This window comes from Podarcis muralis, chromosome 18 (assembly GCF_964188315.1).
Source record: "Podarcis muralis chromosome 18, rPodMur119.hap1.1, whole genome shotgun sequence".
Taxonomy (NCBI): Eukaryota; Metazoa; Chordata; class Lepidosauria; order Squamata; family Lacertidae; genus Podarcis; species Podarcis muralis.
The window spans coordinates 13,836,106-13,903,725 of record NC_135672.1 but is presented as its reverse complement, the minus strand read 5'-3'; the positions used below and the strand labels follow the sequence as shown (position 1 = coordinate 13,903,725).

Below are 67,620 nucleotides of genomic sequence, written 5' to 3'. Positions count from 1 at the left end.
GCAGAACTCAGAAGGAGGCAGGAGAAGGGGACTCCCAGTGGGAGCTTCAATCCCTGGTGGGGCTGCGAAGGGACTCTCTGTCTGCAGCCCTGCAGCCCCTGTTGCCCCACAGAGTGAGAGGGACCCATGGCCACTTGCTCAGCTCCTCTTTGAAACAATTGCCTTATTTAAGGCCATGAGGTCTAGAATCTTTGCCTTTGGGGGCAGGACCATCCCTTGGCTTGGCAGAAGGTTACCCTAGAGGTGTGTGAGAGGGGGGGGAGGAAGTAGTGGCACGAGACAGGTCTCTCCTCGTCCGCCTGATCCAGGGATTTAGCCAGGATCAGGGCTCTTGTAGTGGAGCTTGGCAGACACAGCGTTGCGCCAACTTGGAAAGCAGCAGGCAGACCAGGAGGCTCTGACCGCGTCCACCTGCTGGCATCCCCCTTGGACCTGACATCTCAGGAAAAGGGACCAGGTCTGCCTTGCTCTCCTGCCTTCTTCATTTTCTTCACCGAAAGAGTTCAAATCTGAGGTACTAGCACCCCACCCCCTGCTTTTAAACAGCTGCAATCAACTTTTGGGAATAATTAAATTGCACTAAATTGTACCCGAGGCAATGCGCTGGTCTGGGATTCTACTCCCAAACTGTTGATATTTTATTGTTGTCAATTATTATCTGCAACAGGGGCATTTTTTTCTTTTGCCTTAGAGAGGCAGGAAAGATGGCCCTCTCCCTAGGGGACTAAGGATTCCCTTACTGCAACCCTAAAGGAGGGATGGAAAGACCCTTTCCCATTTTAAATTCAGCTTTCCACATTTTTCTTGCAAGAGAAAAAAATTACCAGTAATCCTGATGAAAATTCTCTAGCATTCTAATGCAAATTTATGCTAATAATCATATTTTGGTATGCAGTTTTTACTTAACAAACACATCTTTGAAAGAAATTTATCCTAACGTAATGTATCATTGAATGTTATTTTCATATGCATATATTCAATTTTATGCACACTTCCCTGTAATATGTTCATTTTTGGTTGGAGAACTGCATCAAAAATAGGGTGTTGCGGATCTCATACAGCTTTGAAAATTGCAAATTTGATAGAATCCTCTTTAAATGCACCAAATGCATCCTTAGCATAAAGTCATAGATGACATTTCAGGTTGGGGTCGGGATGCAGTAGGGAGACACATGCTCTAAGTTTGACCCTTAGCATCTCCAAGCACAATGAGGTTCTGTCAAACCAGAGACCTGCTGCCAGTCAGAGTTATGAGGACCAGAATCCTATTTCATTTTTAGGCGAAGAACACTAGCTCAGAGCTAGAACACTTGCTTTGCATGCAGAATGTGGCGCGCATTAATGTGTTAATTGCGATTTCTCTCAGTTTCTCATTTTCCAGTCTCAAGCTCAGTTCTCCATGTTTCCACCTCAGTTTGCAAAAATATTGTTTAAAGTGAGTCTTCATGAAAATCCATCAACATTTCATGGCAAATGCATCCTAATATGCCCATTTCTGTATGCAATTTCCCCAAGCACCCACACATATTTTTGCAAAGTTATTTCTTTTGATATAACGTGGGTTTCGTGGGTTATTTTCACTAGTTTGTGAATTTCTGAGACACACTTTTAGCTCAGTACAAACATTTTTGTACAGCTTGCTTGGCTCCTGCATTGCAAAATTCGGGTAAGTGGAAAAATTCAAATGATGGCTATGTTTTGCTTTGTGCAAAACACCAGAAAGTTCTTCTCAATGTTTAGCCTAGAAACTCGGTTTACTAAACCTCTTGGCTAATTGCAATCATTCATATACAAAGCGGACTAGCCCTTGGCGGGCCCTTTAAATTTCTGCCCTGGCTCTGCAGCCGCCATTGACCAGCCAAGGAGGAACCAAGCAACCCATCGCTCCTCTACCCATCTCTGCTATGTGACCCACTATATCTGCCCCTGAAAAGTACGCTGCTCAGAACCATCCGGAGTTCTCTGACTTTTCTGCGCAGATCGACGGGCGAGATGTTCCTCAGCAAGTGCGAGGGGGAGCTGAGCGAGCTGCCGAAGAGCGTGGACAGCGAGGGGACCACGCCGGAGAACCTGGACGAGGAGCAGCCCAAGAAGAAGCATCGCCGGAACCGAACCACCTTCACCACCTACCAGTTGCACGAGCTGGAGAGGGCCTTTGAGAAGTCTCACTACCCGGACGTCTACAGCCGCGAAGAACTGGCCATGAAAGTCAACTTGCCAGAGGTCCGGGTTCAGGTGAGCAAGAACAAGGAGGAGCAGATGGCGCTGCCCTGATGGAGTCAGACCACTGGTCCATCGACAGCAGCCTCTCTCAACCGTGGGTCTCCAGGTGTTAGGGGAACTGGGAGCTTTTAATAAGGGGGCTGGGCTGTTTCTTCCTCTTCTTCTTTGTATTTATATACCACTCTATACCCAGGGGTCTCAGAATGAAATTAAGATATAAAGCCACAAAATGCATAATAAAAATAACATCAACCCAATAGCTCCCCCCCCCAAAAAAAAACACATTTTAAAAGGGCATAGGATGTAAATCAGATCAACCAAAGGCCTGGTTAAAAAGGAACGTTTTTGCCTGGCGCCTAAAGATGTATAGTGAACTTCCCTGGGGAGAGCATTCCACAGACGGGGAGCCACTGCAGAGAAGGCCCCGCTCTTGTGTTGCCACCCTCCTGACCTCTCATGGAGAAGGCACACGAAGGAGGGCCTCGGAAGATGATCTCAGGGTCTGGGTAGGTTCATATGGGAAGAGGTGGTCCTTGAGGTGTTGTGGTCCTGAGCCATTTAAGGCTTTATTGGTCAGAACCAGCACTTTGAATTGGGCTCAGAAACTAATTGGTAGCCAGTGCAGTCAGACCAGGATCAGTGTGAGATGCTCAAACCAGGTTGCTCCGGTGAGCAACCTGGACCCTGAATTCTGCCCACTGAATTTATTGCAATTATATAGTTTTTATCAATGTTTATTTTATATATATATAGATAGATAGTTTTTCTGTTTTTAGCAATTCTTGTTTTTAAACTGTAAGCTACCTTGAGTGCCATCAGGGGGAAAGGCAGGGTGCCAATAAATATATAATAACAACAGCAACAACAACGATGATTATGCTGCTGCTGATGCACTGGATGCTTTGAGAAGGTGCTTCTCCTTTTCGCAGGTCTGGTTCCAGAATCGGAGGGCCAAGTGGCGCCGGCAAGAGAAGATGGAGGCCAACTCCATGAAGCTCCACGATGCCCCCATGCTGTCCTTCAACAGGCCCCCCATGGCCCCCAACGTGGGGCCCATCGGCAACTCCCTCCCCTTGGACCCCTGGCTGACCTCGCCCATCTCCAGCGCCACGGCCGTCCACAGCATCCCGGGCTTCATGGGCCCCACGCAAGGCCTCCAGCCGGCCTACACAGGGCACTCCTTCCTCAACAGCCCACCCGCCATGCCCCAGAGCATGCAGCCCATGGCGCCCGCCGCCTACCAGTGCGCCACCACGTTTGTGGACAAGTACCCTCTGGAGGACGTGGACCAGCGCAGCTCCAGCATCGCTTCGCTGCGGATGAAGGCCAAGGAGCACATCCAGACCATTGACAAAACGTGGCAGCCCATTTGATGGCGGGGCAGGTGACCCACCGTGCCAAACAGTGGCCAGGAAGGGGGACAGAGGAAGGAATCGACACCGCGTGGTCTCTCGCCAGGCAACTCTCAGCTTCTTCCATCGCAGCCAATGACTATGACGTGGCCTCTCAGGCACTGCAGACGGCGTTTCCGCTTCAAGCCAGCTGGGTTTACGCTGGCTAATGGGGATGGTTTCGCTGTCATAGTCGGCCGTTGCCTCGAATGAGAGAATTTAGCACCACGGACTCAAATACTGAAGCTCTTGCTCTCCCCACTTTCCCTCTGACTCTGGTTGGGGCAGTGGGATTAGGAGGAGGGAATTCCCCACAGGGAATCTTCTCCTGGCATGGGGGCGGCTCCAGTTGTTACGGGGATGAAGGACATCTCTCCACAGAAGTTTGGCAGTTTGGGCTCTGCCATTTTCCTCTTCTAGCAGATATTTGGGGGATATTCTGAGTTGTGGATTGGACTGGTTGGATTCAGTGATTCCTGCACCCCCTGGAAAGGGGATATCAAAAAACAAGAAAGCGAAGGCTGTGATGGAGATTGCAAAAACAGAACCAGATGCCCTTGGCAAGGCTGTGACATCGCACCAAGTCACTAGTCCTCATAGAGGGCAGATTCAGTCTTGGAGCAACTGATTTGTATTGATTACAGGAGAACAAAATGACTATGAACCATCCCGACTGGCACCCATCAGTCGTAAATCCCTCCAGGCCAGATGGACAGCTCCTTTGTTTCTACCCAAAGCAGCCAAAGTGGAAACACCACTTTCTGTTTACACATCCATTTTCCTTTCTCTCTGTGTGGGTTTCACTTGCTCTGCTTTTTCTTGGGTAGACATTTCTCTCTGATGTTTGTCTCAGAATTGCCACATTTGGTGTGATTTCTATGCAGCAAGTTCAGCCAACAGAATGAAGGAGGGGAAAATATTTTCTTTAATAATTTCTCACTTTCTCACTTCTTTCAATCCATCTCAGCATAGTGAGAATTCCGGTGTCTGCTCAGTCTGCTATTCAGACGCCTTTTGCTGGTCTCAATGCAGGACAGAGAGGTTTGTGCATGTGTCGAAACTCGCTTACTGTACAAAGGTACCGGGGCATCCGCTGTTCCACACATTTTGCCTTCACCCACCCCTGGGACTCTCCACCCCGCAGCGAAGAAGGGAATGGGACACTCGGGCTGCAAAATGCTCCTCACCTGCCTTCAGCAGCCGGTTGGCTCCCCAGGCGCACATTCCCAATCTGTCAATATGCAGTTAACCGCACTGGTGCTGAGTGGAGCTTGTTGCCCCAAAAGAACGGGAGCTGGGGGGCGGTGGGGGGCAGGGGTTTGGGAACTAAAGGCTGCCTCAACCCCCTCTTAATCTAAAAGGCCTCATTTCTCCTTTAAAGTGGGTTTTAGGGCTCACCCAAAAAGTTGCACTTTGCACATGCTAACTGCTCCAATCTTTGCTCTTATAGCAGCTCCCCACCCCCTTAGACTGCAGAGTATGGAGGGGGGGCCTGTAATCATCATTAGGAGTGCAATCCCACTTAACCTTTCCCCTGTTATTAATCCTAATGAAAATTGCCCCCGTTCCGCCGGAAACATTTGCGACTGAAGAAAGGGTCTACGGCTGCAGCAAAGCATTGGGGTTGCTCCAGAAGCTGGAGACGACAAACTCAGGCCCTCCCTGACCACTGGGCAGGCTGGTTGTTGCTGGGAGCAGGAAGGTTGCGGGTTCCTCATGCCTGTCAACCACCCACTTCTGCTGTTTCTCAGCCAGGGCCCTTCCAGAGTCTCCCTCTCGCATCCTCTCCCGGTCCAGCTGCCGCCTCTCACCTCGTCTCCCCTTCCACCGGGTGGGGGGGCGTCAGACCCGATTCCATATTGCACGCCTGGCTGCCCCCACAACAAAAGGGGCCTGGCCAGGGCTGCTTCTCCCAAGCCCCACCGACCCCCACGGGCCACTATTGTTGTCTTGCAACAGATGCGAGGCTCTGGGGTGCCCCACGGCGCTCGTTAGGGGGAATCTGCTCACCCATCACTCTGCCGGAGTTTCCCAGGTGGGGCAGGGAGGGCCCGTCCCTCCGCCCCAGCCGACCAGGCTGTCACACCAAGCGGGTTGAGACTTTCCTTGCAAAGGGCTCCCTCTTCCCCAGCCGCCACAATCAAAGTCTGGAGGCAGCAATCCTTCTGAATGCCAGAGGCTGGGAGAGTGCTCTGGGGCTCAGATCCTTCTGGCAGGGATCCGGCAGGGATCTGGTGGGCCACTGTGAGAGCAGGATAGTGGGCTGGATGGGCCACAGGCTCCGGTTACCTGTTCTGAAGGAGGAAGCTGCCCAGGTCCCCTGTCCCTTGTGGGGGGAGGCAGCGGCCGGCTGTGGACTTGCCCCTCGGGGCAGCCGTTGGACCTGCCTCACTCAAAGAGAGCAGCTGGATCCGGCCCAAGTCCCACCTGGACCCGCTTTGCACAGTGGCCTGACCAGGTGCCCCAATGGGAAGCAGACCAGCAGGGGATGGGGCCGGAAAGCCCTGAGGCTCTACGGGTGAGAAACAGGGCTGGGTCTGTAGCCAGTGCTTAGGGGTGGGGGGCTGCCTGGGATCCAGAGTGGCAAGGGGGGGCTAAAGATGCACACCCCCCCCCGTGAGGCGTAAAAGAGGCACAGACACGGAGAAATAGGAGGCTCTCAGCGGCTCCTAACCCTGCCAGAGGGAGACACGCTTCTTGGCCCTTCATTCTGAGAACCAGCTGCTGAAACTGTGGGGGGGGGGGGAGTTTTCCTGCTTGCTGGCTTCCCATTGGGTCATCTGGAGTTGATGGGCCCTTGCCTGAACCAGAAGTATTATTTTGATCATTTATTGAATTTATATACCGCCCTATACCCAGGGGTCTCAGGGCGGTTCACAGCATAAAATTAAGGTATAAAACCACAAAATACCTAATAAAACTAAAAACAACAACCCAATAGCCCCCCCCCCCAAAAAAAACCCACATTTTAAAAGGCATAGGATGTAAATCGGATCAACCAAAGGCCCGGTTAGAAAGGAATGTTTTTGCCTGGCGCCTGAAGGTGTGTAATGAAGGTGCCAGGCAAACTTCCCTGGGGAGAGCATTCCACAGACGGGGAGCCACTGCAGAGAAGGCCCTGCTCTCGTGTTGCCACCCTCCTGACCTCTCGAGGAGGAGAGGCCTCAGAAGATGATCTCAGGGTCCGGGTAGGGCTCTTCTTATGGACTTAATAATAATAAAGTTCTGTGACCAACCAACATATCTACTTGCAGTTGCTGCCTTCCCAGTAACACCACCGTGACAAAAATCATTTCCTCGATTTCCTGAAAGGCTGGTGGTTCTCCCTGGCCCCGTTAGATGACACGACAATTCAATGCCCTCTCCCTCCGCCCTTTGCCACACCCTGGCCAGGCTGGCCAGCAAGGTAGCTCTTCCCTTCACCGGTCGCTGTGGGATACGTGCCTGGGGAGGGGGGGGGGCAGAAGAGAGGAACACCCGCCCACCCCAGCGGCACTAATGGGGTTTGATTGCTGACAGCCAGAGCGCGCTCCCGGGTTGGGCATGAAATGGGGGTGGGAGAGCCTTTGTACATCTGGCGCCAGAGTCCAGCCTGTCAAGACCTCGTCAAAAGAGGCGGCTCGGTGGCGTGTCCCTTCAACAGCTGGCCCTTCCCCAATTAACAGCACGTTAATTAGGTCACGGGCTTTGCTTGGGCCAGGCCCAGACTCAGGAGTTTGGGAAGGAGCCTGCACTCCTTTGAGGCTGGAACCTCAGACACACCTTTTCTTTTCCCGGGAGGGGGGCAGATTGAAACAGGCTCTATAGTTCAGGGCAGGGGGGCCATTTTTCATGCAGGAGGTCCCTGGGTTCATAACCTGGCATTTCCAAAATGGGCTGGGGAAAACTAATAAATAATAATAATTTTATTTATTCATTCATACTGCTCTCATCTGGCTGGGTTTCCCCAGCCCCTCTGGGTGACTCCCAACAAAATATTACAAATTCAATCAAACATTAAAAGCTTCCCTAAACAGGGCTGCCTACAGATGTCTTCTAAAAGTCTGATAGTTGTGACCTGATTGACATCTGATTGGAGGGCATTCGACAGGGCGAGTGCCACCACCTAGCAGGTCCTAGGCAACCTCACTTCTTGCAGGGAGGGAGGCCCTCGGAGATGGACCCCGGTGTCCGGGCTGAATGATGGGGGTGGAGACGCTCCTTCAGGTATCTCGTCTGAAATCTCGGAGAGGTTGTGGCCTGTCAGTGCAGAGCAGGAATGGCCGTGTTGGGGGGGGGGGGTTAGATGAGAGAAGCAGCTCAGGGTCCCAGTGCAGCCGAGACAAGCCTATCTGAGCCTCAGCAGTTGCAACGGGTGCAAGTCTTGCCCTCGCGGGCTGAATTTCAATCACACAAGAGTTGAATGGTTCTACACACAGACACAGAAACAAGCAAGAAAGATGGAGCCCGCTGCTCAGAGCACCTTCCCATTGTGGAAAAGCAGAGGCGGATGCAGAGGTCAGCCCTGAAGGGGCCACATTACGACTGAGGTGCCCAACCGTTGCTTCTTCCACCGCACCTGACTCAGCCCATGGCAGCCAGAGGTCCTTCCGGAGACAGCTAAACCAGTCATTGCAGAAATCACACCTGTGTCCCCCCCCCCCCAATATCCCCAGCCGCATTGCAATATGCATTCAATGATTTGTAGAGAGACTTCCATAATGTCGTTTTGCTTTCTATAATTCTAAGTGATTGTACAGAACCGAAAAGTGTGCCAAATGACTTGGCAAGCAGCTATCTCTTAAAAAATAAAAAGCAGCCGGACACAAATGGGGGGAGGACACTGGATCACTCCAACTTTATCAGCAGAAAGCACAAAGCTCACAATCTCTTAAGTTCACCACGTAGAAAATCGTCAGGAGTGTTGTGCGGTTGTTTCAGGGCGATGGGTTATCTTGGCAGATTTTCCTGCTTTGGGGGGGGGGGCTGGGACTGAAGTTCAGAGCAAGAAACGAGAGTCGTACCAACTTGAGAGTTTCTGGAATTTGTCAGGGCGTCTTTCCCATCACTGCTCGCTCCCACCTCATCCCACCAGCGACACATTAAGGAAGGAGCAGCTCAGGATGGTCTGGAGAACCCATTAGCCTCACCATCAAGACTGGAGGTCGGACATGGGCTTTTATTTGCAAGTCTTGGCATTTCCCCAAGCTGCGTATGAAGAAGATGGAGAGGACACCAGGCCTTGCGCTGCTTTTCTAATGTGTTGCAAGATGTGAGCTCAGGACACAAATGCAGAGAAGGACAAGGGAAGCATTTAGGATGGTATCGCGGTGGGGGGGGGGGGTTCAAATCTGGATTGCTAGGTGCTGCTTCCCCATGGAGACCCAAACCAGAAGGCCAAGACCCCCAAAGCTCCAGAATGAAAGAGCCCACCTTTTTGTGATTACAGGTTTTCATGCACAGATCTGCATCCAGGCTGTACTGGGAAGTAGGGAAGCTGTTAACCAGCTGGTTCCTGGCATCTGCTCTGCCAAAGCTCAGAAGCAGCAACCTCTGAAACCTTTTTTGGCACAGCCTGAGATCCAACCGGGGGGCGGGGGGCTCATCAAGTCTCTCTCCACCCAAGGAATAGCCAACCGCAATTGCCAGGGAGAATATTCAGGGATGGAAGGATCGCTCTGCTCTGGAACTGATCACACATTGTGGGACCAAAGACATAAGAACGTGGTTGGAGTGTCAGATGGGGATTAATCCAGGCAACCTCTGAAGTCACAGCACCCTCTGCTGGAGTTCAGAAAGGAAACAAGGATATCTTGGGGCTTTCAGTGAACAGGCAATCAAATCACATTGGTGGCATCGCCACACATTTCCGGAATTTGGTGGCGGCGAGGAGGGAGGGGAGCCAAAGGAAGGATCTTATCGTAGGTGCGCAGAAAAAACCCCCAAAGTCTTTCCCAAGCTTCCAGGGTATTCCAGAATGTGGGCATCTTTTCTTTTGCTTGGAAGTTTAAAACGTCCGTTGCTCAGTCCTCTGTCCGTAGGGCTGTTCTCATGGCTTCTTTGGAGGCTGAAAATAAACCGAGAGAAAAGGGCGTCACGTGAGAGCAAGACAACAAGGGAGGGGAGAGCCTGTTTCAGTCCTTAAGCTCAGATCTCCCCATTCCAAGAAGACCTTGGGGGTTCCTTTAAAACCTTCCTTGAAAGTTCACATGCATGTTTGTAGGTAATTTTGTCCAATACATGCATTTTTGCCAACCGTTTCCCCTAATGCAGTCCTAGGCATTACCGTATTGGCCTGAATATAAGCCACATTTTCTCCCAAATTCCAAGTGCGGCTTAAATTTGCAACCTTACAAAAATGGGCTTTTACAATATCGCTGTAGGATTTTCTTCTACATTTGTCATTCACTGGTGTGCGTGCCAGTGGAATTTTAGGGGAGTGGCTTATATTTGGGTATTGTCTTTCTTTCTTTTATTGAATTTTAATGGTGTGGCTGTCTCATACAGAGTCAGACCCTGGTCCATAAAGCTCAGTATCTTCTGACAGCAGCTCTCCAGGAATTCAGAAAGGGCTTCTCTCCTAGCCCTCTGGATGTGGCAAATGTTCTCCCTCGGAGCCACAGATATTCCCCATAAAATATCCATTGGAATCAGAGCAAGAGATTTCACTGCCAGCCGAGAGTAGGCAAAGAGCTTAGATTTTCTGCAGTGGGGAGACTTAAAAATAGCCTCTTTCCCCACCAGGAAATCCCAGCCTCCATCTCTTGCTGGCAGCCAAGAGCTCCGCCATCCTCTAATCCACTTTGTGCAAAGGTAGAGAGATGGGCTAAGCCACATCTAAACTTAGCTGGCAGCTGGGGAGCCCATTTCCCTGTCACTAGGTAGCGGTGGAATCTGGATTTATCCTTAGAGACAGAAGCACATGCTCCCCACTGTAGAGGAGAGTCAGGGGCATATTACGCTCATCAAGCCGATCTGAGAGTAGGAAAAGTATTGCTGACATTTATTAATAAGAAATAAAAAAGAAAATTAATTCTATTGGGGTCAGAAGATTGGGAAAAGATCACCTAATCGAAAATAGATCTGTTGGGTCTCATTCTGGAGTCTTTTATGTAACTGAGAGATGGAAAATCACAAGTCATTTTTATTTCTCTTGTCTTCCTTGGGTCTTTTTCTTTTCTCTTCTCTCTTTGCTTTAGTTTTAATTCAGATTGGTTTCTCTTATTTTGTTGCATTGTGGACAGAAAGCTTTAAGGAAATCTTAATGAACGCTCCTCGGATCTTCCCTGCCTTGAGCCCCTTAAAAAGACACATGGCTTCTTGAACGATGACGGCTGAGGGCGACCTACTCGCGAGTAAAGACGGTGGTGGAAAGCTGCCTGGCGCACAGGTGGAGGTCAGCTGTCAGCCAGAGATTGCAGAACTAAGAAGACAAAAGACAAAGGAAGGGGAAGAGAGCAGAGGGAATGAAAAGCTGCAGAAGGAAGAGCGAGAGATTGCGAAAGAAGGAGGAGGCCAGGCCTTTGACTGCTTGCGCACAAGAGCAGAGCAGAGTCGGGATGCACAGGCCAAATTTCCAGGATGGTTGCTTTTCAGGTGTGTTTTTCCCTTTAATTTTTTTGGGGGGCCCCAAGAGAGTGGGGCCCAAAGCTATAGCTTGTTTAGCTTATACATAAATCTGGCCCTGGTCTGGACACACACGACAAATTTCCAGGATCATTGCTTTTCAGAGTTTGCCTAGAACAGCTTTTACGCCCTGGGAATATTTTAAACCCTTAAAGGCACGGCTGCAGCTCATCTGCCGTCATTCATCTTGCCTCTTTAAAAGGCTTTTAGGGCTGTCGTTTTTTCAAAAGGGCCAAACCCTCTCTCTCTAAGCAGCTTCCGGAATTCAAGCACGATGCAACCCCAGATATAAAATCCATAGCCATAATTGACACAATTACCTTCCCTGGAGACGGTGGATGCGACGTGAGCGGCTCGGCCGCCGAGGTCGCTGAGGACGCTGTCGACGGTCTGGTGGTGCTTCAGAAACCAGGGGCGGATGACGTTGCAGTAGAGGACCTGGGAGCCGTTCCACGAGACGGGAGCCATGCACCACAGCAGGAAGAGACACTGCGGGGCAGGGGAAAGAGGGCAGCTCAGCATCAAAAAGAAGGGCGCTGCAACAAGGGGCGGCAGCGCATCACAACCAGCCACAGGCCTGCACTTCGAGGAGCCCAGCCACATAGACACTTTCCCAGGATACTCCATTCCCATTCCCACTGCTTTACCTGAGAACGTGGGCATCTGAGATGATATTATTATTATTATTATTATTATTATTATTATTATTATTATTATTCCCTGACCACTCTGGGCAGCTTCCAACAATCCACAATCAAACATCAAACATTAAAAACTTCCCTAAACAGGGCTGCCTTCAGATGTGTGTGTGTGTCCCACCCTTAAACGGCTCAGGATTGCACCAGTGTTAGAAACCCAAATGGCACTTGTTTATATATGCATATGTCTGTACTGTATATGTGTTTGTATCTCTATCCTGCTGTTCTTAAAAAAAAAAAATCAAAGTGATGTGCAATAACCATATATAACTTTGATTTATTTTAACTTTTTTAAAGAACAGCAGGATACAGATACTTTTTAAAAATGAACGACGTTACCTTGCCGGCATAATAAAAGGGAAACCAGTAAAGGAAGGTGTCCGAGAAGAACTCCGCCACGCTGAAGAGCCCATAGACGACCCAGTAGGTCAGCCACGTCGTGTCGTCGTCCTTCGTGGAGCTCTCAATGGCTTTGATGCTGAAAAGAACGGCAAGGCTGTGAGAACGTCCCTCGTTTATGCAGCACTTTGGGTTCCCCCCAGAACCCCCCCCCCATCCCTTCTGGTCCCAACCATGTTCACCCACAAGACGCCTCTGTCGCGACCAGTGCCAGAGCACCCAGGGGGCCGGAGGGCTGGGCGACTGGGCCAAGGGGAGCCTTTCAGAGCTGGATGGTTCCTCCAGAGATGGCTTCCTTACAATCTTCTAAACATGCCCAGCTCTTCCAACGGCTCCTCTTCAGGTGAGGTTTCTAAGCCCTGCTCCTCCTCTCCTGAACACTCTCCTTTTGGGCAATGCCCTGCTGCAACGGTGGAGCCCAGATGCAGCGTAGAACAGAACACAACTAATCATCCTGGCGATCTGGACTCTCTGCTTCTATTAATTCATCTCCAGCAAGCGAGCCAAGCTGCATGTTGCCATCTCAGCCCTTCTCTGCACTGTACTTCTAAAGTAGCGTCCCACTTCAACAGTCATGGCTTCCCCAAAATAATCCAGAGAACTGGACCTTGTTAAGGATGCTGAGAGTTGTTCGGAGACCCCTTACTGCTCCTACAACTGGGAAGAGGGATGGACGGTTAAAAAACTCTGGGAATTGTAGCTCCGTGAGAAAAACTGGGGTCTCCTAGCAACTCTCAGCCCCCTTCGGCTCCGAGGATTTTCAGGGCCGCCACGACTGTTGAGGTGGTCTGGGACTGCTTTGGGTGTCAGGTGCAGGGGGGCCTCACTCTGCACCTCATTATTGGTTGCTGCTTTGGGGCAGCAGCTCTGCAGAACAGCTCCAGCGCCAGCCAGCAAAAATATGCCCAGAGAGGGAGGGAGACGAGAAGACGAGCGCCTGGCTCTCCAGATGGGTACTCACGAGACGTAAGCAGGATAGACAAAACCGATGAGATTGCAAAGCAACGAGGCGCCATAGCCAAACATCAGGTAGAGTCCCAGAAACGCAATTACACCTAAGTGGAGCAAAGACATACTCAGAGTGAGGCCTGGAAAGTTCATTTTACAAAAGGAATTCGTTCTACTCCAATAGGAATTAATTCCCCTTCATTCTTGCCTCTTTCCAAAAAGCATTTGTATTATGTTCAGTTCATGTTATGTTCAGTTATGTTCCTGAACTCTAGAAGCGTCTAATCTACCCTTTATTCACAGTTATGAGGATAATAATCTTTATTAATAATTGGGGAAGAACCACAGCTTGGTGCCAGAGCATCTGCCTTGGGCGCAGGCGGTCCTGGGTTCCGTTCTCAGCACCTCCAGGCCAAGGTGGGAGCCGCTGCCTCTGTCCCTTTCGAAAAGGGGAAGGAGGGCAACTCAACACACGCAGAAGGAAAGAAAGGAGTTTAATAAACATGCTTATGTTATGACCATTATCGTAATGTTCCGTGAAGGCCAGGAATTCTGCTGCTGCTGCTCACTTTTTCACTGGGCGACTCCAACTAAGGCAGCCCTCCATGTTTCTCTTTAAATCAGCCCCCTTTCCCTAACCAGGAGCCCTGGGCTCTTTCTTCCTCAGCTGGAGGCTCAGGGCAGGTGAAGCTCGCCTGGTCGTCAGGACCAGATGCTGCAATCAGCCGGCAAGGCACCAAAGGGCAGCAGAGGGGCTGGGGCTGCTCAACTGCTCCTCGGCTTTGGGCTTGTCTCTGGAGTGCGTTTCCTGACTGCTGGACTTTGGCTACATGGATTGACCCTCAGGCGGTGTTTCCCGACTGCTGCACTTTGGACTTGACATACAGTAGATGCCAGCAGAACTTGGTGCCAGGTAAGCTGGGGAAGATCAAGACTGCTTTGCCCTCTGCCTGTTTTAAGGTTTGCTGGGGGGCTTTCTCCTGCTGGAGAGGGTATAAGAGCCCATGTTTTGAATGCAGGTGTCCTGTTTCTTTTGATAACTAACCCACACATACATGGGTTGCAGATCTTCATTCTCCTACAAAAATTGCACCTGTTTGGCCGCCTCCCGCCTCTGTACAAGAGGCTTCTATGTTGGCAAGAATGACTAATATTAATAATAAAGCAACCATAAAACCATTTTTAGAAAGTAAACAATGAAGCTAAATAGAAGAGCAAATAAAAGCCATTCAGTTTGGGGTGGCAAGGAGCTTAAAACATTTTAAACAAGAACAAAAATCAAGGCTTCACCCTAAAGCCAGCGACTCTCCATGGCAGAAGAACAGTCAGGAACCAGCAGCTGAAATGCTGAGAATTTGTTGGTTCCTTTCACTTGCTTAGAATGTATGGGAAAAAGAGAATGCAATAAAATGGGGGGGGGGGCACACTTAGCACACCACCACCAGGGCTACATACACACTACACATTTACAGCACATCCCCCCCTTCCTCAAAGAATTGTGGGAACTGCAGTTTATCCCTCAGAAAGCTACAATTCTCAACATGCTTTTTTCAAAAAGCTCAGAGTTCCCAGGATTCTTTCTGCTGGAGGAAAGGTGCTTTAAATGTATAGCGTGTGTTTGTGTGCAGCCATAATCCACCTGACAAGGCTGTTTCCAAACCTGGGTCAGAACAGGCCACTTTCCTCCCACACTCGCAATGGCTGCAGGCTTTTGTAAATTCTCCATTTACGAAACGGCCCTGCACAAACCGCGCCGTTGCAACAGGACTCTGCTCCGTGACAAACCTGATATTCCGGTTTAAGATTATCCCGTCCCCCCCCCTAGCTGTTCCTCAGTCGTGTGCGGCAAGAACCGTTTGGGTATCTTAGCAGAGCTTGGTCAGTTTCAAACGGGGGGCTTGTGATTTTCCTTGCACCAACCTGGAGCTCAGGAAAAGTCCCTCTCCCTCAGAACCAGGGGGTGGCGTTCCTGGGCAGAGCAGTGGGTTGCCTAACCCCCAGATGGGGCCCCGATCCCTGACAGAGCAAGTGCATCTGGGGGGGGGGGTGTGCTGGATCCAGCTCTGTGGCTAAAGGCACCTGTGTCCTCAGGGACTAAAAGAAATTGAATGCATTTTTGGAAAACGTCAGATTATCCATGCACGAATTTGGACAGATCTGGGACTTCTTGGGTCAGTTTCAACAAGCGATGGTGGGTGTCCGTTTAGTGTGATGCGCCAGAAAGGGAACAGAGATGCCAACAATCACACACACTTGGCATGTATTAGACATGAAAAGGACCATTTTTATGGGTTTCTCTAGAGAAGGGAAGATTGCAAGTTGCTCTGATAAAGGGATGTGGTAATTTCAGTGTGACTTACTGCCTCATCTGCACGATATACGTTTAAAGCAGTAGCGTTTCCAAATGATTCTGGGAACTGTCGCTCCTTTAAGGGTGCTGAGAGGTCTCAGGAGACCCTGACAGAGCTAGAATTCCCAGAGTAGTTTAACAATCAAGCCCTCTTCCCGGGGAAAGGAAACAGATTCTGGGGAGGGGAATACAGAGGTCTCCAAACAACTCTCAGTAGGTCAGGGGCAGGGAAAGATCTCCCAAGATTTCTCCCACTGCATCACATGCTAAGGAGATTAACTTTGGCACGTGGAAGGAGCGAAAAGTCGCCTCTTGCCAATTTCGGGAGGATGGAGGGACTGCAAAACACCCCACAATGTCCCCATACCTGGAAGCCACACCTGAACCTCTGTGCTGAAAAGCTTTCTGTCGTAATTTGCAATTAAAGTTTCTTATCGCCTCCCGTTATTAAAGGTTAGAGGCAAGACTCCACCCGTCAGCTTATTCCCATGTATGCAATACTAACCTTGTGGAATTAATTACTGAATTTGGGAGATAGGGGACCCCAGTTTAACCCATCTGTTAAAGAGCCACCTGCAGAAAAGGGGGTGGAACATGCAATAGTGGCAAAGGAGGGCTTTGTTTGGGGGCAGAGAGGCACAGAGCAGAGCAGCCTTCTCCAGGGGCTTAAACATTCATTATTACAATATATTTCATTGCTTTATTGCCAGCCCTTTGCCCTACAGTCCTAGTGTGGGGGCAGAGATCAGGGTGTTGCATTAGGACCTGGGAGACGGGTTTAAATCCCCACTCAGCCACAAAGTTCACTGGCTGACCTTGGGCCAGTCACTACCTACTCAGAGTAGACCTACTGAGATGCAAAGACATGGCACGCTTAGGCCCACGATTCTCACACAGACACTGGCATGTTTAACAGAGGTTGCATGATTTTATTTAAAAATGCTCTATCCCAGTTCAATATCCAACTTGAACCTCAAGACAAGTTGCAGTTGAGGAATTTTCAGGTTACAGAGACTACATGCCTTCTGGGGGGGGGCTATGATAATAGTAATTAATAATAATTAATAATAATAATTTATTATTTATACCCCGCCCATCTGGCTGGGTTTCCTGACCACTCACCTAGGAGACAAACAACGTTTGGAAAGCAATGAACTTTAACAACAATGTCAGGGATTTTAAAAAGGAAGTGGGGCGGGGGGGGGGAGAGAATATTAAGTACCGTACGTACTAAAAGACAACAAGTTAAACAATATTGGAAGGACAATTGCAAACAACACTAGCAGGGTTGATTTAAACAGACTTGTAATGTTAATGAATTTTTAAAACTTTTTTAAAATATGGGGCAATTATAATAAGTGAAATGTAAATTGGAAGAGGTACAAATGCGATGATACAGAAACAATGACGAAAACCATGAAGGGGAGGGAGGGAAGTCGATTAGCTGCTATGAGCAAAGAGATAACAAAGAAGGATGTACTTAAATACTATAAAATGGACATTTAATAATAAGAAGAAGACGACAACAAGTTAACCAAGCCTTCCTTCTGATGGGGTCCCTCCCAGGCCCTTTTTTCCAAGGGGTGCTTGCTTCTGAGCATGGACAGAGTCCTCCCTCCTCCTCCCCGGAGGGATGAAGAGGGCTTGGCGAGCCTTGCGCCTCTATTACGCACGGCGCTTTCCCCCCGGGAAGTCTCCCCCGGGGCGCCCAGGCTCACCTGCGGCCAGGTAGTCCCTCTTGACGCCCGTCTGCGCCTCCAGGCGGCCCAGCAAGTCGCCCACCCAGCCCGGCCGCCGCAGGAAGGCCTGGAAGCGGAGCTGCGCGGAGCCCATCGCGGAGAGAGAGAGAGAGAGAGAGGCGCGCACCTTGGCGCACCGGAGACGCGGCTGCCCGGCCGGGGGGGGGGGGGGGACGGGGACCGGGAGGGAGGGAGGGAGGGGCGGGGGCGGGGCTGGCCGGGCCAATGGAGGGCGAGGGCGGGGCCGACAGGTGGGAGGAGGAGGCGCGCAGGGGCGCGGAAAGAGCGCAGGGGCGCAAAGCGAGCGCGCCTCTTCTTCAGCAGATCTAGGGTGACTTTTTGGGTAGAATCATCATATAGGAATAATCTGAGCGGCCCCATCCCTTGAGCTTCCTCTCTAAGGTTCTGATTTTGGTTTTTTGCGTGTTTATGTATCTTTAATCCTCCATCATAACTGAACCATCTTCGGTTTGATTTTATTCCCGTGCTGGGCAGTGGATCTAAACGTCTAAAGACATTATTTTGGCTTGAAAAGTCGATAATTGCTTTTTTTAAAAAGTTTGCGCATGGTGTTTTTCTTTTAAAAATGAATTTAGAAACAAATCTCTTTTTTGCATGGCATTTTTGTTTTTGTCTTTTAAAAATGAATTGATTTTAATTGTGTTTCCCCCCCCAAAAAAACCCACATTTTTTGCGTTTTTCTTTCTTCTGCCTCCCCTGCCGAAAGCGGGGAGGGGGACGGGGGCCTGGGTTACTTGGACCCCTCCTGCTTTCCGCCTTGAGAGGAGGGAAGGCAAGGCTCCTGAGCAGCTGCAGAGTGCATCGCTTCTCTGGGCCAAAGTTCCCTCTCCAAGCGAGGATGGCCTGTAACGCAGCACCACCTGGTGGCGTCAAAATGCAGCGCACCCTGACTCCAGCCTCAATTTAAAAGGGGAAAAAGGAAAAATACATTTGCCCCCGAGCGTGGGAAACAAGTCCTGCAAAAATGCGCAGAAATGGTTGGCACCGTTCCGGAGGGATGCACCTGCTGGCCCTGTTTGCAGAAGCGCGGGGGGGGGGGGCTGGCTTAGGTGGGCCTTTCCACCCCAAAAAGGTCACATTGCACCATCAATATTTGGGGGGGAGGGAGGCTGAGGGGGATGTGAAAAACACAAAGAGGAAGGTCTCCTTCCCAGTCACCCGTGATTCTCGTCCCCTGGCACTCCACGAATGGTGTGGCCAGCCTCCCAGGGCTGCTCCCAGGCATATATTACGTAGCAGCGGGCAAACATGTCTGAATCAAGTCTCTGTCCCTCTCAACTTCTCGTTGCTCCACTCTTCAGCTCCGCTCGCCACATCCCAGCATCACTTTTGCTATTGTTTTATTATTTTAAGTGTCCACACACACACACACACACACACACACACAAATGCAACAGTGCTTCAGCACAGATTTCTCCTAAATATACATGTTTTTGTATGGAGATTTAGGATAAATCCACTCTAAAAGGCTGGCAAATTTTCTGAATGGGCTTAATAATAATAATAATAATAATAATAATAATAATAATAATAATAAATTTGTACCCTGCCCATCTGGCTGTTTCCCCATTAATTTTCATATGCATTCCAGAGTTTTCGCAAGCAATTTTCCTCTATTTATTTTTATATCAAAGAATCAGAGTTGGAAGGGATCAATCAAGTCCAACTCTCTGCAATACAACAGAAATGCACTGGTTCCTGAATGTCTTGGGAGCCAAAGAAATCGGCTCCTGAACGATCAAAAACCAGACGTGATTGTTCCGGTTTTTGAACGTTTTTTGGAAGCCGAACACCTAGTGCGGCTTCCTGCAGCCAGTCAGAAGCCGTGCCTTGGTTTTCGAACCATTTTAGGAGTCAGACAGACCCCTGGAACGTATTAAGTTCAGGAACCAAGGTTCCACTGTCTTATTATCACTGGTATGTTCTTTTCACCAATATATGCATTTTCACACATGCTTTTCCAGCAGTAGACACATTTTTCAGGTTGGAGAACTGAAGAATTATCAGAAACTTTTTTATTTCCGTTCAAACGGGGATACTTTATGAGTCTGCGAACTTAACAGGACAGGAGAGAGAAGGTGAAAAAGGGAAAATAATAACACAAACACACGCATTTAACTCTGTAACGGCTTAAATAAAAATGACTTTTAATGCAACATTAAAAACAAATCAGCACCCAAGTGAAGGTTCTTCGGAGAAACAGTGGTGGGCCCCTCCCTCCCTCTCCCTCCCTCCCCCCTCCCCCCCAAATCAAATTATTTGTGAAAACTGTAAGATTATAAAATAAATTACATATTCTAGCTAGCAATGTAAAAGTGAGGCGGGGGCAGTGTGGCGCTTTTGTGGGATTCCTGAGATGGAAAAACAGAAGCAACTTCATAAAAACGGAGGAAGGCGTCTGTAGAAGTCAGGCTCAGCGCTTCTGACTGACGGGCAGCCGTTCTCCAGGGTTTGCAAAAGGGAGACATTCCCAGCACTGCATTTTGGATGCTCAGCTCTCAGCCAGAACAGGAAGCGTGTAGCTGCTGTTCGGCTTAATTTTTATTGTTGTTTTGTTAATAGTGCTTTACAGAAAATAGTTGTTTTACTGACGATTGGTAATTATTCTATGTGATTTACGCTGTCGTCGTGATGTTCTGTTCTTGTTTGCAAGTCACTTTGTGACTTGCGTGAGTGAAAAGCGGCCCAGAAATGGAAGGAACAGAATGAAATGGCGGGACTTTCAGGAGCGAGAGCTTTTTCCCTTACAAGAAATGCCCTCTGCGAAATTGCCAGCTGGAATATGCTATGAAACAGATCAAAACCCATTGCACATGTCTTGTTTTACTGCAAAAGTCCACCAGAAATATTTAAACCTCATGCTTGAAAGCAAGATTAAATGACACCGACTTCTCCAGAGTTTCCTTTCTGCTGAACAATCGTAGGCATATTCCACTCAAGGAGACGGGTTGATCGATTGACTGGCGATGATGGGAGGTGGGATTCCTGAATATCTGGCACTCTCAAGGTTGAAGGGGGCGATTTAGGGCACTGGGAAAAGGGAGACAGATGGCGGATTGGAAATTCTCTGGGAAACCCAGAGCCCACAGGACTAAAATGGGCAGACACAGGAAAAAGCACACTGCGCAGGCCAGAGAGGAGGAGGACTGCACTCTTTGTGGGAGGACAGTCGTGAACTGCTGGATTAGACCCAGCACCCTGTCCTCGCGATGAGAGCGCAGCTGCCACCTTCTGCTCTTGTTCTCCACTGTCCTAAGGGAAGCTGGCTCTGCCTAGGGAGGTTCCACAAGGAAACTAAGAAGAGCACGCCGGATCAGGCCCACCCAGCCCAGCCTCCTCTCTCCAGGAGAGCCCAAAAGGAGGACCCAAGTGGCAACAGCGCGCTCCCAAATTGGTGGCTCAGGGGAAGGCAGGAAGAAGCTCCATGGCAGATCCCTGGGTCCATCCAGCTCAGTTCTACACCGACTGGCATTGAGCTACAATTGAGAGAACATTGAGCTACATTGAGGCCTGTAAGGCATGTATGTTCAAATATTTCTCACTGTCCAATTTCTGTGACCCTTCACCAACCTTTCTGGTCACATCATGTAGACTGGAGAGCTGGACAGGCAGCTGTCAGGGGCAATAGTGACGAGGGGAGATGGACTCCAACGACATTTGGCCGGCCACAGATCGCGCCCACCACCCAGATCCCTGTACTAAACAGAAACAGGAGCCATTGTAGACTCTACGGACTCAAGACGCTTCAGATATACAAGGATCTTCACAGTCCAGAAAGCCGCCCACCACCACTTGTCCCATTTGCGAGGCCAGAAAGCGGCTCCGCTCCGGCATCCGAACCCCGTGGCTCTCGCTCGCCAAGACAATTCCACTGGGCTAAGCAGACGGGCCCTTGGGGAACTCTCACTGAGAGTTACTAGAGAAAGCAGAACCAATTAAAGATTTTAAGAGATTCAAATAGCAATCAACTTTTCTTTTACAAAAAGAGAGAAAGGGGAGGGGGGAAGAGAAGGATCCACATATTTCCACTTGAACAGATTCCTCCTCCTCCTTTTAAGCCAAGACATTAGTCATTTAGCTCTATTTTGACGGGAGAGTCTGCGACACCCAACTCCATTCGGGATTTTTAAACACTCAGGTTCGTCTCCTTTTAAGTCTGCGACGCCCCGTGACTTTTTTAGAGCGAAGTTGGCGCGCTGGTTTTGAAAACGAGACTCTTTGAGCTCTCTGCTGAGCGTGGCGCCCTCATCCTGCCATGTTCGAACGAGGAAATATACATTTTTTTTTCCTGCAATACTTGTAAGGGCAGTCCTCCTTTGCCAAAATCCAGAATGTTTTCCAGACAGGGGCTGTTGGATCTTCTGCTCCAACCACAGAGAAACGGCTCTGCCAGGCAGGAAAAGGAGTCTGGGCGAGTCTCAGGGGTGTCTCCCCCTCCATCTTCATTGTCGTCCCCCCCAAAAAAAATTTTCTTAGGAAGTGTCATCAAGGAGGCGGCACCATTCTAGTTTAACTCCAGAGGCCCCTCCCAGGACACAGCAAAAAAAGTTCAGAAAAGAGATCTAGTACCACGCTGAGATTCTAAGGTACAAAGTGGTGTTTGGGGGGGGGGTCTGAGCAGCATCTTGCTTTTGAGGCACTGGAAAAGAGGGCTCGGGGGGGTGTTGGGGGAGAAGGCAGCCCCCAGTTCCTGGAGCAAGACCCAGCCGAAGAGAAGGTGTGCGCTTCGGGTGCAGAGGTATGTAGTTGCCAAGTTTGAAAAAGGCAGTAATGCAAAGAGGTCCGTTCTTTCTTTAAAAAAATAATAATAATGGGAGGGGACCCCAAGAGTCATCTGCTCCAACAACCCCCCCCCCCCCCGGAAAAAAAACTAGGTCAGAGCAAAGGAGGCCTCTTTCCACCCCACCCCCTTTCCTGCCCCAAAGAGGGCATCAGAGGTGTTTGGGGGGCTGGCAGAGTGGAAAGCTCTGACCCCCTTGACGAGGGGCTAGAAAATTCCCCCGGGCAGGAGTTCGTTCCGCTGCCCTCTGCTTTAAGCTACAACGTTTTTGTATGCACCCTTTTTGAAAGACCCAAGTCGAGACAGGAGGCAAAAATTTTCATACAAATTGGGGCTTGGATTCTTGGATATTGCAGGAGGCATAAGCCCCCCCCTCCTTCCGAAATCCTAGACGCACAATTAAAAAAAACACACACGCCCTGACTCCTCCGCGGCAATCCAAAAATAAAAACTGCTCCAGTTGTGTCTGGAAAGGGGGGGCCTGGAGAATTGAAAGAGGGTGCAAAATCGTTTCTTGGGGAGTTAGCGCTGATCACCGGACACAGAGAGGGCCCTGCGGCTCAAAATCAGGAAGGAAAACCCGCCCCCCCCCCGCCCCCAAGGTACTGTGAGAAAAGTTTCTTTTCCAGAAGTGCAACAGCGAGGGAGCAGGTGGGACACGGGGCTTGTGCCTCAGTGCTCGTTGTGGCAATTGATGTTGCTGTCTGAGTGTTTCAAGTCGCTGAGCATCGCCGCGATGATGGCCTGCAGGGCTCGCCCCAGCTGATCGGCGCTGTAGGGCCTCCCCAGCGGGGGAACGTGGACGAAGGCCGAGCGGCCGTGGCTGTGGTACAGCGAGGTGTAGTAGGTGAAGTCGCAGAGGTACCTGCAAGGAGGAGAAGCAGCCGGGGATTAGAACTCAGAGCTAAACGGCAGAACGTGGCTCTCTGCAGGGACGGCTTTCTCGCTTCGCTAGCGTTAATTTGATTTACAGTGGTCCCTTAATCCGTTCCAGAAGTCCGTTCCAAAACCAAGGCGCGCTTTCCCATAGGAAGACATGCAAAACGGATTAATCCGTTCCAGACTTTTAAAAACAACCCCTAAAATAGCCATTTAACATGAATTTTACTATCTAGCGAGACCATTGATCCATAAAATGAAAGCAATGAACAATGTACTGCAGTCTCAAAACGGACGTGTTGCACTCAAAGCGGAGCACGTTCGGCTTCCAAAAAAAGTTCACAAACCGGAACACAGTGGTCCAGGTTTGCAGTGTACTGCCCTCTATTCAGAGAGCCAACATTAAGAACTCATAGTAGTAAAAACACAACAAAAAGCAGAATAAAATAATCATAATAATAGTCCCATTTCCCCACCCCCCAGCTTTAATAGGCAATAGATTATTTCATGGGTAAAGAGGACTGGTTTTGCCTAAGGACATGCAATGATGGCACCAGGTGAGCCTCTCTGGGGAGAACATCCCACAGACGGGGAGCCACCGCAGAAAAGGCCCTGTTCTCGTGTTGCCGCCCTCTGGACCTCTCAGGGAGTGGGGGGCATGGGTAAGGTAAGGTAAAGGACCCCTGGGTGGTTAAGTCCAGTCCAAGGCGACTATGGGGTTGCGGCACTGGTCTCGCTTTCAGGCCGAGGGAGCCAGCGTTTGTCCACAGACGGCTTTCCAGGTCATGTGGCCAGCAGGACTAAACCGCTTCTGGCGCAATGAGAAACTGTGACGGAAACCAGAGTGCACAGAAACGCCATTTACCTTTCCACCGCTGCGGTACCTATTTATTTACTTGCACTGGCATGCTTTTGAACTGCTAGGTTGGCAGGAGCAGGGACTGAGCAACGGGAGCTCACCCCGTTGTGGGGATTCGAACTGCCAACCTTCCAATCGGCAAGCCCAAGAGGCTCAGTGGTTGAGACCCCAGCGCCACCTGCGTCCCTGGCTGACAAGCGCAGGGTCAGCATCAGTTCGCAGGGGGAGAGGCGCTCCGTAAGACATTGAGGTCCTGATCTGCTCTAGCCTTTGCTAAACTGATTTTAATTGTTCAACTGCGGAACTCCCTGCCGCAACAGAGGAACAGAGAGACCTGCTTTTGAAAGGTTCAGGCCCTTCCCTCCACCTAGTTCTGTACCGCCTGCACTGAGGGGCAGAGGCTCTCCAGGGTTTGGGGCTCAGCCTTACCACTGAGCCAGGGGGGCTTCCTTCTGTCGCCAGCCGGGAGTCTGCCCCGCCTACCTGCCGGCATCCTTCGATATCGTCACGGCCACGTCCAGCCCCAGGGTGGAGACCCTCTTGCAGACGGCGTCCATGTCGATGACGGAGTCGATGCACTCGGGCCCCCCCTCGATGCAGCACTGGGAGCCCGGGCAGAAGCGGCAGTTGTCCAGGCCGCGGTAGCCGATGTTGTGGCCGCACTTTTCCAGCGTCACCGTGGTGGCCATGCCAGACAGGCCCACGTGCACCACCAGCTGCAAGGGGAACAGGAGCTGTGTTGCGCCAATCGCCCGTCTCTCCAGGTCGGGCGTGGAATATCCCTCCCTCCCCGCCACATCCAGAAACCCCTGGAGAACCGCTGCCAGGAAAAGGGGGTGGGTTTCTTTTACGTAACTGACAGGCAGAAAACTGGATGTCCTTTTTATTTTCTATTTTCTATTTTTGGTTTTCCTTCCCTTTGGTGTTTTCCCTCTCTCTCTCTCTCTCGCTTTCTCTCTTTGGGTTTTTATTTAGATTAGTTTCTTTTACCTTATTGTATTATGAAAAATCTTATTTAAAAGAGAGAGAGAACTGCTGCCAGGTCTGAGCTAGGTGGACCAAAGGTAAGACAGCGTCCTATATTCTTATTTAAATGGGTGTTGCGTTATGAATTACGGAATTGTAGAGCCCAGCAACCCCCTGCAATGCTGGAATCTCGGCTAAAGCATCCAGGACACTTCATGGAAACGGGAAATGGTTCCAGCACCTTCCGGAAGGGTTTGGAGAGATGTCCTGTCAGGACCCCAGAAGAGTCACTGCTGCCAGCCAGTGTGGGCCCAATGGTCTACTGCAGCGTTCTCTCCGTGGGGCAACCTTTGAAGGTGACCCGGAAACTGCAACTAATCCAGAATGCAGCAGCCAAACTGGGGACTGGGAGTGGAGACCACATAACACCGGTCCTGAAAGACCTACATTGGCTCCCAGGACGTTTCCAAGCACAATTCAAAGGGTTGGTGCTGACCTTGAAAGCCCTAAATGGCCCAGTATCCCTGATGGAGCATCTCCACCCCGGACACCGGGGTCCATCTCCCAAGGGCCTTCTGGCGGTTCCCTCCCTGTGAGGTTACAGGGAACCAGGCCCTCTGCCTTCTCGGTGGTGGCGCCTGCCACAAGATGCCAAGGAAATCAACAACTACTTGACTTTTAGAAGACATCTGGAGGCAGATTCCCTGTTTAGGGAAGTTTCTAACGACTGATGTTTTAATGTATTTTTAATCTCTTGTTGGAAGCCGCCCAGAGTGGCGTGGGGTATAAATAATAAATGATGATGATGATGATGATGATGATGACTCGATGTCAGGCAGCTTCCTGTGGGCACCCAGCTGCTGTGTCGTCGTTGTCACACACCCCCCGGCCGTTCACTCACTCACTTGCGGGCTGTGCTTCTTCCACAAGGCAGGGATGAGCCGCTCCACGGCCTGGTATTCCACTGGGATTTCGCAGACGTGGAGGTCGACGTCGTCTCCGAGGCCCAGCTTCTCCAGCTCCTGGAAAGGAGAACAACGTGCGGGGGGGGGGGAGAGATTTTTAAGCAGAGAGAAAAACAAACTCACACGAGGGACAGGGCTTGTTTGCCGACGACTCACTATCGGGAAGAAGGGGCATGGCTTAAGGAGGGTCCCAAGTGGGGAGATGAATTGGGGAGGGGGCCACCTCAAGAATGCCCTCCCCTGCCTGAAGGTCAACACAGTCCTCTCCCAAACACATTTGGAGGCTGGGACTTGAAGCCGAACACCAGAAAATTCAGGGCAGGCAAATCGGACAGGACTAAAGGACTAAACAACAACAACAAAAGACAAAGGACTTATTTGCGCAGCAGAGATAAACTATGGAACTCCCTGCTGCAGGAGGCAGGACGGCCGCCAAGCTATTTGGCTCTGAGAGAGGGCCAGCCCAGTCCATGGAGGAGGAGGGGGTCACCGACGGCCCCAACACTCCCATGGAGGCAGCAAGGCTGCTGAATCCCAGGTGATGGGAACCACGGGAGAGGGACGCGCTCTTCTGCAAAACCCTGCTTGCAAACTCCGCGTTAGGGATTCCAGTCGGCCACGGAGAGGACAGGATTACGGAACAGATTTCTGTTTAGACAAGTCTTCCCAGATGCTTAGAAAGCTGGTGGGACGTTTGATCTGTTCCTAGCCTCCGTTAACTTTTTGGGAAAGCTTTACTAAGGGATAATTATATCGTTTCAGCATTTTCATGAACCGCTTTGGTGTGTGTTTTACAAGCGGGAAATGAATTTCGTGAAATTAAATAAACTGGATCTTTGTGGGGGGGGGTGTCTCTGTTTTAAACACCAGCGCATCTGGGGTGCTTAGAGTTCAAGTAAGAACCCACAACCCCCTTTCCCCCTTTCTTTCTCTCTCTCTCTCCTTGAGGTTTGAACACTTGTCTTCCTCTCCTGTGTACTTTACTAACTCCTTGCTGAAAGATATACTGGGATTGGGTTGCTGTTTTTTCCTGCAAAATCTGGAAGGAACAACGCTTGTATTTTATTTTGTATTTGTATTTTATTTTTTAAAACCACGCGTGGATTATTAAAAGGGGGGAGAGAGAAAGAGGCCACATTCCCCGCCACCAAACATTCTTCCCCACTGCCCTGGGCGTACCTGACAAATGCAGAAAGGGGGAAACCACGTGTGTGACCGATTCCCTGACCTCTCCACAATGGGCCGCTTTGTGCGAATCTAATATCCTTATCTGGTCTGTCTAGACGTCCTGACAGTGATTGTCTAGGAGGGATGGGGAGACTTGCTGCTCTGACCTCCCTCCTCCGAGGGATTTGGAAAATGGGGGGAGCAGGAGCCCCCCAACAACTTCACAGTCCGCAGGACACACCTGGGCCCCCGGCAACCTGCTGGACCACAGGCCAACTTTTTAAATAAAAGAAAAACGGCCGGCTTGCCAAAAAGCATGTCCCTGCAAAAAAGAGCAGATTCAGCTTGGGAAAGTGAAAGCCTTTGTGCATTTTGCAAACAGCGAGCTGTGCACCTTCGCTCTGCAAAGATGCAAAAATCCACCTTCAATGGGGTAAAAGAGCCTGGAGGAGCGAGCAGGCTCTGGGCGCTTTCTAATAATTCCGTCAGCGCTGGCAAGGTTGTAAGAAGTCCTGCAATGTTCAAGACTGACACCTTTTTACACTTATTTAAAACTGAGAGCAGCAGAAATGGAAAAAATGGGAAACGGAGGGTGTGCAATTGCTATGATATAAAGATGAGTTTGGAAAGCCAGGAGGCGGGAAGTCGATAAGCTCATATGAGCAAAAAGTAGGGTGAACAATAAGAATGTGTTTTAATATTAAAAAATGGAAATGCAATAGAAATATTATATATAATAATCATAATACTGTCAAGGCAGGGCAGGGGGGCTTTGCGGATCTCCCCAAGATCCATTGAGCACTTTCAAGTTGGGACAGTTCTAGGCTGGGTTGGGGGGGTGAGACACACATTCAACCCTGGAGGGGAAGACAAAAAATAAATCCCTTAAACAGGAGAAAAGGAATTGGAGGGGGGGTCTTTCTCCCCCCCACCCCTCCGTTCTCTTTTCCTTCAAAAGCTTTCGGATGCAGGACGCCCAAGACTTATTAAAGCAGGAACCTGCTTAGCGTGCTCTCCCCCCCCCCCGAAAGCCGGGGGAGGATTTACAAAGATTGTTTAATTGATTTTTGTGTCTATTAAAATGCAGATCACACCGTCTGGAACTCAGAAACTCAGACACAGGTCTTTGTGTCCAGTCAGCTCCATGAAGTCCTGTCTGAGGCAGACACAAAGGTCCACTTTGCACGTGTTCAAAAGCCGCCTGGGGGGGTGGGCTGCCTCTCTTTTGCAGGGGCCCCTCCAGGCTGGGACGGGGGAAGAGGCAAAAGAAAGTCCCACCTCGCAGCTCAACGCAGGGGGAAACTTTCGGCTGAGATGGTGCTGGAGACCCAAGATGAAACCAGCCAGGGATTTTTCTCCATGGAGGGGTCATAAACATTTAGGGATTGAGGGGGCGTTCCATTTCTGTTTCTCATTTTCCCAGGCTTAAATTCAGCTTAAAAAACTAACCGCAAACAGCCCTCCCCAAAATGTGTCAATATTTTACTGCTGATTCCTCCAAATTACCACACTTTTCCGTGTTTATATTTTTGGGGACTCAAATTTATGAAAATGGGGGAAGATGACCCCCCCAGGTGTAAGACGACCCCTGTTTTTTAACATTATTTTAGAGTAAAAAAAACCCTAGTCTTATAAACGGAAAAGTACGGTAACATGTTTGTCTGCACCCTTTTCCCAAAGCAATTTTCCCTAACGTCGCTCATTTTTGAACGCTCTGTCTTCCGAACGAACACGTTTCACGGCAAACGATACCAAAGCATGCAACTTTTTCCTCCCCCTTAACACAGGGGGGAAGAACTGTGTTGCAAAATGTTTGAGAAGCGCACCTTTCGAAGGATGGCTGCATCCGAGTTCACCCGGGGAGCAGGAATGAGGAAGGGGCGCCTTTAAATGGGAGCTGAACCAAATTTCTCTCCCATCCAGACTTCAGATATACTACGGGGCTATTAAGGCTACCGCAGCAGAGGGGACACCCTCGCTCTTTGCATGCACACAGACGGTGACTTTTAACGCAAGCGTGTAACCAAATCCACACAAAAAAGGGAGTTTCAAAATACAGAGTCCTTATCTTTCCTTTTAACAAACATGTCCTCGTTTTGAAGGACACAGCGAGGAACTTGGCTACATTAGGACTGGTGTCCGCTACTGAAATATAAAACTTGTCTGAGTTTCCCCAAGTGCAGAGAAACTAGGCTGATAAAATTGGGCTCTGTATTTTAAAAAGACTACAGGGGAACATGGGCTAACACCTCAACTAACATCAGAAGTTGTGGCACTGAGCAGAGAAAAGAAAGTCCTCCTTTGTGCGCAGTTGAACTGTGGAACTCACTCCCACTGGAGACCATTTCCTGGGGTTCAGCGGAGCCACTTTTGCAAGCTCACGCTCTCAAATGCCAATCCGCCTCTTTAGCTGGCCCAGTAGACCTGAAGGAGCGTCTCCGCCCCGGATACCGGGGTCCCTCTCCCAAGGGCCTTCTGGTGGGTCCTTCACTGCGAGAACAGGGAACTAGGCAGAGGGCCTGAATCACCTGAAGAAGGCAGGCCTTGGGCCCTTCTGTGGAACTGCCGGCTGGCGCAACTCAGTTGGGGAAGAGCAGGCGGCTCTTAATCTGGGGGCCATGGGTTCGAGCCCCACACTGGGCAAAAGGAGGATTCCTGCAAGGCTGGGGGGCATTTAACTAGATGGCCCTCTCCAATTCTATGTTTCTAAACTAAAGATGTATTCCATTAAAGAATAATTCTAGGGTGCATGTCAAGTATGGCAAAGGCTTGATCAAGAACAACGCCCCCCAACACCGTATCGTCTTTTCTTGGTTGGCCAAGTGTGATCTCCCACCCCTTATTGTTGGAGGCAAAGTTCAGGTGTCAAAACACCTTTCCCCAGGTATTCTGCACCAGAGGCCGAGAGCCAGGATCCGTCTCACCTGCAGCCCAGGGCCTTGCCAAATACAAGAAGCTGGTTTTGAAGGAGGGGAGGGGGCGGAATGGGGGGGGAGGGAGAGAGAGATGTGAACACAGTCATGGCCCAGACATCTGGCTGGCTGTCCATTAGTCAGCTGCAATTGATTACGGGCTCAGAGTTTAATTTGAAAGCATTCGGAAAAAGGAATATTCCCAGAGCTCCTGACTTAGAAGGGGAGGGGACACAGCAACCGGGATGGAGTGGAGGGGGGGCGGGCACCAACTTCCCGTTCAGCAGATCGGCTGTGCCTTAAATTCGGAGCCAGGCTTTCAGTCGCAATTTCGCAATTTGCCTCGCTTAGAATCTCAGTTGCTACGTGGCCCAGGGGTCGAACTCAGTGCAGAAGCCAAATGTGCTTTGTTTTGAGTGTTACACGCCCAATTTGAGTGCCACACTTCCGTTTTGAGCGTTACGCTGAGGTCTGTCTGTTTTTGCTATTTATTTTGTGTTTTTGCGGCTCTTTTTGTTTTGCTTTTGCGACTGTGCGGAACCCAGTTCAGCTACTGGTTGGTTGATTGTGTGACTGCAGTACATTGTTTATTACTTTCATTTTATGGATCAATGGTCTCGTTGGATAGTAAAATTCATGTTAAATTCGTGTTTTAGGAGTTGTTTATAAAAGTCTGGAACGGATTAATCCATTTTGCATTACTTTCTATGGGACAAAGACCTTGAGAACTCGCGCCATTTACCTGAACCGCGATCCAGCTGGCATTGACCGAATGCTCCCCGAACGGGCCAAACCCTGGAACGACACAAGCAGAGGTTTCACCGACGTGGCTCTGGGCTCGCTGGCGGGTCTGAGCGTCCCCAAGCAAGGCTGACTCCCCCCTCCCACCATCCTGTCCCATTGCCATCCTCAGAACAACCCTGCCAGGGAGGCTTGGCCGAGTACCTGGCCGCCTCACAGCTGAGTGGGGATCTGAACCGGGTCTCTCCCAGGTCCGAGACCACACTGGCTACATCCCAGCATGGTTGGCAGCCTGGATCTGGGGGCTCCAAATCTTTGACGACTCCAACTCCCACCATCCTGACCGCCAAGCCGTGATGGCTGCTGGGAGGTGGAGTCCAGCAACATGGGCAGAGCCACAGCTTGTCTCCCCCCAACCATGCGCTGCCCCTCCCCATCTCTCACCCATAACTTCATACTCCAAGGAGTTCAAGGCAGTGAGCAGAGTTCTCCCCAGTCCTTGAAGGGAGGACTAGACTGAGAGAGAAGACGGTGACTGGTCCAAGGGGACCCAGCGATGGGGGTATTTGAACCCTGGTCTCCGGGGTCCTAGTGTGACACCCTAACCACTAAACCACGCTAGAATTCTCCATCCTATGCATGTCTACTCTGAAGTAAGATCCACTGGATTGTTTTTGATACTGTTGACCTCGATATTCTCCTGGGACACACCACTTTGGGAATACATTTCTTGCCACCTCCCCAGGCCCCCCAAAAACAAAACAAAAATACCCCCTCAAAACTGATTCCGAGAGATTTCAATTCCCCCCTCCCTCGTGCAAGTGATGGGGACACAAACACTGATATTTGTACCAGCAGAAGCACCTTTGTCCTGAGAGAGAGAGAAAACTCAACTTCTACGTGCTCTGGAGTGTCTTCTTTGCCAAAACAAAAACTGTTTCAAGCAGGGAGTTCTGATCAGTTGCTGAGAGCGTGGCGCTGATGACGCCCAGGCTGCAGGTTTGGTACCCATAAGGGACAGCTGCATATTCCTGCATTGCAGGGGTGGACTAGATGGTCCTCAGGGTCCCTTTCCAGCTCAGCTCTATGATTCTCTGAGTCCAAGTGGGTCCTGCCACACCGAGGGATTCACTTCTTACAAGGGGGAGAGACTTCGTCAGGCAAGGCCTTCTCCCCCCCCCCTCCAGTCTCTGCTTCTCAATTTGTATTGTATTATTTTATGCACCGTGGCTTGCCATTGTTTTATTGATTGTAGTTTAGAAATTGTTTATTGTAATTGTTAAGAGTGGATTCATGTTTACTTTTCATATGCTGATATTATGATTCTATACAATTCTAATGATTGCTGAATGTTACTTTCTTGATGTAGGTTGCTTATTTTAAAGTTAGGTTTTATTCTCACTTTTTTGTATTGCATTAGATTGTTATAAGGCATCGGTAGGCAAACTAAGGCCTGGGGGCCGGATCTGGCCCAATCACCTTCTAAACCCGGGCTGCGGAGGGTCCAGGAATCAGCGTGTTTTTACATGAGTAGAATGTGTCCTTTTATTTAAAATGCATCTCTGGGTTATTTGTGGGGCATAGGAATTCGTTCATTCCCCCCCCCCCCCATAGAGTCCGGCCCCCCACAAGGTTTGAGGGACAGTGGACTGGCCCCCTGCTGAAAAAGTTTGCTGACCCCCCCCCCCCGGTGTACATTCTTTGTTTCTTCAGCTTGTAAACCATCTTGAGTATTGCAAGATAGAAAGACGGCATACAAATTAAAAGTGATGATGATGATGATGAGTTGCAAAAGCAAGTCTTTGCCAACTCAGCAGATCAAAGAGATCAAGGCAATAAGCTGGTCTTAAGCGGCTATGGACTTTTAGATGCAGTATTTAAATTAACACCCATGCGGAGATGTTCCTGCGGACAGGGACCTGTCAGCAACTATGCTGCAGCATTCTGCACTAACTGCAGATTCTGGATCAAACCCTCCCAGAGACTGCACTGCAGTCATCGAACACGGAAGTCGGCAACTGCTGTGGTCAAGCTCTGCCAGCCCAGGCACGAGTGTCCCAGTTGCCAATCAAATCCACGCCCAAGAATGCAAACACACACCTGCTCTCTGGCTTCACAAGAGCCCTGTAAGGTAGGACAGGCAGGCAGAGACTGGCTTTCTCAGCGAACGTCTTACCCCCCGATGGAATCTGAGCTCAAGTCGATGGGGTCTGAAGTCCAGCGCTCTTTCCTCCCGACCAGATTTTTTTACTTAGTAAACATTTCCTTTGACAAAGCTGCGTTACGTAAGAATTGGCCCAAGACGCAAAGGTTACACCAGCATTCTGCTAAGAATGCCCCTTTGGCTGAGTAATGAGTAACTTTAGTTAACTAGCAACCCATAATTGTAATTATTGAATGAGAACGTCTTGGATTCTGCACCCCGGCTAATGGTTAAGTCGCCCAGGGCCTGTGAGAGGTCAGATTTTTCCTTACTGTACTGGAGGAGCTTGCTGACATGACAGTAATTTTTTATTACAAGCACAAAGTATTGGTACCTGATCATCTGGAGGCCTGTTTCTACTCACCATAGGCGAGCTGCTATTTGCAAGGCTGGTAAAACCGCACAGATAGGGCAGTAAGCTTCTGTTGACATGCATGCCTCCTTTGTGGGTGCTCATAAGTGCCAGAATTTACCTACCCCCCCCCAAGATCTTGAGTTTAGGGGAGAGCAGTGTACCCATTTACAGAAAGCATTAAATTGGGGTCTGGGCACCCTTAGGACAAAGGGATGCTAGCTATTAAGGTGAGTGCCAGTTTCCTGGAGTGAGATCTCCCAAATAAATAAAAAAACCTAGATTCAGGTAGGTAGCCGTGTTGGTCTGACGCAGTCGAAATAAATAAAGTTTAAATAATTGTCCAGTAGCACCTTAGAGGCCAACTAAGTTTGTTCTGCGAATAAGCTTTCGTGTGCATGCACACTTCTTCAGAAACTTTTAAGGCACAAGGAAGGCAATTCATATTGGCAGCCTCAGACTCATAAAAAGGGACCTGCAGGAAGTTACATGGCTCTAATCTGCCTGCCCGCCATTTCTGACCCAGAACGAGGGAGAAAGACAGCCAACTTTAACCAACATTTTCCAAGTCCAGTCACCCAAAGGTCATCCTACAGACGATCAGGGAACCTAAAAACCGGATCTATTTGTTCCAAGAAAAGCATCATCAACCTTTCCTTTCCCTTTTTCATTAAAGAAACAAGGAAGTCTGTAAATAATAACAGCTATAACTCCGGGAGCACAATTTCAGCCTGGTAATCCTACAGGTGCCGGCCTGCTACATAGCTGCAGAGTGTGTGTGTGTGTGTGTGTGTGTGTGTGTGTGCGCGCAGAGAAGACAGCCGCCCTCCCCCTTCTCCCCCCCCCCCAGACAGAGGGCTCCTTTTGTGTTCCATTCTTCCTTCCACAACCAAGGAGAGAGGCCTGCCATCAGATAAGAATTCAATAGAGTGTTTCAGAGTCCTTCTGGGTGCTTGGGCACACCAGAGGCCTCCTTGGCTAATTAGCGGGAAGCCAGCTGCTCCCAAATGCCAGATTATCTTGACAGAGAGAAAGAGAGAGAGAGAGCGCACTTGTGGACATGACGCCTGTGGCACTCAGTGCTCTCCTCTTGCGGCAAGAAAAGGAAGGTCTCCTCTGCAAAAAAAATAAAATTAAAAAATCCAATTTTACTTTCAACACGTCTGCAAGGCAGTCGTGCTCCACAGGTGTGCAAAAACAGCTTCACATGCTGGGCTGGAGATCTCAGCAATGGGGCTCCAAAGACCAGCACCTCTTTCGCTACCAGGAGCCAAGTGGGTGCGTCTCGGGTTCGAATTCAGGCCACCCCAGCTGGTCCAGAGGGTGCTGCTCTGACTCCCATGACAAGGAAGCGCAGGTGGGAAGAAGCGCGTCACTCCTCTGAGCCCCATGCCCCAGTCCAGAGGCTGTTCCCATCTCTCTGCTCACCCCCCTCCCGATACCACCCCCTTTTGTGCCTCATCCCCCCCCCCAGCCTTCTCCGGCCCCTCCTCTCTCTCAGACACAACTCTGCTGTTTCGAATAACCCACTGCAGGAAAACTCCCGGGAGCAACATTTTTGGACTCCTTTCTTGCAAGTCAACTCCGCTGGCTCCCCCCCCCAACCCGTCTTCCCCTAGGCGTGATTTCAGAGCTGGTTTTTTTTTGGGGGGGGGAGAATCTGGGAAATTAAGAGGAGGCTGTGCATCTAACCACTTGTCGGAGTTTGCATTTGATTCCAAGGTCTCCAGCTGCAGCTGCAGGGAAAAGGGAGTCCGCCCCCAGAAAGCGGAGAGGGGGGGAGTTGGCGAAGAAGCCAGCCCCCCCCATCTCAGACAAGAGACACAACAACAGACCCTGAGCCAATTTCCATGGGACTTTCCCAGGGCAAGTTAAGCTAGCCTTGAAACACAGAGCAGGACAACGGGAATCTGATTTTCTTCCAACACACAAACAGAAAAACCTGACTGTTTATATGCCACCTTAAAATGGTGTCAGTAACACTGCGCCTTTATTGTTAATAAAAATAATAATTTATGAATGTTAGCCAAGAGGACACCCCCCCCTCAATAACACACAACGAAAAGAGCTTTGCTCAACCACACATACAACATAATTTTCACACAATCGCCCTAAATTGCCCAGGGATTACTTTCACAAAAGCACAACTAGGAACCTTCTTCTCCTGTCCCCCCCCCCCCAAACCACCCTTCACGCCACTTTCCCAGAAGATCTGGTTTAAAATTTCAGTAGGTAACAATTCGAATGAGGCAATGATAAATATAGTTATTTGGGGGGGGGGGTTAAGGAGGAGGAGCTTTGGAAAGGCTGGAAGGAGAGAAGGCATTCAGGGGAAGGGTCAAAAGAAAATGAGTAAGAGGGAAGGAGAGATGATTTCAGGGAGATGATTCAGGGGAGGGGAGTTGAAAGGGCTGGAGCAGCAGCAGAAAGAAAGGGGGATGGAAAAAAAGGAAGAGTTTAATCCTAAGAGGGCTCTGTTGGGTGGGGCTGACTGTTGCTTCTGCAGTCACATAACGGGAAAGCACAGCGTTTATTTATTATTAATTTTGAGAAGAGTTAAGTTTTTGAAAAAAGGAAAAAGAGAGGAAGGATCTAAAGAGGGAGGGGCCAATTAATTAGCATTAATTAAACTTGCTTCTTCAATCACATAACGGGAAACCACACCATTTCTTTCTTTCTTTTTCCTTAATTTTGTGAAGAGTTAAGTTAAAAAAAATCAGGAAAGAGAGGAAGGCTCGAGAGAGGGAGGGGCCAATTAATTAGCATTAATTAAGCTGTTGCTTCAATCACATAACGGGAAATTTACTTATTTATTTAGAATTGTGAGAAGAGCTAAGTTTAAAAGAAAGAACAGGAAAAAGAGAGGAAGGGTCTAAAGAGGGAGGGGCCAATCATTGAGCATTAATTAAACGAGGCAAGAGTGGATTTTTTTAATTAAAAAAAAGTGGAGGAGAGGAAGAGAAACAAATGGCAAGTTAGTGACAAGTCAGAACTTTCGTTTATTGGGAAGGCGGAGGGAGGGGGAACCAAAGGCGGGGGGAACCAGAGGCGGGGGTCGCGGGAGGTGGGGGGGCACATTTCGAGGGGGGACAAAGTTCGGCCCTTAAATGCTTCCCCCCCTCAGGAATTCCCCCCCCCATAAAAACCCGAGCCCGGCCCCCTCCTCTGGCTCCAGGCCGCCCTTACCCGTCACCACCACCAGCCGCCGCGGCTTCTCCATGGCTCCTGCCCCGCCGGCCTCCCTCCTGCCCGGCCAACTTGAGGCGACTGAGCCAGCCAGCCCGCCGCGCCCCGCCCCTCCGGGCCAGGCCCCGCCCACCCCACGTGACCGCCCCCCGCCCCGCCCCCTCGCCCGGAGCCCCAAGGAGGACGCGGCGAGAGGGAAGCCTAGAGCGGCACCGGAGCGCCCTCTCGATGGTCTCCCCTCCTGCTTCCTCTTTCCGGCTTCACCATGGAGAGGGGAGGGCCAGAGCGGCTCCCAGCAACTCCCAAACATCATTCCTTTGTAAATTGATGACTTAGTGTAATTATCTTTTCATAGCTCTGAGACCCCTCTACCCTTTTTCTAGCTCTGTGGCCCCTCTGCCCCTTTCCTACCTCTGAGACGCCTCTACCCTTTTCATAGCTCTATGGCCCCTCTACCCCATTTTACCGCTGATACCCCCTCTAGAATTTTCCTAGCTCTATGGCTCCTCTACCCTTTCCTACCTCTCAGGCCTCTCTACCCTTTTCATAGCTCTGTGTTCCCATCTTCCCCCTATTCTGCCCCCTGAGACCCCTCTACCCTTTTCATAGCTCTGTGTTCCCATCTTCCCCCTATTCTGCCCCTGAGGCCCCTCTACCCTTTTCCTAGCTCTATAGCCACTCTGCCCCCCCCGAGGCCCCTCTACCCTTTTCCTAGCTCTATAGCCACTCTGCCCCCCCCCCAGGCCCCTCTACCCGTCTCCTAGCTCTATGGCCACGCTGCCCCCCCCCCCGAGGCCCCTCTACCCATCTCCTACCTCTATGGCCCCTCTGCCCCCCCGCCGAGGCCTCTCTACCCCTCTCCTAGCTCTATGGCCACTCTGCCCCCCCCAGGCCCCTCTACCCGTCTCCTAGCTCTATGGCCACTCTGCCCCCCCCCGGCCCGTCTACCCGTCTCCTAGCTCTATGGCCACGCTGCCCCCCCCCGAGGCCCCTCTACCCATCTCCTACCTCTATGGCCACGCTGCCCCCCCCCGAGGCCCCTCTACCCTTCTCCTAGCTCTATGGCCACTCTGCCCCCCCCCGAGGCCCCTCTACCCATCTCCTACCTCTATGGCCACGCTGCCCCCCCCCGAGGCCCCTCTACCCTTCTCCTAGCTCTATGGCCACTCTGCCCCCCCCCCCGAGGCCCCTCTACCCGTCTCCTAGCTCTATGGCCACGCTGCCCCCCCCCGAGGCCCCTCTACCCTTCTCCTAGCTCTATGGCCACTCTGCCCCCCCCCCGAGGCCCCTCTACCCATCTCCTACCTCTATGGCCCCTCTGCCCCCCCGCCGAGGCCTCTCTACCCCTCTCCTAGCTCTATGGCCACTCTGCCCCCCCCCCGAGGCCCCTCTACCCGTCTCCTAGCTCTATGGCCACTCTGCCCCCCCCAGGCCCCTCTACCCTTCTCCTAGCTCTATGGCCACGCTGCCCCACCCGAGGCCCCTCTACCCTTCTCCTAGCTCTATGGCCCCTCTGCCCCCCCCCCGAGTCCTCTCTACCCGTCTCCTAGCTCTATGGCCACTCTGCCCCCCCGCCGAGGCCCCTCTACCCTTCTCCTAGCTCTATGGCCACTCTGCCCCCCCCCCCGAGGCCCCTCTACCCATCTCCTACCTCTATGGCCCCTCTGCCCCCCCCGCCGAGGCCTCTCTACCCCTCTCCTAGCTCTATGGCCACTCTGCCCCCCCCCCCGAGGCCCCTCTACCCGTCTCCTAGCTCTATGGCCACTCTGCCCCCCCCAGGCCCCTCTACCCTTCTCCTAGCTCTATGGCCACGCTGCCCCACCCGAGGCCCCTCTACCCTTCTCCTAGCTCTATGGCCCCTCTGCCCCCCCCCCCGAGTCCTCTCTACCCGTCTCCTACCTCTATGGCCCCTCTGCCCCCCCCCCCGAGGCCCCTCTACCCGTCTCCTACCTCTATGGCCCCTCTGCCCCCCCCGCCGAGGCCCCTCTACCCTTCTCCTAGCTCTATGGCCACTCTGCCCCACCCGAGGCCCGTCTACCCGTCTCCTAGCTCTATGGCCCCTCTGCCCCCCCCCCCGAGTCCTCTCTACCCGTCTCCTACCTCTATGGCCCCTCTGCCCCCCCCCCGAGGCCTCTCTACCCGTCTCCTAGCTCTATGGCCCCTCTGCCCCCCCCCCGAGGCCTCTCTACCCGTCTCCTACCTCTATGGCCCCTCTGCCCCCCCCCCGAGGCCCCTCTACCCTTCTCCTAGCTCTATGGCCACTCTGCCCCCCCCCCGAGGCCCCTCTACCCGTCTCCTACCTCTATGGCCCCTCTGCCCCCCCGCCGAGGCCCCTCTACCCTTCTCCTAGCTCTATGGCCACTCTGCCCCACCCGAGGCCCGTCTACCCGTCTCCTAGCTCTATGGCCCCTCTGCCCCCCCCCGAGTCCTCTCTACCCGTCTCCTACCTCTATGGCCCCTCTGCCCCCCCCCCCGAGGCCTCTCTACCCTTCTCCTAGCTCTATGGCCACTCTGCCCCCCCCCCCCCGAGGCCCCTCTACCCGTCTCCTAGCTCTATGGCCACTCTGCCCCCCCCCGAGGCCCCTCTACCCTTCTCCTACCTCTATGGCCCCTCTGCCCCCCCCAGGCCCCTCTACCCGTCTCCTAGCTCTATGGCCACTCTGCCCCCCCCCGGCCCCTCTACCCGTCTCCTAGCTCTATAGCCCCTCTGCCCCCCCCAGGCCCTTCTACACTTTTCATAGCTCTGTGGCTGCTCTACCCCTTAGAGCTATGAAAAGTGTAGAGGGGCCTCAGAGGTAGAATGGGGTAGAAGAGGCCATAGAGCTATGAAAAGTGTAGAGGGGTCTCAGGGGGCAGAATTGGGCTGAAGGCGCCACAGAGCTATGAAAAGTGTGGAGGGGCCTCAGAGGTCGAATGGGGCAGAGGAGGCCATAGAGCTATGAAAAGTGTAGAGGGGTCTCAGGGGGCAGAATAGGGGGTGAAAGCGCCACAGAGCTATGAAAAGGGTAGAGGCGTCTCAGAGGTAGAAAACGGTAGAGAGGCCACAGAGCTATGAAAAGGGTAGAGGGGCCTCAGAGGCAGGAAGGGGATATAGCGGCCATAGAGCTAGGAAAAGGGTAGAGGGGCCCCAAGGGGGTATAGGAACCACAAAGCTATGAAAAGGGTAGAGGCGTCTCAGAGGTAGAAAAGGGTAGAGGGGCCTCAGAGGCAGGAAAGGGGTAGAGGGGCCTCAGGGGTAGAGGGGCCACAGAGCTATGAAAAGGGTAGAGGGGCCTCAGAAACAAGAAAGGTGTAGAGGGGCCACAGAGCTATGAAAAGGGTAGAGGGGCCTCAGAGGTAGAGGGACCACAGAGCTATGAAAAGGGTAGAGGGGCCTTGAGTATTGTAAGATAGAAAGGCGGTATACAAATTAAAAATGATGATGATGATGATTTTCCTGCTTTTTCTGCAGAAAACAATGGGAAGCCGCTTGCAAAAAAGCCAAAACAACTATGAAAATCACCCACACACAATGATACAGTTAGTGCATATATTTTTTCCCTTTTGCAACACACTTAAAAGTGTAATTGTGGTTTTAGTTTAAAAGTATTTAGAAAAGAAAATGAGTAGGAGCTCAGGGGGGAAAATTGCTTATTTTTATTTTAGTTGTTTTTTTATTAAAGAAACACGGCACCACAAAATAAACTGAGGCCAATATTTATTTCCTATTTGCTCCTCCTTGGCCGCCGCGCTGCATTGTGGGCAAGGCGCTCCTTTCTCCGCCGCGGGGCCTGCTGGGTAAAGCGGACCCTCCGCCCCGCGGCCTCTTTGCGACACTGTCGCGCGCGCCGCTCCCCCCGCCGCTTTACGGCCGCCTCTCCATTGGACGGGCGCTGAGGCCGAAGCCTTCGGCGGGCGGAAGCCGGAAGCGGAAGTCGACGTTGCTGGGGCGGCGGAGCTGCAGTAGAAGCAGCAGCAACGTGAGCGGGAAGGAAGATGGTGAGGCTGGGCAGAGGGGGGGGGATCTACTCGGGAGTAAGCCCGCGGGGAGGGGCTTCTCCGCTCCAGGTCAAACCAGGGGGGGCTCACACGGGGAGTGGCTATGGGGCAGGACCCATTCAGCTCAAAGGAGTGTCCTGGGAGGGGGCAACGTGGGTCCCTGGGGGGCTAGAGGAAGGCAGTGGAGCAGCCTCTCCCTCCCCACCCCAGATAAGGCAATGGGGACTCCCTCCTGCTCCCCCGCCCCCGGGAAGCTGAGTCGCTCAGGGGCAGGACCCATTCAGCTCAATGGAGTGTCCTGGGAGGGGGCTACGTGGGTCCCTGGGGGGCTAGAGGAAGGCAGTGGAGCGGCCTCTCCCTCCCCACCCCAGATAAGGCAACGGGGGCTCCCTCCTGCTCCCCCGCCCCCGGGAAGCTGAGTCGCTCAGGGGCAGGACCCATTCAGCTCAATGGAGTGTCCTGGGAGGGGGCGACGTGGGTCCCTGGGGGGCTAGAGGAAGGCAGTGGAGCGGCCTCTCCCTCCCCACCCCAGATAAGGCAATGGGGACTCCCTCCTGCTCCCCCGCCCCCGGGAAGCTGAGTCGCTCAGGGGCAGGACCCATTCAGCTCAATGGAGTGTCCTGGGAGGGGGCGACGTGGGTCCCTGGGGGGCTAGAGGAAGGCAGTGGAGCGGCCTCTCCCTCCCCACCCCAGATAAGGCAATGGGGACTCCCTCCTGCTCCCCCGCCCCCGGGAAGCTGAGTCGCTCAGGGGCAGGACCCATTCAGCTCAATGGAGTGTCCTGGGAGGGGGCGACGTGGGTCCCTGGGGGGCTAGAGGAAGGCAGTGGAGCGGCCTCTCCCTCCCCACCCCAGATAAGGCAACGGGGGCTCCCTCCTGCTCCCCCGCCCCAGGGAAGCTGAGTCGCTATGGGGCAGGACCCATTCAGCTCAATGGAGTGTCCTGGGAGGGGGCTACGTGGGTGCCTGGGGGGCGAGAGGAAGGCAATGGAGCGGCCTCTCTCCACCCGCCCCAGATAAGGCAATGGGGGCTCCCTCCTGCTCCCCCGCCCCCGGGAAGCTGAGTCGCTCAGGGGCAGGACCCATTCAGCTCAATGGAGTGTGCCCAAAGTAGGCATGTGCTTCGGATGGCAGTGCAAATGTCAACCAAGGAGGTGGGGGTTTCCCATGGGGAGGGGGCTTGGGTCAAGCAAAAGGGGTTCGCTCCTCCCCGCCTCCCAGGTAAGCCGGTTCCTTTAGGGATGAGACCCATTGAGCATTTACCAGATTGCAGCATTAGTGTGAAGCAATGAAGGGGGTGTTTGTGTGCCTCCCCCTTGGATACAGCCAAAGTGGTTCCCTCCCCACATCTTCCAGATATTCATTCAGCAGTCAGCCCCATTGATTTTACTGGGGTAAGATTGCTAGAGGAAGGCAGTGGGGCTTATTTCCCTCCCTCCAAGGTAAGGAAATGGGGGCTGCTGCGCTCCCTAGATGCCCAGTAAGCTGAGGGTTCTGTTCAGCTGGGAATCACAATTCTTCTTATTTATTGAATTTGTATACTGCCCTATACCCGGAGGTCTCAGGGCGGTTCGCGTGGGGAGAGTTGCGGCTGCCTGCTCAAGTCCTGCTGGGGGGCTTCCCTTTGGGGTGTCTGGGTGGGCAGTGTGAGGGCAGGACCCTTTGGCTTGATCCAGCAGGGCTCTGCTTAGGTTCTGAAAAGCACGGCAACAATTAAGGTTGGCTCGACTGTGAAGACTCCTTTACCTGCCAGGTGTGTTTCTCAACCTGCCCAATTTGCCCTCCTCTTGCAGCTTCCGCTCTCCTTGCTGAAGACGGCGCAGAACCACCCCATGGTGAGTCCGGGGCGCGTCTAGCCTTCAGTCCAACTGCAGAGGAGGAGGCTGACGCGCTGCTGAGCGGTACAATTTCAGACTGTGGCTGGAGGCACCTCCCATTTTATTCATTTTTAAATCCCTGCATACAGAAAACTGGCTTTCGGGGGGGAAGAGACTAATCTGGAACCAAACCAGAGACAGGGATGTGTAGCAGTTAGAGTGTTGAACTGAAACCTGGGGAACCAGGCTTCAAATCCCTCCTCTTGGACTAGCCTGCCGTGTAAAGACTATGAGTGCTGCCTTGAACTCCTGGGAGGGAAAGGTGGGGTATACAGCAGGACCTTGGTTCTCAAATGCTTTGGTTCTCAAACACACAGAAGTAAGTTTTCCAGTTTTCGATAAAAATTTAGAAGCCGAACCTCCGATGCGGCTGTCAGCTCTTGTTTCCGGGACACTTGCACCAATCAGAAGCTGCGCCTTGGTTTTTGAACAATTCAGAAGTCAAACGGACACCTGGAACGGATTAGGTTTGGCACTTTTGTTTTTGCTCTTTATTTTGCGTTTTTGTTTTCGGAAACCGTTCGGAAACCAAGGCACGGGTTCTGATTGGCGCAGGCGCCTCGGAAACAATCGTTGACATCAGATGTTTGGCTTCCGAAAAACGCTGAGGAACCGGAACACTTTTGGGGTTTTTAGGCATTTGGGAAGCAAGGTCCCACTGTCCTGGGCTTTGGGAGGGCAAAGCAAGGGCTGTGGGGGTGTCAAATGTTGCCCCAAAGGCCTCCTTTTGTGTGAGAGAGGAGGGAAATGCCTCTTTAGATCCGGGAGGTGTTTTTGGTATGCGGAGGGGGGTTGTTGCCCGACACCTGGAGGGCCCCAGGTGTTTCCCCCAATATCCTGCTGCTCTGGGTGGCCACTTCCTTCATCTAATCTCCCGCCTTCTCTTTCCAGCTGGTGGAGCTGAAGAATGGGGAGACTTACAATGGTCACCTGGTCAGCTGTGATAACTGGATGAACATCAACCTGCGCGAAGTCATCTGCACCTCCAGGGTACGTATTATTGCTGTTATCTTCAAAATGAGAGCTTCAAGTGATACTGCAAGCTCACACTTCTCCCTGTGCTTGTATACCTACTTAAGGTACATATGTAAGAGGCTCATTTATCATTTTATTTTGGGACTGATGCACTGCATGGCTTAATACTTTCCAAATGGCCATTTTATAAGGCAGTTGTGCTCTACATTGTAAATCCAGCAGAGCTAGGAGCTGCTCCTTTTGTTTTCCAATGTATTTCTTATCCATAATAATAATTTTGAGAATGACTGGCACGAGCAGATTTTTATTCCAAAAGTGTGGTGCAGAAGTTTGAGAGCAGGCAATGGATGTTATGGATAATTTTCATTTTGTGTTGCTATTTTTTAAAGTTCAATAAAGTAAGTTAAAAGCAGAAAAAACCCAGTCTGAGGGTCATCCAAACCTTTGGCGCCAGCCCATTAGGGGCCTCTTAGCACAATCCCGCCATCCCAGGGAGCGCTCTCACAGATTTGGGAAGCCCTGCTCTAACCCCTGCGCCACACTGCCTTGCAAACCAGCATCCCTTTTCGGCCTTTTGGTGGGGTGCTGTTTGCCCGCTGTCCATTAGGTGGCACTGCCTTCCAGCCCAACCTTCTGGGAGATGGGAGGGCCGGGCTCTGGCCTTGGCGAGACTTCAGTCGCAAGCAGGTGGGGGAAAACTCCTTTTATTTTTCAGCTCAGCAGGGAGGAGCCATTTTTGCACAAAACTTCTCCTCCCGAAGAGAGGGAGGTAAATGTTAGCGCAGAGCTAAGCAGGTTGGCAGAAACCACACTGGGGGCAGGATTAGAAATGGGGTTTCCCCTTAAGCTGTAAAAAGGCAGCGTTTGTGTCAGCCGGTTTTGCAACAAGAAGTAAGAAGCTTCCGAAACAAAGGGGCTGGAGGCAGCCTGCCTGCGATTGCCTCCAGTTGGGCAGGAAAACGTTCAAAGGAAGAAAGATAGGGAGAGAGCAGTCCATTGATCCCTTGGTTCTCAGACTTAATCCATTCCGGAAGTCCGTTCCAAAGCGTTCCAAAACCAAGGCGGCTTCTTTCCCATAGAAAGTAATGCAGAACGCATTAATCCGTTCCAGACTTTAAAAAACAACCCCTAAAACAGCCATTTAACGGGAATTTTACTATCTAACAAGACCATTGATCCATAAAGTGAATGCAATAATCAATGCACTGTACAATAAAATAAAAAGGACAGTATTGTAGAGGATAAAATTTTTTTAAAAAAAATTCTTACCTGCACTGATGACAGTTATTGTTTGGATGGGGGGCTTTTATCCATTTCCACAGTCACACAATCAATCAATCAGTCACAAAAACAAATGAAGCGAAAATGACTCAAAAACAAAAAGGCAAAATAAAGAGCAAAAACAAAAGCGCCAAACTTAATCCGTTCCAGAAGTCTGTGTGACTTCTGAAATGTTTGAAAACCAAGGCGTGATTGGTGCAGGCACCCTGGAAATAATAGCCGACAGCCGCATTGGTTGTTCTGCTTCCAAAAATCGCACGAGAACCAGAACACTTCCAGGTTTTTGGAGTTTGAGAACCAAGGCATTTGGGAACCAAGATATCACTGTATTATCAAACTCGCTCTTTTCATTCTATTTCTGTCTTGAGACTTCTTCTTTTTTAATCTGTTTTGGTCCTGGTTTCCCCCGTTCTTTCTTTTCTCTTGGGCAGGACGGAGACAAGTTCTGGCGGATGCCCGAGTGCTACATCCGCGGGAGCACCATCAAGTACCTTCGCATCCCGGACGAGATCATCGACATGGTCAAGGAGGAGGTGGTGTCCAAGGGGAGAGGCCGCGGCGGGATGCAGCAGCAGAAGCAGCAGAAGGGGCGCGGAGTCGGCGGCACCGGCCGGGGTGAGCCCCTCTCCGGAGCTCGGGGGGCTGCAGGGGAATCTCCCACTTCAGGGGGCTCCCGGCCTTGATATGTTGTTTATTAACATCCTTCCTAACTCGTGCGAGCAAGTTTCCCCACTTAGCAGAGGGCATTCCCCTCGTTGCAAACTCGTTTGAGTTTCTTCAGAAAAGACACAATTCAGTCTGGCTTCTTCAGATGGAAATGTGTTCTAATATTTTCCTGGTAAGTCCCCTTGAATCCCTCCTAAGAGAATAAAGACGCCACAGTCTTATTCATAAGCCAGGCATGCCCAAACTCCATACCGGGGGCCTAATCTGGCCTGCCGGTCGATTTAATCCAGCCCCTGTGGCAGACACCTGAAGGCAGCCCTGTGTTGGGAAGTTTTTAAGGTTTAATGCTGTATTGTGTTTTTAATATTCGGTTGGGAGCCGCCCAGAGTGGCTGGGTGAGTGGCAAAGGGGTTCCCCTGAGCTCAGCCCCTTCCTCTTTTCTTCTCCCCCCCCCCCCAGGTGTGTTTGGCGGCCGTGGACGAGGGGGGATCCCCGGCAGCGGCCGAGGAGGACAGCAGGAGAAGAAGCCCGGGCGCCAGGCAGCCAAGCAGTGAGGAGGCGAAGAGGGCGCCCCGGACTCAAGTGCCAGGCCAAGAAGGCTGGTCTGCCGTCCCTCTTCACCCACAAAAGAAACTCTTAGGTCCCTCTGTTTCCACGCACCTCGGGGGAGACGCAAGCCACCGGCCTCAAGTTTTTGTCTCTTTTTGCTTTTAAGTTCCAGTTATTAGAAATGAGTGTTTAAAGCGTCTCCCCCGAGCGCACACACACAGTTTAGCTCTTAATTTGAGAATCCAGGTAACCTTTTGGAGGGGCGATTCGACTTCGCCTCTTCCCCTTTTTGTTTTTTGGAATCGTTTTGGCAAGAGAAACGCCTTGCCAGCCTTTGGAACGACAGTAACGGAGAGGACGAGCGAGGCTTTCCACTCAGAGTGTCAGGATTAAACGATGTAGCTTTCTTTTTATTAGGAAATGGGACTTGTCGAAGGCAACTTCAGCTCCGGGTTCAGTTTTTGGGGAGCGGGGTTGGATGAAAAGGTATCGCCGGGCAAGGGAATTCTGCTGGTTCCACCTGGGCTCCCATCACACCTGTGGGAACATACCTCTTCAGCTGGAGTTTAGTCTTCCAGCCTCCCTCTGCTACTGTCTCTCTTGTTCAGCCTTCCCCTCAGCCCATTGCCCCCCAGGTACTTCCCAGGGATGTTTGGCGAGCAGGAGGTGATCTGCGTCCATTCATCCCCCAGGATGTTACCACACAGCCGATATTCTGGGATGCTGATGGGAACTCCATTCCAGCAACATCTGGAGGGAGTCAGGCTAATCTTTGCTTCCAAATTCTCCGCACACCCATTTCCCTCCCAGGTGGAATTTGTTGCCTCAGCCTTGGAGCTAAAGCATCCCGTTTGTGTGACCCTTCTGAGAATCTCTCGGGAGGCTGTGTCGGCCGCCTCCATAATATCACCAGCAGTTGGTCAGAGCCAGAACAAACGAGCTGCAGCCATTCTTTCATTTTCTTCTCCTTTTTTTAAAATAAAAAAACGTGCTTTATAACCCAGTTTTAAGTTTACGAGCAGAATAAACCTGGAATTGGCTGTTTGGTGTCTGTGTTTCTGCCGGAGGGGCCCCAGAGAGCTCCCGTTCCCCTTCGGTTCTCAAAACACAACTTGCAAATCTTGTTTTGCTGTTTCACGGTCTTGCAAGAGGTCCGTATCATGGCAGTGCCTGGCATGAGCTGGCAGGCTCAGGGAGCGGTCAGTCTGCTAGTGGAAGTGGCCTCTCTCGGCCCCCTCCGCCCACAGGCAGCTCCTGCCCCTGGAACACTTTGCCCTTTGCGAAATGTGGTTCTGGAAGCCGGCCGGATCCAGAGGCGGGTGTGGCGCTTGGATTCCCAGGCAAAGCTTGTTTTTGAAAGATTTCTTAAATGGATAAGGACATCCCAGGATGTTTCTGAGCACAATTCAAAGGGTCAGTGCTGACCTTGAAAGCCCCAAACAGCCCAGTATCCCTGAAGGAGCCTCTCCACTCCCATCATTCAGCCCGGACACCGGGGTCCCTCTCCTGAGGGCCGTCTGGCAGTTCCCTGCCTGCAAGAAGTGAGGTTGCAGGGAAGCAGGCAGAGGGCCTTCTCGGTGGTGGCGCCTGCCCTGTGGAACACCCTCTCATCAGATGCCAAGGAAATAAACAACTCCCCGACTTTTAGAAGACATCTGAAGGCAGCCCTGTTTAGGGAAGCTTTTAATGTTTGATGTTTTATTGCTCTATTATTATCAGTAGTAGTATTCTGTTGGGAACCACCCAGAGTGGCTGGGGAAACCCAGCCAGATGATCAGGGTATAAATAAGAAATTATTATTATTATCATTATCCAAAGAACCCTGGGGCAGCTGGCTCATCCAGGCCATCATCGTGGCCCCACAGCAGCCAGCCAGGCACCCCCAAAGCGAAGCCCCCCATGCAGGGCATCTTTCCTCATTTGCGGCAGCCAATATAGAGAATCTGCTGTGCATGCAAGGGGTCCCATCCCCTGCCTGAAACCCTGGAGAGCCTCTGCTGCCAGTCAGTGTGGACAATACTGAGCTAGATAGGCCTGGAACGTGAGGAGCTTGAGCGTTTCCTCTTCCCTCCTGAACCGTTTTCCTTTGATCTCGGGTCTTTCCTGGTTGCAAGCTGGAGGGCAGGACAGCCCTCTGCCTCTCTTCCCACTAACTCACTCGCTAGTCTCTCTGAACGCTCTTTCCCCGCAGCACTTTGTGAGCAGGCAAGACGGCCTTTTCCGTGGGGAGGGAGCGGTTGTTTCTTTCCAGCACCCATGGGAGCCAAAGTGTCTCTCTCCCCCTCCCTCTGGGAGACGCGCTTCTCCTCTTCCAGAGCCGTGAGTCACGGCAGCCCCCGCCACTCGACTCTGGAATAGCTGCGCACCAAGCGGAGCAGAAGAAATGCTTCCAGGCCTTTGCTCAGTGGATAAAAATAATCTCTTCTCTGCGCTCCCCCCACCGCTGCCTCTCCTCTATATATTCTTTTTATTAAGGTTTCCTTTTCCCCTGAGATGTCACAGTCAACGGCTTCTGAGGCCCCCTGGAAGAATCTGGGCTGGGATGCAGGGAAGGAGCCCCAATTCCCCCCCCCCCGGTTTTTTTTTGGGGGGGGGGAATAAAAAAATAAAATTAAAAATGGTGGCGGCCAAACAGTGGGAGGTGGAGAGAGAGAGAGATGTTCAGGAGTAAACAGAGAAACGGCAGCTCCTCTTCCCTTGTAGCTTTGCAGGTGTGGACTTGAACCCTCACAAGAGCCAGCAGGCTCAGTGGTCAGGGCTAGAACCACAGATCTGTCCATTTGTTAGAGACTCCTGCCCCACAGCTGTTCCTGGGTGGGGTCAAGTATAATTTGCAGACGACACCAAACTGGGAGGGGTAGCTAATGCCGCAGAAGACAGAATTGGGATTCAAAATGACTTTAACAGATTGGAGAACCGGGCTCAAGCTAACAAACTGAATTTCCATGGGGACAAGTGTCAGGTTCTGCACTTAGATGTGCAAATATAGGATGGGGGACACCTGGCTCACTAGCAGGACGTGTGAAAAGGATCTGGGGGTCTTAGTGGACCACAAGCTGAACACGAGTCCACAGTGTGATGCAGCAGCAAACAAAAGCCAATGTTATTCTTGGCTGCATCAACAGGACACTAAACATCTGGGGTCCAGATCAAGGGAAGGCCTGCTCCCTCTATTCTGCGTTGGTCAGACCACACCTGGAATCCTGTGTCCAGTTCTGGGCATCAAAATTTAAGAAGGATGTTGACAAGCTGGAAGGTGGGCAGAGAGCGGCGACCAGGAGGATAAAGGGTCTGGAAACCTGATGAGGAACAGTTGAAAGAGCTGGAGATGTTTAGCTTGAGAAAGAGGAGGCTGAGAGGAGATAGGGGAGCCATCTCAAGGCCTGCCACATGGAAGACGTCAACTTTCTAAGCGCACGAGTCGGTTTTCTCCTTCCTTGGAGGGCAGGACTCAAACCCGTGGCTTCAACTTGCAAGCGAGGAGATTCCGACTCAACATCCTTTAAGACATCTCCTGACCCTCATCGTCCCCCCAGAAAACAAGTCTGTACTAAGCTTTTCCTTCCTTGACAGCTTTTGTTCTGTTTTGTTCCTCTCCAATGTACTTTTAAAAATGAGATTCGCAGGGGCCTCCATCCCTGTGCAAAACCTGCGTGAAGCCACAGCGTCACAACCTGCGGTTGCCTAGGACACCTTCCCTGGTTTCCAAGGGCACCTGGGGGGAGCGGAGGGGGAGTGCCTGAACTGCGTGTGCTCCCCCCCCCCTTCTTTAATTGCCAGGTGCCTCTGCAGTTCTCCAGCAGGATTAGTCCAAGGCTGGCTCTGGCTGTGTCCCCAGCCGGGAAGGGCCGCTCTCCCTCGCTCCCCCCATCCTGGGACAGCGCCAAGGCAGAGAGAGGCCTGGGATGGATTAGAAAGCCCTGGAAGGCTGCTTTTAATTTCGCAGCCTCCGCCGCTGGGAAAGGGGGGGGCAACCCAAGAAGAGGGGGCCAGATCCAGGACAGGTGAGGGGGACCCAAAAGGGGGAGAGGGTCCCCCGGGTGGGGAGGCACCCAGCTGAAGGCTTTTTCAGGGGCTGCGACCAAATTCAGCAGAACCAGACACACACACAGCCCAACCACTCATGCTGGGAGCTGTAGTTTGAGGGCGCTGGGAATCAGAGCTGGCTTTGAGCGCGCAGGGACAATGCTGCCATCGTGGCGGCCGCCCAAGCCTGGCCAGGGTCTCTGCTAGGAGCCTCAAGCTGTTCTGTGTGCGAGAGTTGCCGTTGCATCAATCATTTCTAAAGCACAGCTGTTTGTCCCCCCTGGCTGCATGCAGTGTGCGACAACGAAGGCGCATGCCTCTGAGCATGCACAGAGAGCTTTCCCAAAGCACATTGCTAACAGGGGACAGACGGATTTGGTCATCTTTCATAACACGGTGTGTCCTGTGCAAGGCCAAAATTGGGTGCCCCCAAAGGGATCTTCCCAGTTATGTGCCTTGGGCCGGAGAATCACATCCAGCACCTTTGCTGACTACAAACCAAAACTTCAACCTTTCTCCAGTGAAAACAGGGACGTCCTAAGGAGAAACAGGATCAATTCAGAAACCGGGAAGGCTTTTGTAAATCCAGGACTGTCCCTGGAAAATGGGGACACCTGGAGGGTCTGACAGAGAGGACCTCTTCTGGGTTGGGGGCGTGCGGTGGAGGAAAGCCACCTTTCAGTTCACAAGCTAGGTAGATATGATGAAGAAGGAGCGTCTCATCAACACGGAAAGTCTGAACCAGTCGGTCCGGCCGCAAAACCTGTCCCGTCCCACTAATTACGGGGTTGGCGGAGTCTTCCATGGAACGTGGGCAGGGCTTTGGGAAGAGCTCAAATTAGAAGCTGGGACTCCTTGGCTCTGGCTGGGCCTCTGGGGCTGCGCTGGGCGTGCCGCCCTCCTTGTGCCCCACAGGAGGGCACCCCCTGCAAGAGACCCTCACTGGGAGGCCTGCCAGCCCCACAAGGGGGAGGGTTTCCAGTCTGGTTTGCAAGGGGCAAGGTTTGTGCGGAGGGAGAAAGGTTTTTTTCAGGAGCAAAGGAGGACCCAGAGGAGAACACCCGAGGCGCCCCGCCCAGACTCACAGCCTTGAGCAAACCTCGCCTTCATCTTTGGGGATTGGGGTTCCCTCCCTTCCCCGTTCGCTCTGCAAATTGAGAACTCCTGGGAGGCCAGCAAAGCTGCCCAAGGCGCCTGCTCACCAAACCCAAAAAGGGATCCACAACAGGCAAATTCTTTCCAGTGTATGAACCCAACGCAGGACACCTGTGACCATCCGAGTGTTGCTTCCACACATGCTGGGAGTTCAGCAACAGCGAAGGATGCAGGTTTCTCCTTCCCTCATCAAAGGAGAGGCGCCGGCTGCTTCCTTGGTCAGTCCTGTGCCCAATTCTGGGCACCACAATTTAAGGAGGATGTTGAGAAGGTGGGCAGAGGAGGGAGACCAAGATGATCCAGGGTCTGGAAACCTGATGAGGAACGGTCGAAGGAGCTGGGGATGTTTAGCCTCAGAAAGAGGGGACTGAGAGGAGATGGGATATCTCAAGGGGAAAAATAATAAGAAACCCCTTTCCAAGCCAGCTTCCCTTACCCTGGTGGCATTCACAAGTGACACGTGAAACCGCAAGGAGGGTTTGCCCTCCTCTCTCGCCCTGGGGTGGGCACAGGCCTGTTTTCCATCTGGCGCCTGGATTTTCCATCCTTCCAACCTGGGCGTGTGCTGCCTGGGATACAAGCCAGTTTCTGCTGCTGCTGCTGCTGCTGCAGACCGGCCGGCCAGCCAGCCCCACTGCGATACAATCTCTCGCCCCCACCCAGCCGGGCCGTGGGGCGTTCCTGCCCTGCTGGCAGGGGCTGAGGCTGGCAGAGGGCAGGCCGGGTCTCTTTGCTCCTGCCTGGGTGAGGAGCCCCCTGGGGTGGCAGGTGCCGTGAAAGGGCAGGACTTGGGGGCACGACTGCAGGGCCCCCACTTTTGAGAAGGGCGGACCCCCCCCCCAATGCAGCAAAGGGGTGGGGAGGCCAAAAGCTCCCCCCAGAAAAATTCCCTCTCGCAGGCCGCCAGCCCTCCTTCGCATCAGCCTTGTTTCTCCTTGGCTGCAAACGGGCTGCCCTTGCGCTCTGCTCATGCCCCGTGGAATTGTAGAGTTGGAAGGGACCCCCAAGGGACATCCAGTCCAGCCCCCTTTGCTTGCCTGCCTGAGGACAGCGAGAAACAAGCCTGAAGTATCCAAAAGGCAATGTTTGGAATGGTTGCCCTGCCCACTGCCATCACACGCCCCCTGGAAAAGCTATTGCAGTATTGTTATTATTTTAATTTTATGCCAAAAGAAAAATGCTTTTGAGGACTGCAGGGCGAGTATTTTTGGGCTGGGATCTTGCCTACTTCACAAGGTTGTTGTGGGGATTAAATGAGGAGGGGAAAAACTCACCGGGGGAAATTAAAGGAGATATAAATGCAATCAGTAATAATAATAATAATTGGCTAAGATGGAAAATTCTTTTTTTCTGGGGGTACGCAGACCCCTAAACCTTTTGTGAATCTTTTCTCCGTTTACTGGATTTATTTTCCCCGATTTGAACTATAAAATGGTGATTTTCTTAAGTCTAAATGAGAGGACCCCTTAACATTTTTTTTTAGAAAAAAAGCACTGATCTGTAATAATTTGCTAATGCCATTGCAAATTTCAGGGGGCCTTAGTGAGCCATTGGGGCTGGATGGGTTTACTCGGGAGTAGAACCCGCCTCGGATGCTCTCTAGTCTCGCAATGCAAAAGGCGGACCTGGAAACCGAAAGAGCTGGGTCTCTAAAATGAGGAAGGGGCGATGCTAAGTGGGCGGGGCTGCAGCTTCGCCTCCCCCGCGCACTTTCACTTGCACGCAGCCCGCCTCCCCCGCACCAGTCTGACGTCACTGCTGACGCGCTCCCCCACCCCCTCGCCCGTGACGCGCGCCCCGCCGCCTTAACCCCTTCCTGCCCGGCCGCCTCCCTTTGGTTGGCCATTTTTCTGGTTTCTTTAAACTGGGGAGATGAGGAATAATAAAGCCAAAACAGAACACCTCCCACCACTCCCCAGTTGAGTCGCCGGAGGATCCTTCCCTCCTCGGGCCCCCTTCCGATTTGCAATCTCCTCCACTTTCTTCTTCTTCTGTTTTAAGTTTGCAGAAGTTCAACAGGTGAAGCCTCCGCTGAGTGCTTCACCTGTTGGATTCCATCTCCTTGGTCGGTACCACCGGGTCCCCCTTTTTTTAAAAAAAAGCCCCTCATTGTGGATTCCCCCCCTTTATTATTAAAGATTTCTTGGTTTACAAAAGTATGTGCAAGGCCGGATTGAGGTTTGATGCGGCCCTCAGCTCCTGAAGGTAATGGGGCCCTTTCTATGTCCAGCTGTCCTTTGCCAACAACAAATGGCCGCTGTTTCTTTGTGTTGAATAGATGCTAGATGGTCATTGATGGACCTCATAGGCATCTAAAGCCATTTGCACATAACAAACAGGAGCCTACACAACACAAAACACTGTTGCTGCATGTAGGTTTTATTTTATTTGTTTTTTATCTTATATTTTGGAAATGTATGGCACATCCAGGTTTTTTTTTGCCTTTAAATTTTTTGGGGGCCCCAAGGGAGTGGGGCCCGAAGCTAGAGCCTGTTTGGTGCAATGTCTCTTTTTTCAAGTTGCATTTTCTACAGATCAGTTTCATTTGTTGAGACATTAGGGTTGCATTAGGAAGAAAAGGGGGAAAGAGGTGGGGGGGTGGATTTCTTTTTTAAAAAAGAAAGGCAAGAGATCTGAAGCTCTGTGTGTGTTTGCTTCCTCTCTCTGGCTCGCAAAGGGTTAAGCCCGAGCTGCACACAAGAGCCTTTTGGCTCAGAGGCCCTGGTGACCTCAATGGGGAGCCAAGGGGGGGGGGCGGCAGGCTCATAGCTAGCAGCCCACACCCCTCCCAGCTGCTCCTGCAGGCCTGCCTGCCGTCCCTCCCAGCTAGGCTGCAAATATATTTATGTGCCAAGCTGGTGATTCAGCTCCACACCAGGCCAAGATTGACAGGCACCCAAGCCGAGCTAGTTAAAAAACCTGCTGCGCCACAGAGGCCGCCCCTGGCTGGCGCTGCTTTCGATTTAAATCTCCCCCCCTGGTGTAAATTGTTTTTCTTACGCAGCAGCCCCAGCTGTCCCCAGCTCCTCTCCCCTGCCAAGTCCAGGGCCGGAGGGAAGATGCGGCAAAAAAGGAAAGAGGAAAATCTCTGTCTGACTCCCCAGGAGGGGCAGCCCACCCCCCAGAAAGGAGAGGGGAATGTGAGGGGCTCCCCCAAGGAGATGCGGGGCTGGGCTGCTAGCCTGGCAGGTTTCGGAGGGGGATCGGGTCAGCTTGGAGGGAAGGACAAGCCTAAGTCACAAGGAAGGACAAGCCTAAATTCGTAGGACAAGCCTAAGTTCGTAAGGGAGGACAAGCCTAAATTTGTAGGGAAGGACAAGCCTGTCAGCAGCTAATAGGAATAGTTTTCCTACTGCATCACGTAATTTCTCTATTTTTTAAAAATAGTCCATTTTTACCTAAGTTTTTAAGATATTACAAGCGTTACTCAAATCCTGCCAAAGTTTTTAATTGTTTACAGTGTTCTCTTAAATAAATGGTGACATTTATTCCTTCCTGGTTTCTGAATTTCCCGTTCCTTTTCGCCCTTTCGGCGTAGTCCATCATCTTCGTCAGCCATCCATCTCTGGCCAGGACTTTATCTTCTTTCCATCTCTGGGCCAGTAATAAGCAACTTTCTCGGGTTCAGGTTTGGGGGGGAATTGGGGGGTGGCTGCTGGGCCCGTTTCCCCAGAGGGTGGGGGGCAACAGGAAGCCCTTTGCCAAGAGAGGCAGGAATGGGGAGGGATCAGTCGCCAAATGTGCCCATTTCCCCTTTTCTCTCTTTCCCGCCTTCCTTTCTGCTCGGCTGCAACGGCACCAAGAATGAAAACATCCTTTCCAGGCTTCCTGACCCCGAAATGAGCTTTGCCCTGTGGCTGCCTGTGTGATTTCTCCAGCGTGGAAAAATCTTTCCCTCTATGAAGGAGCCGGATTGACGTCTAAGCTCAACAAGCTCTATTTTAGGGCCCCACTCTCTCGGCGCCCCAAAAATTTAAAAGGAAAAATACCTGGATGTACATTTCCAAAATATAAGATAAAAAACAAATGAAATAAAACCTATTTGCAGCAACCGTGTTTTGTGTCGGCTCCTACGATGTAAGTCTGGTTCGAAACAGGGACTGGCCCAAAGCGCACCTGGTGAGCTCTCTGGCTGAGTGAAGATTCAAATCACCTGGACAGTGTTTTTTTTTCCTTTTAAAATGTCTCATTTTAACGCAAGAAAACCACCATTTTATAGTACAAGTCGGGGGGAATCGAAACAGTAAATGGACCAAAGTACAAAGATTCACAAAATGTGGAGGGGTACGTGCACCCCTGCGTCGCCCCCAGAAAAGAAAGCACTGCACGTGGATTTTCTTTTTGCATCGCTGGGGGTTGGACTAGATGACTCTGGAGGTCCCTTCAGTTCTGTGATTCCGTTCTGTGATGGGAGCTGTAGCGTAAAAGGTGGCCACGGAGGAAGGGCGGCTAATCCAGCCCAGCCTGACTTCCCTTTGATCCCCTGCCTCTGCAGGGGTTTGTGGAGCACCCAGCAGGCCGCAACCCAACAGGGGCAGCTCTGATTTCCGACAGCTGCCTGTGCAAAAGCTGGCAGGCTTTTCTCGCCTGATGAATCCAGAAGGCGGGAGAGGCTGCTCTGCGCAGGGTCTCCCTCCCCTCCAAGGGGCCAAGCGCTGCACATCTGCTTTGGGTTAGCCCCTCCCCCCTCCCTGGGGAGCCCCTCCCTCTCTGCTGCAGGCCCTGATAGGCTTCCAGGAGGGGAGAAAGAGAGGCGCCGGGGGGGGGCCTATCCTGATGCTCTGAGTAACCCCTCTGTGGAGCTTTCTCTAAGGACACTGGCTTTCTCCAACTCTTCCCTGACCTTTCGCTGCCATTGTTTCTCTGCTGCGCTACCGTTTATTTCATTTTTGCACCATTTTAAGGAGGCCACTTGTTCTTTTTTACATCTCCGCTCCCTGCAAAGTGCACCGAAACACGTAAATACCGAAAGGCTGTGGCTCTTAGAGGAGTGACATTGACATTCGCGGGCCTAAGCGATCGGTGCCCATCCCTTGCATGTATAAAAGCAATTTCAGATAAATAAATACTGTATTTTTCTGTGTATAAGACCATGTAGAAGACGACCCCTTAATTTGGAGCCCCAAATTAAGAAATAAATAATTGCAACATTCCTTGTATAAGACGACCGCCAATTACAAACTTAAAAAAATTAGGGGGGTGGAATATAGTTTTATACACGGAAAAATACAGTACCTTGAAGGAAAAGGTGAGATATAGTTGTTGTCAGCACACATCTGTCTCAAGAGACAATGGAGTGCGCTTCCGAGGGTGAAGTCGAACTACTGCGTTAGCGCAAGCCTGGGTAGTGTTTCTGGGGGTCCTGGGCTGCTCAGATGGCAAGACCCTCTTCTCTGCCCCACTGATGGGGTCCAAAGGAAAGCAGAGCAAGACATTGCGCCCCAGCAGGAGTTGCTGGAAGGAGACAGACAAGGCGCCATCCAACCGCCTTAGGGACTCCTCTCCCACAGGCAAAGCGGTCTTTTCCTCCCAAGATGCCGGCTGAGGTGGGGTCGGACCTTCCTGCCTGGCGCTTCTGGAGAAGTTGGGGTGGGGGAGTCTGAGATGAGGTTTTTCCCAGGTCCAGGCCGGCTGCTGGGCGGCAGGGAAACATTTAAACAGTGTAGCATAGCATAGTATCTAAATAATTCTATTTTATTTGCAAAATACGGAAATAAACAACTACCTGACTTTTAGAAGACATCTGAAGGCAGCCCTGTTTAGGGAAGTTTTTTATGTTTGATGTTTTATCGTGTTTTTAATATTCTGTTGGGAGCCGCCCAGAGTGGCTGGGGAAACCCAGCCAGATCAGATGGGCAGGGTATAAATAAATATTATTATTATGACTATTATCTTCCAAATGAGAGCTTCAAGTGATACTGGGAGCTCACACTTCCCACTCAGCTTGTATACTTAAGGCACATATGTAAGAGGCTCGTTTATAATTTTATTTTGGAAATGATGTCCCATTGAACTGCGTTGTTTTATACTTTCCGAATGGCCATTTTATACTGCAGTTGGGCTCTACATTCTAAATCCAGCAGAGCTAGGAGCTGCTCCTTTTGTTTTCCAATGTATTTCTTATACATAATAATGATTTTGAGAACGGGTGTGGCGCGGGCAGATTTTAATTCCCCAAGTGTGGCGCAGAAGTTTGGGAGCAGGCGGAAAGGGCGCAGGGAGCCCCCTTGCAAAGTGGATTCAGCGCAATCCAGATTGCAAAGTGGATTCAAGGCAAAGTGGATCCAAGGCCCCCTCTGCGCCCCCTTCCTCTTGGCGCGCCCCCGGCGATGACATCAGCCCAAGAGGCCGCGCGCTGTTGTGCGCAGTTGTCGGCGCGGGTCGCCTGGCGACGGGGCGGGGGGCGCGCCCGGGGGAGGAGACGGGGGCGTGTCCCGGCGCCCAGCAGCCCTCCCCTTCAGACGTCATCTCCAGCCAATGGGAGGCGTCGGCGGTGAGCTCATAGCGGCCGGCGGAGGCTATATAGAGGGGGCGCGCTGGCGGGCCGGCGCATTAGAGAGAGAGGCGCGCGGGGGGAGGAGGAGGAGCGAGGCGCAGTCGGGAGCGGAGGGGGCGGGGGGAGGGTCGTGGCCGGCGTCGTCTGGGGGGCGAGCGGAGCCCCGATCTGCCAAAGCCCCCGGAGGATCCGGTTGCGCGCCAGCCCGTCGTCGAAGGGGAGGCGGGCGCGATCCTGCCTGCCTCCCTCCCTCCGCAGCCGGCGGGGGAGAGGAGGAGGAGGAGGAGGAGGATGGAAATTCCTTTCTACCATGACGACGTGTTGATCGCCTTGGCGGCCTCGTCGGCGGCGGCCCTTTCCCCCTCGGCGGCGCGCCCCGGCGGCGCCTTCCCCGACGGCTCCAGCATGATGAAGAAAGACGGGCTCTCCCTGGCGCTCGGCCCGGGCGCGGCCGGCAAGAGCCACGGCGGGCCCGGCCCCCACCCGCAGCAGCAGCAGCAGCCCCCCAGCGGCGGCCCCGACGGCGCGGCGCTGCTCAGCTCGCCGGATCTGGGCCTGCTGAAGCTGGCGTCTCCCGAGCTGGAGCGCCTGATCATCCAGTCCAACGGCTTGGTGACCACCACGCCGACCAGCGGCGGCGCCCAGTTCCACTTCCCCAAAGGCGGCGGCGGAGGAGGAGGAGCAGGAGCAGGAGGAGGAGGCGCCCCCGACGAGCAGGAGTTCGCCGCCGGCTTCGTCAAGGCGCTGGAGGACCTGCACAACCAGAACCAGCTGGGCGGCGGCGGAGGCGGGGGGGGTCCCGTCGGGGGCGAGCTGCCCTCGGCCGCCAGCCTGGCCCCGGCCTCGCAGCAGCAGCACGGCCCGCCGGAGCCCCCCATCTACGCCAACCTCAGCCCCTTCGCCGGCGCGGCCGGGGGCTACCCGGCGGACGGGAGCCCCTTTTCGCGCCTGCCCCCCCCTCCGCCGCCGCCCGCGCCGCTGAAGGACGAGCCGCAGACGGTGCCCGAGGTGGCCAGCTTCGGCGACAGCCCCCCCTTGTCGCCCATCGACATGGACACGCAGGAGCGCATCAAGGCCGAGCGCAAGCGGCTGCGCAACCGCATCGCCGCCTCCAAGTGCCGGCGGCGGAAGCTGGAGCGCATCTCGCGCCTGGAGGAGAAGGTCAAGAGTCTCAAGAGCCAGAACACCGAGCTGGCCTCGACGGCCAACCTCCTCCGCGAGCAGGTGGCGCAGCTCAAGCAGAAGGTGCTCAGCCACGTCAACAGCGGCTGCCAGCTCCTGCCCCAGGCGGCCGCCCAGCCGCCCCACCAGGTGCCGGCCTACTGAGCGCCTCGACGGGGCGCCCCGCCAGACGGGACGGGCGCAGGAGCCGGGAGGAGGAGGACGAGGCGAGGGGTGGACGGGGGGGTTGGGGGGGAGGCGGCCTCTCCTCTCCGGACCCCGCCCCCCCCCACGTCGGACAATGCAAAGGTGGATGGCTGCGGGCGCCGAAGGGGGGTCCCCCCCCTCTCCAAGACTTCCTTTGGGGCCGCGCGCGCACAGAGGACTTGAGACGTTTTTTAAAAACTTGCTGGAGGAGGAGGAGGGGCGCAGGATTTTGGGGAGGGGGCTGCTTTTGGAAGCTCCCACCCAGCGCAGCTGCCATTACCCAGTCTCACCCCCCCCCGGACTTTGCCCCTCTTCCCCCACCCCTCCAAACGCAGCGTGCCCAGATGTGACTCTGCCTTCCACTCTCGGCCCTCCATTATTTCCCCCTCCTCCTCCCCAGAGACCATGCCTTTCCTCCCGCCATATTTATGTTTAATATGCTCTCCTCTTTTCTTGCGGTTCTTTTTCGGGGGGAGGTTTGCCATTATAGCCTATCTCTTTATCTATCATCACATTCCATTGTGCAGTAAAAATCCTGTGCAGGAGTTTGGAAAAAAAAGAGAGAGACTGTTTGTTTGGCTTATTATTGTATGGGAGAGTGTGATATGGGGAGGGAGTTTGGAGCGTTTATCTTCCCTTGAGAAGCAGCCTCCCAGATGTTTCTGGCCCTCGGCTGGCGAGGCAAACATCTGGAGGGCGCCCAGTTGGCAAAGGCTGGCCTTGCAGAGTCAGTTTTATGGGGAGGCTCCTGAGCCCAAAATTGTGGGGTGCCATCGCCCTCTGGTGCCCAGGCTGGGCACTGAACCCCTTGACACAGCCTTGGGCGGGGGGAGTGTGTGTGTTTTTGGGGTGATGTTGGTTATGTGGGATAGATTTCAGGACCTCTTTCAGAAGTCTAGTTGCTCTGGGTCAGTATCATAATAATAATTTTGTTACTTATACCCTGCCCATCTGGCTAGTTTGGGGGTAGGTTTCGGCTTCAAATTCAGCTTAGCAGTAATTTTAAGGTTCTGGGGGTGGCTATTTGTTTTTCTGGCCTGCCTTCCCTGGCAAACATTAGGAAGTTTAAAGCAAAACTATTTAAAGCAACTTTATTGCAAACAATTCTGAAACCATGTAAGAAAGTTTCAAAGTAATTGTAACAAAACAACTTGGAAACATTTCAGAACATTTAGAGCACAAAAGGTCAGGGTTTGGGAGTATGGACTCCAAATTTGAGTATTTCCTAATTTGTGTCCCTTTGAAACCCATTAATTCAATTTTTGAGAACTCAAATGTTACAAATAGGTAGCATAGTGTAGTGGATAGAGTGTTGAACTACAACCTGGGAGACCAGGGTTCAAATCTTGAATGGGTGGGTGGGGTGACCTCGAGTCACTGTCTCTCCCTCCCTAAGGCTACCTCACAGGGTTGTTGTTAGGGGTAGAACGAAGAAGGCAACAATAGGCCACCTTGAGCTCTTTTGGGGAAAGACGTGATAGTCAGACAGATGGCCTGGCCTTAAAATAAGTGCATTTGGACAAAACCTGATAGCGAAAGGTTTTGATTTTGTGAGTGATTTAATTTCTTCTTTGGCGATTCCTCGTAGCCGAGTAAGATTTCATTCCATGAACACTGTTTTAACAGTGAGTCTGTGACTGGGGAGGCCAATTCTGGATCCACATGTCCTTCCACAGTAGGAACATTGGTTTCCGGGTGGGAGTTGATCCTGGTGAGGGTTTGCCAAGCATGCCTTCCTCTTAGCACGTTTCTCCCTTGCGTCCTGAGTTCGAGTGTCTCCAAAGCCCACGACCCTTTGGTGAGCCTTGCTTCTTCCAGTACACTGGGATTAGTTCGCCTGTCTTACCAAGTGACGTGTAAAGTGATATACTAGACTTGCTGGTCTAGTAGAAATCTTAAGGGTTGACTTCACCCATCTGCCGCCTCCTGGGCTTCTTGTTCAATTTCCCCTTGGCAGCTTCCGTCCTCTCAAAGGTGGAACTCAAGCCATACTGAGACCCATAGGATGCAGCGTTTGGGCAGGGAATTTAAGAAGGGGGTTTTGTGTATGAGAAGGGGGACTTTTTGTGGACTAGTGGAACATTAAAGGCTGGGGTACGGGTGGTCTCTGTCCCCCATCAGTGAGGTCAAGGGGGGGTTGTCTGGCCAACCCAGGACCCCCCTGCACACTGGACAGGCTTGCACTCCAAATTTCCTTGCTGCTACTTAAACCACCCCTCCACTTAGAGGCACGAGAATCACAATCTCGATTCTGGCGAGAGCACTATAGGACAGGGATAGGACACATGCTTTGCATGTAGAATGTCTTGGGATTGCAACTGCTGCTGTTTCCAGGTGGGAATTAAACACTTCCTGCCTGAAGCCCCAGAGAGCCGCTGTCAGCACAGACCGTCCTGAGCTCAGTGCTCTTGGCATAAGGTGACAGCTTATTTAAATCCTCCCCTCACGTCCATGAGGACTAGAATCTTTGGGGGAAATGCTGTTAATAAATAATAATAATAATTTGCACTGCAGCTGGGAACTGGTGGAGCTCAGGGGCAGAGCCTGCAGAAGAGACTCCTCTTTAAATCAGCCCTTTATTCCAAACAGAGTGGACTGGAAACTTAAATTTATTATTATTATGGAGTGCTAGCAGTTAGCTGGAGGGCCCAGCGGCTGGATGCAGTCGGAAGAGGCTCCCCCTGTTCTGCCTCGCGGGTTTGCTTTGCCCTGGGACTCGGCCAAGAGAGGCGTCCCAAACTGGGCTGTGTTTACATCTGTGTTTACTTCCCCGAGCTGAGTAATGCAGGCAGGCGTACCTTGACTCCCCACAGCTTAATAGCAGAACCAGATGTGGAGTGTTGTCCGATTGCTAGAGAATTGGGGGGCAAGGAGAGAAATATTTCACGTGCATTTGAGGCTGGGGGAGGGGAAGGGTGGGCAAAAAACTTTCCCCTTTTTCTCTCTTGGTAAGGGGGCTGTGAGCAGGGAGGGCAGCTAGCGGCGAAGACCCACAACCAAGAGAGCTGGAGCCAAATAAGTTATTTTCAGAGCAGACCCACCAAAGGCAGCCATGCCCATTAGGTTGAAACCCCGATAGCATCGCCAGAAGACAAGTGGGGCTGGGTACATGTCCCTTGGGGTCCCCTCCAGCTCTGTGATTCTCTGATTCTAGGATGCAAAATCTATTTTATTATCCTAAAAAGGAGAGGGGATGGGATTTCTAGTCCTCACGGGTGCAGATCAAGGGTGGGATAATTTTTATTTTTTGGTCAAAGGCCACTGGGATAATATGTCAGGGGCCACATTCCGGCAGCAGGAGGAGCCAGAGCTGATGTTGAGGGAGGAAGGAAGTATAACACGGAATAAAGACAACCCTGGTTTCTGTTTGCCCCGTGGTTGCCTCAGATGAGAATCCTTGACCTTATCAACCCCACTGGATTTAAGGAGGTCACTCTCAAATAAGTACACAGAGGATTATACATACATACATACATACATACATACATACACACACACACACACAGTGGTACCTCGGTTTTCAAACATCTCCATTGACAAGCATATCAGTTTTTGAACACCATAAACCTGGAAGCAAATGCTTCAGTTTTCGAACTCTTGTCGGAAGTCGAACAAGCCACGCGGCTTCTGTGTTGAGTTTTCAGTTTTCGAACATTTCAGAACTCGAACAGTCTTCCGGAACGGATTACGTTCAAAAACCGAGGTACCATTGTATATATATATATTTGTACACACACACACTATCTGAATAATGGAGAAAAGGCATGTATAAAACTCCTTGAAGACAGAAGAGGAATTAGAAAAAGGCAGAAGGCAAGCAAGTTTGTCAATTCCCCAGCTGTAAATTCATTCAGGGCCAAAGACCTGACCACCTTTCTGAAACAATACACTAGCCTCTTAGCATTGCTCCCTACTCGGGAGAAATTGTTTTCCTTTTTCTAGGAAAAAGCCCAAGAGCCTCTGGCATAAATAAAGACAAATACCAGGGCAGACTCTTCAGAAGTGAAGAGCTAAATCAACAAAAACCGAGGGACACGGCAAGGGGGGGGGGGGTTGTAGTGAGATGGTTCCGTTTCGGGCATCTAGATCCGCTGTCGCTTTTGCTATAAGAACCTTTATATCTTAGACCTCATAATTCTCACAACACTTTGGGGGTTCGGGGTACCTGGAGATGCCAGGGGGTTGCAGCTGGGCCGTCTGCAGGCAAAGCACGGGCTCTATGCCACTGAGCGGATGGGGTGTTGGGGGGCACCTCTGTTGGGGGGCACATTCTCCTTCTGGGGCAGTTTGCCCACCTTTGGTCCCTGCCCCTCCACTCAGCTCCCACCTGTGGCTCCGTGAAGCTGCCAGGATGTGCTGGCAGTGGCCCCAATCCCGGGAATGGCTTTGACTGGCCAGCTGAACCAGGTGAGGGGAGCCGATGGGGCTGAGACCCCCAGGGACTTAGGGGCTTCCCCTGCAGGCGAAGAAGAGACCAAGAGGGGGTCCAACGGGCAAGAAGGAGGCCCATGCCGGAAAGGAAAGTGAGGGGCAGGTGGGGCTCATCCGCCGGGAAGGGAGCCCATCTAAGACAAGGAATAATAATAATAATTTTATTATTTATACCCCACCCATCTGGCTGGGCCTCCCCAGCCACTCTGGGCGGCTCCCAACAGAACACTAAAAACAGAATAAAACTTCAAACATGAAAAACTTAAACAGGGCTGCCTTCAGATGTCTTCTAAAGGTCGGGTTAGTTGCTTATTTCCATGGCATCTGATGGGAGAGGGTGCCACCACCAAGAAGGCCCTCTGCCTGGAAGACTCTGACCCTAAACCTCCCCTGCCTTGTGGGATATATTTGGGAGAAGAAAAGGCTCGGGAGCGAATGGTTCCTTGAAGGCTTCCTTCCGGCAACTCCTGCCGCCAAGCTGGTGCCAAACGTCTTGCTCTGATTTCCTATGGACGCTATCAGTGGGGCAGAGAAGGGGGTCTTGCCATCTGGGCAGCCCAGGACCCCCAGGCACACTGCCCAGGCCTGTACCCTGGGGAGATCACTTCAGTGCTGCTAATGCAGCAAAAACAAAACAGGAGGCAGCCACACTGAGCTCCTGGTCTCTGTATTCGCAGCCGGCGCTGTGATTCTCCCACAGTTCGACTTCCCCTCTGGAGGTAAACTCCATTGTCTCCCAAGACAGGCAGATGCCAAAGGCAGCTGAGTAAAATGTCCAATTTCCAGAGGCACAATATTGGACCAGTGGTCCATTTTGCCCAGTTCCGTGTCTACGCCGGCTGAGAGATGCTCTCCAGGGTTTCTGGAGTGCGGCAGGCCTCGTCTGCCTGCAGATTAAAATGCTTTAATGCGGCCGTTGTGAGATCAAAAAGCAGGACAGACACCTTTCAAAGGCAGCAAGGGGAAGAAAAGCAGCAAGTCAGGAGTTAAAAAGTTGTTTTCGTTGGAAGGGAAATGGCTGCCGTAGGGATGGCGCCACCTGGCGCCTTTCCACCGTAACATCGCTGGTCCGTAGCTTCTGACTTTGGTTGAGGTCGGAGCCCCACTTGGGCGAAAGATTCCTGGGGTTGGACTAGATGACCCTCGGGCTCCTTCCAATTCTACAATTCTGTGATGATTCTTCACAAGCCAGGTGATGGCGTATTGCAGCAGTTCTCCCAGGGGTGGCAGGAGAGCAAGAGGGGCAGGGAGATTCAATGACACACACACACACAAATATTCAAGTATTGCCTTTTTTCCTCCCCCCCCCTTGAATTTTAAAGGTGCGGCTTATATTCGGACGTGGCTTATATTCAGGCCAATACATTATATTTAAAAATTCAGCATGGCTGTGAGCCAATTTTTATTCTGGGTGAGGCCCAGAGGGGGGAAAAAGTGAGTTCTGAGCTTGCTTTCCCTCACCTGTCCAGAAGGGGGAGCTGTCAGGCCACGCTCCTTCCTTCTTTCCAGGTGCCAAGCATCACAAGCGGGGATTTGGCCGCTGCCCAGGTGCCCGCCTCCTTGGAGAGGTGGCAAGACAGGTGCCTGGGTCCTGTTCGCAGGCGGGAGGAGACTCCTTCAAGCAGCTGCTTTCCCTGCCTTCCCGCTCCAGGAGAACCGGGTTCGGCTGCCATGGCCATGTGGGTCCTTCTGCTGCTGGTGGTCTCAGATCCAGGTAGGGGGCTGGTGGGGGGCTGCAGAAGGACTGGGACCTGGGGCAGCAGCAGCAGCAGCATGGGCAGTGCCAGATTTACGTCTAAGCTCAACAAGCTCTAGCTTACAGCCCCACTCTCTTGGGGGGCCCAACATTTTTTAAAGGGAAACAAAACTGGATGTCCATTTCCAAAATATAAGATAAGAAGCAAATAAAATAAAACCTACATCCAGCAACAGTGTTCTGTGTTGTGTCGGCTCCTCGGATGTAAGTCCTGGGCCCCGCCTGCTCCCTCAAATATCCCTGCTTTGCTCCTTTCTATATATAGGGTGCCGACATTCTGCATGGACTGGTTGCAAATGGCTTGAGATACCTCTGAGGTCCATCAATGACCATCTAGCATATATTCAACACAAACCAACAGCGACAATAAATCCAGCACTGCCCTTGGGGGTTCCCCAGCTGGTTCCCCCCACCCCATTCCTCTGCGCCCAACCGGTTTGTGACATTTGGGGACCCACAATGGAGAACGGCTGCCCCATCGAGCTCCCAGCCCGTTTCTGTTGCGGTCTGAAACACAACTCTCAGCCTCGCCGCCTGTCTTTGCCCTGTCCCTCTGGCAGAGAAGCAGGATGTGGGGAAGTAACCAAACAGACTGTGCCCACGAAGGTGGGGCAGCGCCACAATCTGATTCTGCCAGGTGTGTCGATTATTTGTGCCATGCAGGTGGAGGAACAGCCCTCCGCTTGTCTGGCAGGGAAAGGCGAGGCCGGTTGTAGCAGGCGGCCCTTGAGAGCCTCGGCCAATATTTGCACCCGTTCCACCTTCATGGGCGTCAGAGCCACACGGGCACCGTGCCAGGCAGAGCGTATTTTCATTTCCCTTTCTTACTGTACTCAGGGCGTATCACTGCCACACTGCCTGCTTCTCTAACATAAGAGAACCCCAAGTTTTGGAGGCAGTCTACCCAGGGCCAGATTTAGGCTGGGTTGGAGTGTCCAGCTGCATCTCATCTTTGAAAAAATAAAGCAAGATTCTAGTCCTCATGATTCTGAAAGCTGTCTGGCCATTGGTCCACCTAGCCCCATACTGTCTGCACAGACTGGCAGTGGCTGTCCGGAGTCCCAGGCAGGAGTCTCCCCCCTGCCTACCCAGAGATCCCCCTGGGGATTGAACAATGGGACCTTTTGTCTTCTAGGTGAGATGCTCTACCGCTGAGCCTTCAGAAAACCAGAGGTAGACTAGCTTGGGCCATGGAGGTTCCATCGGGCCACCTTTAGCATTTCAGGGGGCTCTGCTGGATGACCCTTTGGGGTCCCAACGGTACACTCCGGCGATTCACCCTCCAGTCTCTGCTTCTCAATTTGTATCATATTATTTTATGCACTGTGGCTTGCCCTGGTTTTATTGATTGTAGTTTAGAAATTATTTATTGCAATTGTTAAGATTGGATTTCTGTTTAATTTTTATACGCTGATATTCTTCTTCTTATACTATTCCAATGATTGCTGGATGTTACTTTATTTCATGCAGGTTGCTTATTTTAAAGTTAGGTTTTATTCTCACGTTTTTGTATTGCATTTGATGGTTATAAGGCATCCATTCTTTGTTTCTTCAGCTTGCAAACTGCCTTGGGTATAGTAAGATAGAAAGATGGTATACAAATTAAAAGCGATGATGATGATGATTCCTTGAGCCGTGGAGGTTTGCTCCTTTCTGACTTCCCCTCCCCTCCCATTGCAGTTGTCTCCACCAGCACACAGGCCACTCACAGCTCTTCAGCAAGCCCCCCAGCCGTCTCCAAACACCTAACGACACCCAGCTCAAGGGTGGAGGAAACCTATACACCCCACAGCGAGATCAGCCCCACGGCATCAGAAACACCCACAGAAGAGACCACCTCTGCCAACCGCACGACTCACCCAGGCTCCTCGCCTCTTCCCAGGCCCACCAACAGCACCACTAGGGAGGGGGACAACATGACAACCGCTGCCCCACTCACAACCCCCCTGGCCAGCTCCAGGGAGCCACTGCTCACCAGCCGAGAGGCCGGATCCACCAGCCACAACTACACCACAGGTGAGAGGCAGGTGCGGATGCCCTCTGGATGACCCGTGGGGTCCCTTCCACAGTTCTCCGATTCTGTTATGATCTTCCTGTAGACAGCTCCTGTATCTTTCGCAGAAGGGGTTTTTGAATGAGGAGCATTCACGATGGCTTGCGCTAATAATAATAATAATAATAATAATAATAATAATAATAATAATATATTTATACCCCACCCATCTGGCTGGGTTTCCTCAGCCACTCTGGGCAGCTCCCAACAGAATATTAAATGCACCATAAAACTTCAAACATTAGAAACTTCCCTGATGTCTTCTAAAAGTCAGACAGTTGTTTATTTCCTTGACATCTGCTGGGAGGGTGTTCCACAGAGAAGGCCCTCTGCCTGGTTCCCTGTAACCTCACCTCTCACAGGGAGGGAACCGCCAGAAGGCCCTCGGGAGATGGACCCCGGTGTCTGGGGTGGAGGCGCTCCTTCAGGTCTACTGAGCCGTTTAGGGCATTCAAGGTCAGCACCAACACCTTGAATTGTGCTCGGAAACGTACTGGGAGCCAACGTAGGTCTTTCAAGACCGGTGTTATGTGGTCTTGGCGGCCACTTTTTATCCTGCCTTCCAAGCAGAGTATTAAAGGCACCTAAAAAAGGCATGTGTGTTTAGTGACGCACAGTGTATTTGG

The 67,620-nt window shown here is 51.9% G+C and overlaps 6 protein-coding genes across 14 annotated transcripts in view; 4 read left to right on the top strand and 2 right to left on the bottom strand.

The window, feature by feature from the left end:
• LOC114588524 (retinal homeobox protein Rx1) overlaps positions 1-4,906 on the top strand; it is an 8,301-nt gene extending 3,395 nt beyond the window's left edge. Inside the window, exons 2-3 of one of the 2 annotated variants that reach the window (XM_028713893.2) lie at positions 1,980-2,235; positions 3,153-4,906. In XM_028713893.2, the coding sequence (XP_028569726.2) occupies positions 1,993-2,235; positions 3,153-3,596 (687 nt within the window). In that variant the 5' untranslated portion in view covers positions 1,980-1,992 and the 3' untranslated portion in view covers positions 3,597-4,906. Of the gene's footprint in view, positions 1-1,844; positions 2,236-3,152 lie in introns of both variants that reach the window. The other variant, XM_028713892.2, reaches the window with a different exon arrangement.
• Positions 4,907-8,423: 3,517 nt separating this feature from the next.
• Positions 8,424-17,485, bottom strand: REEP6 (receptor accessory protein 6). Of its 2 annotated transcripts, XM_028713723.2 has the most exons (6): positions 17,333-17,485; positions 13,278-13,371; positions 12,257-12,395; positions 11,540-11,708; positions 10,943-11,016; positions 8,424-9,660 (listed from the first exon to the last, which is right to left on the bottom strand). In XM_028713723.2, the coding sequence occupies exons 1-5, from the start codon at positions 17,445-17,447 to the stop codon at positions 10,991-10,993; spliced, it is 543 nt and encodes a 180-aa protein (XP_028569556.2). In that variant the 5' UTR covers positions 17,448-17,485; the 3' UTR covers positions 8,424-9,660; positions 10,943-10,990. The 2 variants fall into 2 exon arrangements, with proteins under 2 accessions (XP_028569556.2, XP_028569555.2); XM_028713722.2 differs by lacking the exon at positions 10,943-11,016 and having other exon boundaries at positions 17,333-17,484.
• A 2,002-nt stretch (positions 17,486-19,487) lies between these two features.
• Positions 19,488-36,510, bottom strand: PGPEP1 (pyroglutamyl-peptidase I). 7 transcript variants are annotated; one of them, XM_077921748.1, is made up of 5 exons: positions 36,385-36,510; positions 30,645-30,697; positions 25,764-25,880; positions 24,322-24,712; positions 19,488-23,019 (listed from the first exon to the last, which is right to left on the bottom strand). In XM_077921748.1, exons 2-5 carry the CDS (start codon positions 30,665-30,667, stop codon positions 22,687-22,689), a joined length of 864 nt encoding a protein of 287 aa, XP_077777874.1. In that variant the 5' UTR covers positions 30,668-30,697; positions 36,385-36,510; the 3' UTR covers positions 19,488-22,686. The 7 variants fall into 7 exon arrangements, with proteins under 7 accessions (XP_077777874.1, XP_028569301.2, XP_077777875.1 ...); XM_028713468.2 differs by having other exon boundaries at positions 24,322-24,608; positions 25,760-25,880; positions 36,385-36,504; XM_077921752.1 differs by having other exon boundaries at positions 22,688-23,019; positions 24,376-24,712; positions 36,385-36,504.
• A 3,733-nt stretch (positions 36,511-40,243) lies between these two features.
• On the top strand, positions 40,244-46,749 carry LSM4 (LSM4 homolog, U6 small nuclear RNA and mRNA degradation associated). The gene is made up of 5 exons (XM_028713739.2): positions 40,244-40,362; positions 42,155-42,196; positions 43,130-43,228; positions 44,926-45,109; positions 45,620-46,749. The coding sequence occupies exons 1-5, from the start codon at positions 40,360-40,362 to the stop codon at positions 45,712-45,714; spliced, it is 423 nt and encodes a 140-aa protein (XP_028569572.1). The 5' UTR covers positions 40,244-40,359; the 3' UTR covers positions 45,715-46,749.
• A 10,761-nt stretch (positions 46,750-57,510) lies between these two features.
• Positions 57,511-59,326, top strand: JUND (JunD proto-oncogene, AP-1 transcription factor subunit). Its single transcript, XM_028713788.2, has one exon. The coding sequence runs from the start codon at positions 57,678-57,680 to the stop codon at positions 58,710-58,712; it is 1,035 nt and encodes a 344-aa protein (XP_028569621.2). The 5' UTR covers positions 57,511-57,677; the 3' UTR covers positions 58,713-59,326.
• Positions 59,327-63,134: 3,808 nt separating this feature from the next.
• The window catches only part of CIST1 (colon, intestine and stomach enriched 1), a 6,818-nt gene continuing 2,332 nt past the window's right edge, over positions 63,135-67,620 (top strand). Inside the window, exons 1-4 of the mRNA XM_077922055.1 lie at positions 63,135-63,161; positions 64,695-64,765; positions 65,502-65,712; positions 66,528-66,957. Of these exons, the coding sequence (XP_077778181.1) occupies positions 63,135-63,161; positions 64,695-64,765; positions 65,502-65,712; positions 66,528-66,957 (739 nt within the window). The remainder of the gene's footprint in view (positions 63,162-64,694; positions 64,766-65,501; positions 65,713-66,527; positions 66,958-67,620) is intronic.

Bases quoted from the DNA above. Each gene is read 5' to 3' on its own strand.
- REEP6 (XM_028713722.2), bottom strand. From the start codon at position 17,447: ATGGGCTCCGCGCAGCTCCGCTTCCAGGCCTTCCTGCGGCGGCCGGGC. The intron at 12,396-13,277 runs GTGAGTACCCAT...CGTTCTTTTCAG, and splicing joins GTCTATCCTGCTTACGTCTC to CATCAAAGCCATTGAGAGCT. The intron at 11,709-12,256 runs GTAACGTCGTTC...CCTGCCCCGCAG, and splicing joins CCTTTTATTATGCCGGCAAG to TGTCTCTTCCTGCTGTGGTG.
- PGPEP1 (XM_077921748.1), bottom strand. From the start codon at position 30,667: ATGCCAGCTGGATCGCGGTTCAG. The intron at 25,881-30,644 runs GTAAATGGCGCG...TCTCCTTTCCAG, and splicing joins CCAGCTGGATCGCGGTTCAG to GAGCTGGAGAAGCTGGGCCT. The intron at 24,713-25,763 runs GTGAGTGAGTGA...TTTTCCTGGCAG, and splicing joins GGAAGAAGCACAGCCCGCAA to CGGTTCTCCAGGGGTTTCTG.
- LSM4 (XM_028713739.2), top strand. The intron at 43,229-44,925 runs GTACGTATTATT...TCTCTTGGGCAG, and splicing joins AAGTCATCTGCACCTCCAGG to GACGGAGACAAGTTCTGGCG. The intron at 45,110-45,619 runs GTGAGCCCCTCT...CCCCCCCCCCAG, and splicing joins AGTCGGCGGCACCGGCCGGG to GTGTGTTTGGCGGCCGTGGA.
- JUND (XM_028713788.2), top strand. From the start codon at position 57,678: ATGGAAATTCCTTTCTACCATGACGACGTGTTGATCGCCTTGGCGGCC.